We start from the raw sequence: 60,948 nt of genomic DNA on the forward strand, positions 1-60,948 counted from the left end.
ACACCATTCTAACCTAACAGCAGATAAAAGACCACATTGATTTTAGAACTGTTGCAATCTTTGGTGCACTCAAATAGGTACTTTTTTTCTGTTGATTCCATTCATCGCAAGTAGACTTCATGAGTTTTGGTGTGTTCTTAGATCACATAATAGGACAACATGCATTTTAGAGCTGAAAAACATTTTTGGAGCTAATTGAGATCCTTGGACTTCAGCTGATTTACCTTTCTTACAGAAACACTGAAGTCAAACTAAGATCACAATCAAATTGTATGGTATGCTGTAAAACTTCCCAAATTATTGTTACAGTGTGCTATCATACCAGGACGGAGGGGTTCAGCAGCACGGTAGTGCCTTCAGACTCTCTTATGAGCTCATCCCAAGCCAACATGTTCCTCGAATAACAAACAAGACAGGGAAGAATGCCTTAGAATGATACATCACTCTAGGGAATTTTACATATGTCCTCTATGTGTCTCCCAGGCACACTGTAATTGATGTTCAGTGTCTGGAAGACAACAGTCCTTCCTTTCTTCTCCCTGGATCCCTGGATAATCTCAAATGTCAACTCCAACGACTCCTTGATCCCCCCCCCCCCCTCCTGGTTTTGAGGTAATTTATTTTTCGCCACCCTCTCCTCTCTCCCTTCGCTGCAGCTGTGTCTTATCTATAAGGGCCGGGTCTCTGATCCAAAGGTTCTCCTCTGTTTCACTGAAGTTACAAATGACTGGGTGGAGTCAGATCCCCTGAGCCAAGCTAGAGGAATCTATAGTGCTTTTGTGAATTCAGAAATGTTAAAGGAAAAGACAGGACACCCTGGCATCGAAACTGGTGTTTTTCTGGGAGTTCTGTGCGAGGCAGGACCGCCTAGTGTGTCTTTGTTACCTCTTATAGGCCACCCCATATCTATTCTACATAGGGCCTCCCTGAGGCCTGAGCTGGTCTGATACTTGAAGCTGACAGTTGGTTCATGTGCCTCTGGCTCAGGCCCATTAGACCATAGGTGGTAACGGTGCCCCATTTCCAGCAGCAGTGAATCAGGATGTTTGTCAGCTGAAGGAGGATAACACTGCAGTGTCGATCTGCGGAGGCACTTCATTTGGCATTGAGCAGCAAAGACTTTCAGAGAAAAGGAGCGAAAACATTCCCTCGTTTGGATCAGGACCTCACGAGGGTGGGCGTCCAGCTTCCTGTCCTCTCTTCATCCTCTTTTTGCTCTGTGGGCATCTGACTGGGTTCAAATGAGACTTGGCAGCCTTTTGGGCCCCTCTTATGCTCTTTAGACTCGGGGTGCATCCCAAATGGCACCCTATTCCCTATAAAGTGCACTACTTTCGACCAGGCCCCATGGGGGATAGGGTGCCATTTGGGACACATGCTCCGCCATCTTTAAGTTAAAGGATCTGCTTCTCTTGCCAAAATGGTGTACATCGTATCGGACCTCCCCCTCTTTGTTTGTCCCCTCCCTAAACGCTTAATCATGACCATAGATGTGGGCTGGTTGCAGATACAACCAGTGTCCATTCTCACTTGTTTCAATGGCTGTGTTACTTTGCAACTCTCTCTCCCCCGGCCGGTCCCTGATTTGGAAAAGCAGACACGTCGCGCTCTCCCAGTGTGAATTAGGCCAGATGCATTAGCTTGCAGAATATAACCCAATGAACTAATGATTCTGTCAACTAAACAATAGCTGCTTTACAAGAAGGCACACACACAGCAGTCTGTTTTTCTATCTCATATTTTTTTAATGTTTTTCAGAAACAAATGGATTTATTTTTCTCCATCAAGGCTATAGTATGGGGAGCGTATGTGGTTCCGGTCCCCAGGGTTTCAGACAACTAACAAAACACATCTTACTTCTGCTCTGCTGCCCGGCTGTTATGCTTTTCACATACAGGAGAACGAGTGGGAGCGCCCACCAAATGAATAAAGTAGCATGGCTCTTTTCACAGTATGTAGCGCTCCTTTATAAAAAGATCTGAATCAAAATGACGTTTAACACACAGCAACCATTTATACTTTTCACATCATGAAAAAAATCAAAATAATTATGAGATTTGTTTTCAATAAAATGTACTTTTGAAAAACAACTGGTCGTTCTGGAGTATATTTTGTACAAAGGTCAAAATATACCACTGTTCTGTAATAGACTTATTCATAAATATTGTCTTTATATCGATTTATCCATAATATGTACAAATAAAGGTGGACCCTTGTGTGTTCCAAAGCAGTAGATATAAATATAGCACATGTAAAATATACCATAAAACTCAACAACAACAACCATGGAATTATTGACTATAACTCACAATCGTGTATAAAAATAGTCATGTTGACACCATTTTTATGTATTGGATTTAAATAGTATTTTGTATCGGAATTTTCTGGTAATTTTGTTTTTTTTATCTCAATTTGGCCCAAGTAAATTTCATGTTTATTTTTGTTATGAGGGTAGGCAGCAACACATCTGCCACGCTGACCGTCTACACACGGTACCTCAGGGGTGCGTGCTTAGTCCCCTCCTGTACTCTCTGTTCACCCACGACTGCGTGGCCGTGCACGACTTCAACACCATCAGTAGGTTTGCTGACTACACAGCGGTGGTAAGCCTGATAACCGAAGACGATGAGAGCCTATAGGGAGGAGGTCAGTGACCTGTCAGTGTGGTGCCACGACAACAACCTCTCCCTCAATGCAAGATGAAGGAGCTGATCGTGGACAACAGGAAGCAAAGGGTCGAACATGCCCCCATCCACATCGACATGGCTGTAGTGGAGCGGGTCGAGAGCTTCAAGTTCCTCGGTGTCCACATCAGTAAGGAATGAACATGATCCACACACATCAACACAGTCGTGAATAAAGCACGACAACGCCTCTTCCCTCTCAGGAGACTGAAAAGACTCCTCAAAAAGTTCTACACCTGCACCATTGAGAGCATCTTGACTGGCTGCATCACCGCTTGGTATGGCAACTGCTTGGCATCCCATCGCAAGTTCGCTACAGAGGGTAGGGCTTACGGTCCAGTACACCACAGGGGCTGAGCTCCCTGCCATCCAGGAACTCTATACCAGGAGGTGTCAGAGGAAGGCCCTGAAAAATTGTCAAAGATTCCAGCCACCCAAATCATAGACTGTTCCCTCTGCTACCGCACAACAAGCGGTACCGTCTGGAACCAACAGTACCCTAAACAGCTTCTACCCGCAAGCCATAGGACTGCTAAACAGTTGGTTAAATAGTTAACCAAAAAGCTACCCGGACTATCTGCATTGAACCTTTTTGCACTAACTCATTGTACTCATCATATATGCTGCTGCTGCTGCTGTTTATTATCTATCCTGTTGCCTAGTCACTTTATCCCTACCTATATGTACATATCTACCTCATTTACCTCGTACCCCTGCACATTGACTCGGTACTGGTATCCTGTGTATAGAGCCAAGTTATCGTTACTCATTGATTATTCATTCCTTGTGATATTTTTCAATTATTTTTCTCTCTGCATTGTTGGGAAGGGCCCCTAAGTAAGCATGGAACTGTTAGTCTACACCTGATGTTTTCAAAGCATGTGACAAAAACAATTTGATTTGATAACTAATTTGTTATATCAATCATATTGACATTGCTAAAATAACAAGTTCTCAATTTTAAATGGAACATTCATCCAAATTACTCCATCAATCTGTCATGGATATTTAGAAAATGACATAACTCTTTTCAGTTCCTCAAATGCTAATTTCAAGCTGGGCTAAGTAAACAAACCCAAGTCTGGGTGACTGACTTTCAGAGTCCATATTAGAATCCATTCAAAATTCAAATGATCTATCAACAACCAACAAGGGAGCTAACAAATACCTTACAAATGAATTGGTTCAAAGACGAGTAGGCTATTAGTTTTTATCTTACTTTTTGATCTGATCTTATGTGGATTTGACTATTAACTATTAGAGAACACAAGAATTTCAGTTTATGAAAAGACAACACAAATGTGATTCACACCAATTTCTCTCCTCCACAGAACTGCTAGCTTGACCCAATGTTGTACTTCCTTAACAGTATGCCCACACTCTCTCTCACTTGCTGTTTCCGACTGCATATGCACATCCTTGCTCCATCCAGCCTTCCCATCCATCTAGAAAAACACACTCACAAAAGAATGACACTCGTTTGTGTCCAAAAGTAAGAGGCCAAATGAAGCACTTCTTATTCAGCACAGGTCATTTGCATGGAGCTCCACTTCCCCATTTGTGGTCCTGCGTGGCTCAGTTGGTAGAGAGCGGCGCTTGCACCGCCAGGTTTGTGGGTTTGATTTCCAGGGCACCCATATGTTTGCACGCATGACTGTAAGTAGTTTTCGATAAAAGTGTCTGCTAAATGGCCTATAGTATTTAGTGACTCTAGGGGCCAATGCTGCCAACACAGAGAGTATGGCGAGGGTTCAGAGAGTTGAGGTAATCACTGTACAGGTACTCCATCAACATGTAAAGGCATCCATAACACTTGAAACGTAGTTATTGATATCAATAATCAGTGTTGGGTAATAATGAGTTACATGCAGTTCAACTAGTAATAACCTACATTTTGCAGTAGCTTTGTGGTAGTTCATCTAAATGTAGGTAGTGTTTTCAGCAGTTAATTACTTTATTTGCCACGCTACCTACTGGAACTCATACACACTACTTCTTTTTGCAAAACTTAAATCAAATATGTGTGAAGTAGGCAACAATTTTCTTTCTTTTTCGGCATCAGATCTGCCTAATTCTCCCGTGAAACATATATTTTGTGTTTAATAGTTTAAATTACACTGTTAACATCTGACGACAGAGAGATCTGTTCTTGCAATTTGTATTCTGTGACATTTCAAGATTTAGTTATGATAATTTCTCACGAAGTCGTTTGGATGTAGTGAACTACTGTTTCAAAGTAACTTTAGTTAAGTAAACTATATGTTTCTTTAGGGGTAGCTTAACTTCTTCCAGTGTGAAGTAATTGGTAGATTGGTAAACTATATTTCCAGAGTAGCTACCCTAACACTATCAATAATAGGCATTTCGCTACACCAGCAATAGCATCTGCTAAATATGTGTATGTGACCAATAACATTTAATAGTATCTCATATCAAATTATGATATATTGACTACAGCAGGCATACAGTCAAGAACATGTGCAACAAATGGTGACTGAGTTAGACCGATTATTCAATGATAGAGTGAGAAGATGTGGCTTCACAGGCTGCTCTGACAATCCAAGCCAGACAACCCCAATTACCCAGAAAAGGCAACATCAGAACTCCCTATGAAGCTTTAGAAAACCGAAAGACTCGCTCTCCCACTCGCCGCACGCATGTGACTGACTGACTCAGCGATGGGCTGCGAGAGATAATTTACTTTTGTTTTGTGCGTACCATAATCAAGACAGACGAACCACAGATTATTATGAACATGTGCTGTGTACAAAATAATGTCAAAGTCAGCAAGCTGGTTGATTTATTTATTTATGATATTTAATGATTTATGCTTCCTTCGCAACGCCAATAGCCATTTTCACGGTGGTTGGAACTTCTGAATAAGGGACATTTTTTATATCGACAATGGCGGCTTAAAATCTCTACATACAATGGCCAGACATATTAAGAATGTGTTCCATTGCAGGGAGTCAGAGCCCAAATAATAAGCCCTTTGGATATTTGGTGGAACAGTTGTCATGGGCAACTGAGATGAGCACTGACACGCAATATTATGTGAATCAACATGCACTTGGCCCAAACAATATATGGTCTTCTGCCATAAAAGTTATGATAACTCTCTGGATATCGTAGAGAACTTAAACATGGCAAAGTAAACAATTGACTCCAGTTATGTTAATCAGTAACTTCAGGATTAGTCTTTCTAATATGTGGGTGTAGCGATGAGAAACTATCTGAGAGATAAATCGGATCATTTTCACGCGTTTATCCCTTTGTTTGTGAGTTTATACTGTATCTTGAAAGAGTAACAGGCTGCAGTGCTTTTAATCAATATTAGAACACATACTCATTTGATAAATCTTCAGGTCTAGATGGCGTTAAATAGTTTGCTTTAGTCAGCAGACTATCCGGTTAATTAAACTACTATTGTATTTGAGTAGCACCTACATTGATACCATCATTGAAAACGATGAAAGCACTAGATTTGCATCGTTACTACAATAAAACAGCACCTTTCACCTAAATTGAACGTTTATTATTCACTGTGCACACAATGACAGATCTGTCTATCTCATGAAAAACCAAGAAAATTAAACAAGAAAGAAACTGGCCCGTCTGAGAAGTAGACCTTGCGTCGTCATGATCTCAAATCAGCAGAAAAAAAACAAATAGTCTCATATCAACATATGAAGCTTAAGCATGAAAAAAAATAGATGATGAGCATCATGATCGATTATGATAAAGTGCCTAAATGATGTGTTCTGATGTTTTACGTCACTGAAACTCTACGGAACCGGACACTTTTGTATAGCATAACCGCAACCAATGAATACAGATGAGAATGAGATCACAGCTTTGTATGCAGTGAATGAATGAAGCCATTGGCTGACGCCTTGTATTTCCTCTCGAGACCAGCAGACTTCACTCACTTTGATTCTCAGTCTTGTTTTTCTTTGCAATACATTTCAAAACTCAGTCAAATTGGAGTTAATATGATTTTCATTTGAGGCGTATCTCGACAGCACATGCGGCAACATGTCAATATCACGTTAAATGAATTGAGGAAGGATCTTTGCGGTTAAGAAAGGAGTGCTCTTGCTACTGTCTTTGCTTGAAAATGCAAAATAACCCAGACAGGATGTAGGCCTACCATCTGGTTCATAAATGACTGCAAACAAAAGCTATGCTACAGCAAAATAGAACCGATGTGACTGATTCTAATTGTAAAATACACTTTAATGTTGATTTTTTTGTTGTTGTAGTCAACACACCAATAGCAATGAAACCATTTTAGAAAAAAGGGGGATTGATAGTGGGATAGGTACCATTTTCTAAAAGACACGCATAATCTTCAGTCAGAGTTTTCTAAAAAGTATTTTTTACACTTAGTACAAAAAAGACATTTCTACCCGTTAGTGCTTTGTTTTAAGATACTATAACATAAATAAACCATTTATTTTCAGTGTTCAAACAGACAGTTCCAGTGTGACTGGAAAACGGACATACTGTTCCAGTTGGCAGCAGAGGGCTTACTATAGAGACTCAGCTTTCGGTGCGCCCCAAGGCACCACGCTAACACAGCGTTCTTCATGTCTACACAACTCCAAAAAGAAAACACCTCCTGTCAGGGGGCTAAAATATTCACCTCTGCTCTCTCCCGCTGTGGAAAAACAAAAGGAAACTCCAAAGAGTTCTTACTAGAAGACTTTTAGATTACTCTTTCCCAGAGTCTCATCCCTCAACAGTTACTGTAATTTTCTACCGCATCTCCAGTCTCTTTCTGTTCCATTTGGAAGCCATTCCGGGAAATAAAGAACTACAAATCCCAGAGTGCAATGCACAGTTCCCGTCCAGGCACTATTTGTTTCCTGTAGTCCCAACGTTTAGAGTCACTTTGAATACATCACTAAATGAGCACACTATTTTGTCTCAGTCAGTCAAAGATTTGGGGTAGTATTATTACCTATTGATATTTAGCCTTTACTTTCTTAAAAAGCAAATTTTGATTCTGCTGTGCAAAACAATGCCATGAAGAGCTGACATGAAAAATTCCATTCCTTTTTTATTGTAAAATCTTTCATTGTTCCTGTTCCAAGACATGTCCATTTATCTTTCCTCTGGGGGTCTTCCTCCTCATCCAACTAGTCCTGCTACGCCCCTCCCCGTCATAGTACCGTACTGTAGGTCCGTTATACCAAACCCCTTTATTTGCAGGTAAACACCTCCGTCCTCTCGCTGCACGTGTTGCACTTGACAAAGCAGCACCACTGGAACTTACAGTTGCACTGCCACACTTTGGTGTACTGGTGCGTGTTGTAGCCCCGGCCGCAGCACATGAGGTCGCAGCCGTCCGTGTGGGGCGAGGTGCGGTTACACAGCCTCCCCTGGGTACCCACGCTCCCCGTGGCCGCGTCCTCCTCGCAGTAGTTGGGCGACCTCTCGATGTAGACGAGGTCGGTCTCCATGGGCTTGCGGAAGCCCTGGGTCTTCTTCACCTTGAGGAAGGTTGGCTGGCGTAGTCGGCTGGCCCGGACCACCTCCACATGAACCGCCTCGTTGTACTTGTCCTTCAGGATATAGCCGATCTCTCGGAACTTGGGCAGGGTCGTCCAGCAGGTCTTGGTAGTGCAGGAGCCCGACACGCCGTGACACTTACACTCCAACTTCATCCGCTCTTCCAGGACCTGCATGGACACACAGGAAGAGAGTGTTGTAAGAGGTTACATGGCATTACATGACATTACATTGCATTCCTGTGGCAGGCCCAGCGTTAAAATACTGGAATGACCCGACTAGGGTGGAAACAGAAACCAAGGCCAGGGTGAAGAGGTTCCTCACTCTTCTGCTAAATGAATGATGGAAAAACAGTCAACAGAAGGTCAGTGAGAAAAGATGGACCATGGTATAATATCATATTAAGATCAGAGTCTGTAATAAAACACCAAGCTGTTCTCAAATGTTGTTGAACCACCGCACCTTTATCAAAACTCCTAATTAATTTCCTCTTGAGCCAACAAATGGATACTATTTTAGTGTGTTTGGCAATAACTACAGTGCCTTGCAAAAGTATTCACCCCTTGGGATTTTTCCTATTTTGTTGCATTACAACCTGTCATTTAAATGGATTTCTATTTGGATTTCATGTAATGGACATACACAAAATAGTCCAAATTGGTGAGAGAAAAAAAGAAACTTGTTTTAAAAAATTTGGAACATCCCACGTAGCACCATTAAATCCATTATTAATAATTTGAAAGAATATGTCACCACAACAAACCTGCCAAGAGAGGGCCGCCCACCAAAACTCATGGACCAGGAAAGGAGGGCATTAATCAGAGAGGCAACAAAGAGACCAACGATAACCCTGAAGGAGCTGCAAAGCTCCACAGCGGAGATTTTAATATCTGTCCATAGGACCACTTTAAGCCGTACACTCCACAGAGCTGGGCTTTATAGAGGAGTGTCCAGAAAAAAGCCATTGCTTAAAGAAAAAAAATAAGCAAACACGTTTAGTGTTCCAAAAGGCATGTGGGAGACTCCCCAAACATATGGAAGGTGGTACTCTGGTCAGATAAGACTAAAATTTAGCTTTTTGGCCATCAAGGAAAACGCTATGTCTGGCTTAAACCCAACACCTCTTATCACCCCGAGAATACCATCCCCACAGTGAAGCATGGTGGTGGCAGCATATTGCTGTGGGGAGGTTTTTCATCGGCAGGGACTGGGAAACTGGTCAGAATTGAAGAAATGATGGATGGCGCTAAATACAGGGAAATCCTTGAGGGAAACCTTTTTCAGTCTTCCAGAGATTTGAGACTGGGACGGAGGTTCACCTTCCAGCAGGACAATGACCCTAACCATACTGCTAAAGCAACATTTAAAAAAACATTTAAATGTCTTGGAATGGTCTATTCAAAGCCCAGACCTCAATCAAATTGAGAATCGGTGATATGACTTAAAGATTGCTGTACATCAGCGGAACTCATCCAACTTGAAGGAGCTGGTTTTGGAGCAGTTTTGGAGCAGTTTTGCCTTTAATGGGCAGAAATCCCAGTGGCTAGATATGCCATGCTTATAGAGACATACCCCAAGAAACTTGCAGCTGTAATTGCTGAGAAAGATGGCTCGACAAAGTATTGATTTTGGGGGGGGGGGGGGGGGGGGGGTGAATAGTTGAAGTTTTCTGTTTTTTTGTCTTATTTCTTGTTTGTTTAACAATAAAAAATATTTTGCAGCGTCAAAGTGGTAGGCATGTAATGTAAATCAAATGATACAAATCCTCAAAAAATATATTTTAATTCCAGGTTGTAAGGCAACAAAATAGGAAAAATGCCAAGGGGGGTGAATACTTTCGCAAGCCACTGTACTGACCTCCCAAACACAGTCATCTAATGCAAGGTGAAAATGTGACAGGATTCTGTCCAACAATCCTCCATTGGGCTTGGTAAAAGTATGAGAAAATGTAATGATACTTATGAATCAAAATGCTTTAAAGTCTTCGTTCACATTTTTAAAAGGACATACTCAGATAATAATCATACTTGAAAAACCATCAAGTTTAAACATCTCTCCTTATAAGAGTTTACTTGATATTCTTTAAATAAAAGTCTGGGAACATACCACACTGTTGCATGGGCGAAAAAGACAACTGTTGTCTATGTTGTATTTGCAGCACTGTTTGGACTGCATGTTTCTATGGATGCTGGTGTTTCTCTGATATAACGTCAGCTTCACAGTTCACACCAGTGCTTTCCTAGTTTGTTTTCTCTTCAGTGTTACATATACATCCTTTAGAGAAAGACCAAGAGACAATCTGAGTGAAGAGGACATATTTATTTGAGTTCAGTATTGGGTCTATTAATGAATAACCAACAGTTGGCAGAAGATGGTTGGTAAATGCACTCTTTGTTTGGAGGAGTCCCTGTAAGTGGAAACGGATGTCCACAATGACAGATCTGTGGAATTCCAAACACATTTGTTTTGAAGTATTTTACTTAATATTGTGTTATAGAATGGGGAGTTTTGTTTTATCTGAATTCACACTTGTTGTTTGTTGTGTGCGTTGTGCCACATCCACTTACGTCTAAGGGTCAAACATTCGCATCCTGGCTAAGCGTAGAGCAGGGGTGTCAAAACAATTTGGCCCCGGGGGGCCGTATTCGGTCTTCAACGAGGTCTGGAGGGCCGCACTGAAAATGTGTTATATTCCCTCGCCATCAAAATCTGAAAAAATTGTTCTATATCTATCGTTTTTTAAATGTTCTATGCTCCCTGACTGTCTAGCTTTCATTTCAGTGATTATTAGTGAACTGGACACAGTCAAGAAACTGTATGAATGTAGGTCCTTATCATTACTGCACAGTTTTGAGTTGGTTTTAGTTATTTTAAAATATATTGAGTTTGTTTTCCACCACCAATTTTTTTCTTCCAAACAATATAGATTTTTTTCAATATATTTTATTAACTCAAACCACCCCCTGGCTGGATAAGACCCTATCACGGGCTGTAGAGCGAGGAAAAATGCATTTACTGGTAATATTCTACCATGTAATTATCCCTACCTTCCTGAAGACCACATCAAAAGCAGAGGAAAATAAATCTAAATCTCATATAACCATACACCATTACACTTGAGTTAAATGTGGATCATTCGGCTATTTTATTTGTTGCAGATACGTTGGGCAGACATCCTCGACAGATGACCATTAACTGTTTGCATCTGGATCACGGTGTACAATGGGATCATGGTTTGAACAAGCTCGATGCATGAAGTACTGGATGTCGCAACAAAACAGATCCTCCAAGCCAACACTTCAAAGTCTCTTATCTTGAATCAAAACACTCAGATAGCAGACATATCTCTTAGAAACTGAATCGCTTTCCAAATGCGCTAACACTGGTTCATTTCCCCTAACCCCACGCCCTCACCAAACTCATCTTCAGCTCCAACATGTGGCACACAGTGTAGTAGAGAACTCCTACTAAATGCCTAATCCTAGGGCATCTGGGAAGTATTGTGTGGTGTCCACAGCAGTTTAGTGTCAGGAATGAGGCAATCCTTGTTCTACAACAGGCTTCTAGTAACCTACTGTAGTACTGCGTTCTACCACTACAGTACAAACTGTATTCTGTAGAGAATAGAGAGGATCAAGTAATTGAGAAATAAGAGACTGTGAGACTCTTCTATGAGACATGGAATACATTAACACTTCTGTAGTAGTCTTAACATGACTCTTTCAACCTAATTGGGCGCTTCTACTTGTAAGAACCAAGCATGTATTTGTTGTATAAGATGTTCCGTTTTGTTGGCAGGGCATTTTTCCAGAGCAGTTTTTTTCCTGGCACGACGCCTTGCCAGCAGTAGTCATCCTTTTCTATCAGACACTTACAGACACTTCTATCAGACACTTTGTACGCTGAGTTATCGATGAATACATGCCGGTAGACTCTTACATTGACACTGTATGTCATTTGAAATCCCTCATTAGCAGATATTCGATTGAAAGAGTGGGGAGAAGGTAAAAGAGTTGAGGGTCAACCAACAATCTCATCACACATGGTGATTCAGAATGAGGATTTCCAAAAACGTACGGCGGCACAAACCACAATGATTGTCTGTGTGAAACAGGCTGACTGAATGGTTGGAAACATTTACTTTACACTGTGTCCATCAAACCTCTTGTCTGCTACCAATTAGTCAGATATGACCAGATTTCCTCCAAAAAAAAATCTCTGGTCAAACTTACAGAGAGAGTAAATAATTCCATGGGTTTGTCTGTATTTATTTGGGATTTACAGAACTGGAGCCTACAGTGTTTGTGTCGGAATGTTCTAGATGCAGAGCGATCTTTGTAGTGGTAGAGTAGTAGACTCTCAAACTTGTTGGACACGAGAGTATTTCGTTAAATGGTCTAGGGCCAGCTTCAATCAAACCCCAAACACTGTAAAGAAAAGGACATTATTCCTGTGCTGTGAAAATGCAGGCATTCAAACTGGAAATATGTTGAGTTGAGTTTCCCTCTTGTCTCGTTAATCAACAGATTGCACTAGAAAAAGTCCTTTTCCCCCCACAACTCCAGTTTCCACAGCGTGTGTTTGATTGAATCCCATCATCCATACCAAACCTCTGCCAGCCCTAATTCAGACACAGACAGGTCACCTGACCGCGATCCCCTCAAATCAGTCTGCCTGCGTTAACTCCACCATTGTCGCTGTGCTTTCAGAAACAGAATGGGTGCAGTGAAATAGCAGTGCTGTGTTTTTGGTACGGCTGAGAGAACTGCAATAATATCCTGTTCCTGACTTTACACTTCATAATTCCATGAAAGGGCTGGATGGAGGGCCGTGGCAGAACTCCATCTGGCAGCTGGCGGCCGGCCGCGCTCCGCTTCCCCAGCGAGCAGCGAGCACACGATAAAACCCTGAACTTATTAATTAGATCCATTTGTCACCAGAATGCCAAAGAAGCACAGGCAGGCAGTCAGACTCTCTCGCTCTTTCTTTCTTTCTCTCTCTCTCTCTCTCTCTCTCTCTCTCTCTCCCTCTGTCATCTTTATGTCATTTTTGCGCTCTCTCCCTCCTTCTTTCTACATCTCTCTCTCTCTTCATTTTTCTCTGTTGTTCACTATGCCTCTCTGTCTCTCTCTCTCTACCCTCCCTCCCTCCCTCTCTCTGTTATGGTTCATGTTGTTCTGTGTTCTGGGATGACTAATAGCAAACAAACATGGCCCAAGTGTGCCAGATCACTCCTAGAGAAAAATACACCCCATTATGGTAGGGAAAAAAAACAGTAATTGAGCTAAAGCAAAACAAGCTGCTGAGAGGCTAACTGGGACTTGTCAATCAGCACATCACCCAATCAGGGGTTCCCGCCACCAGTCTGTAGGTTTCCACTCTTTCTCTGGCCTAGGGTGTTTACACATGGGTGCATGCGCACAGACACCAAACTAAAAAGACAAAGATGCATTTCTTCTATGTGGGTGTTTACCTTTCTCCCTGCCTCATTGTTGTGGAGGTTCATCAGCCGGCGCGTGGTCTTCTTGATCTCGCGGGCGTCTACGAACCTCCTGGAGAACTCCACGCCATACTTGATGTCCGCCGAGCAGCCTCCCCACTTCCAGCCCTCCTCCTGATTATAGTAACCCTGCTTCTCCCGGTCACAGCCACACTGGCTCAGGTTGCCCTGGCTACACGCCGCCGTGATGGCGTGGGCTACGCCAGCGGCCGTGATAGCGTACGTGAACGCAGCCTCCCGGCTACCTGAGAAGAGGAGACGGGAGAGAGAGTTAGGTCGTTAAATAGTTGTAGAACTACAACGATGACAACTGAACACTATAGAAGCTGGCGTGTACTGTGACCTCGTTCCTCCCGTTTTTATCCTATTCCCACTTGATCTAGACACGGAAATCCGGCATAACCCTCCAGGCAAGACCTCCCCTGCGTCCCTCCCTCCTTCCCCTCCTGCACCTTAGTAACGTGGTCACAGCGCAGACCACAAAGTCCTTAGGCACAGCCTCCAAGTATGCGGTGCTGTGATTCCAGGCAGAGTGGAGAGAGGAGAGTACTGTAGCTAGGTGCTGTCCAAAGTGCTGAATTCCTCTCCTCGAGCACCTTGTACTGCTGCCCACATTACTACAGCTGTGGTCTGCAGGTCTGCCTGGCTGCTTAGTGCACTTACTTTCCTTTTCTTGGCTATCTCTCTCTCTCTCTCTCTCTCTCTCTGTCTGTAGTAGCCTGGCAGCAAAGGTTTCCCTCTCCGGTGTTCTCTCTGTCTACAGTATGGTTTGCAGTGGTTAGGACTTCAGTATTGCTGGTAAAGGCTAAGGCCATGTACGCATAAGGTCAGAGGACAATCAACAGGCAAAAGTGATGCCGTGTGACATATGTAGTACTTCCTCCAGTGAGATTTATTGTTCAGGGCCGTCAACGCAGATGTTTTGTTCCACCATCCCTTTTCAAGGACGCACCCCCTAGTGCTGTCCCATGGTCAGTAGGCAGTGCTCAGCCTTTAAAAGACTGCTGTGCTCTAAAAGGGTCCGTGGGCGCTGTGCTGTCACTGTGAGTGACCCAGGTGTCCCCTGAGCCGTCCTTAATGTGAGTGAGAGTAGAGAGGCTCTGCGCTTCAAAGAGGAGAAGGCGGAGGGAGAACAAACGCTACTGGTGACTAACCAGTGGGTTTTAGTGGGCCTCTAAGCCTTTATGAGGGGGAGTGGAGGATCTTTTCTTTTTTTTACATGGCTGTTCCTGTTTCTTTTACGTAACACACTTTGCCTGTAACGTCACAGCAAGCACGCTGTAGAACTCATGCTTGTGTTTTCTTCTTACTCTAACGTTTGTTCCGTCTCACGTGAATAATATTAATCAAGTATTTCAGATATCAAGGAGATTTTATGATCGAACCGGTGTACTTTCTGCTGTCTGGTCCATATGGCCTACTGTACCAGGCTACCAGCATGAGGGAAGGGGAAAGTATTTTGTCGTTCAGCAACGTGTGGCCACTCCATATTGCAATATATTTAGCCAAATTACAGAAAAAACACGACATACCTCAAACGTGAAAAGTGATACGTTATTTGCCTTAGAAACTTACTAGACGTAAAATCACTGCTTAATTTTTCTTATTTTACAGCCCCAAACACTGTGGTCACAGCCAGTGGAGGCTGCTAGTCCGTGCTGGAGCTAGCCCCGGCCATGACTGCTGCTATTGCTAATGCCCTGGCCTGCCTGCCCACTGCCTGCCCACTGCCTGCCCAGTGCCTGCCGTATGTACTGTATGAGGAATGACTCACAACCACCAGCCTTCCTGGTTACCAACAGAGATGTGACCTGCCAGCTTGTGGTTACTTACAGCTCAGATTGACTTCGAAATTGGATGTCTGTGCATGTCCTGAGGACGTCGGGAATTGCTTTCAAAACCGGCCACTAGGGGCAACAGTGAGCACTATTACCATCAAGTAGGTTTGGGTTTAAAGGGATACTTCGGATTTTGGCAATGAGGACTTTTATCTATTTCCCCAGAGTCAGATGAACTCGTGGGGAAATTGATTCCACAAACTTGATTGTTTATTTTGTTGTGCTGTTACATATGTATTGATGTTTTGGTTTGTGTCCGATGCACTCAGGGTGTTGTTACATGTCCACCTGAAAATCACCACAATGTTCCCACCCCCAATTTGTGAATATGTGTGTTCAATCAGAGTGGTGGACACTCGTTTTGCATTTTGGGGTATTAACCATATTGCAAACGTTAACCCTTAACCATTTGGAATGAATGCCTAAACTTAATGTTTTAACCCTATCCAAAAACGTTAACCCTTAACTTAACCATTCGGAATGAATGCATAAACGTAATGTTTTAACCCTATCCAAAAAACTTTAACCCTTAACCTAACTATTTTGAATGATGTGGAGTAGGAGGAGCAATCTGGGGTGTAAAAAACACTTCGAAATTTGACGTTTGGTGAAACATGGTTAAACATCAGAATCTGAATTAAAACTGGTAAAACCATGAGATCTTGTTGCTGAGCTATCCCCACCTCACGCACACAGTCGCACACACTGAAACACACACAGAATCGCACACACGTCACATGTACACAGACACACACAAAGACATACATACTCAAAATACACACACACACCGAACACACACACGGTGGGGCAGTGTAATGGTAAAAACAGAATGGATACTGGAGTTTCCAGGGTAGGAAGGGTGGTTCCCTGTGCCATAGATGCAGGCCTGTTTCTGGGCCCATTCTGCCTGCACTAAAACTGCTCATGGGGAAAATGATGATGATTGGGTGGGCTGGTATTGGTTGACACCCCTATTGGCTCTGGAACCAGGGTTTTAGTTTTAGTGAGGTCCCAGGATTCTTTTTTTCATGTTGAAGCTCATTTACTGCATTTCTATACAATAAAACAACTTTAAAATGCTATTTGGAAAACAGGAAAAACAAGCAAAATTTACCCCAGCCATTATCACCTTGGCTGCTGTAGGTTCATTCACCTCAGTCGATCTACAAACACATTACCTATCACCTATACAATTGTAATGTTGTACCCCTGAAAGAGGGGAAATATGAGAAATGATTCACACTGGCACGTAGCATCAGTAACTGTTCAGTCGGTTGTAATGATGAATTGCATAAAATCATCAAATCTTTACATAGATATCTCTTTTCTCAAACTGCATGGCGTTCGCGTGTGTCTTCCTAGGCAACACTAATCAAGCTCCGCACAAACAGACATCAACGGAGCACACAGATGAGCGTTTTATCACTTTAACATGAATTAATACAATATTACTTCTGTATTCTGTATTAATATCAGTGATGTAGTGGTAACAAAAAAAAGTGGGTAATGGATAAACTATAAACTGCAGTGGGTGATCGGGATAAGACGAACAACCGCCGATATAAACGAAAAGGTAATGACAACTTTGAACTGTATCGTTTGCATTTTGATTGCATTTTAATGTAGGCCTAGGCCATGTTGAGATGTTCATACTGAAAGATATATATATATACTGCTCAAAAAAATAAAGGGAACACTAAAATAACACATCCTAGATCTGAATGAATGAAATAATCTTATTAAATACTTTTTTCTTTACATAGTTCAATGTGCTGACAACAAAATCACACAAAAATAATCAATGGAAATCCAATTTATCAACCCATGGAGGTCTGGATTTGGAGTCACACTCAAAACTAAAGTGGAAAACCACACTACAGGCTGATGCAACTTTGATGTAATGTCCTTAAAACAAGTCAAAATGAGGCTCAGTAGTGTGTGTGGCCTCCCTACAACGTATGACCTCCCTACAACGCCTGGGCATGCTCCTGATAAGGTGGCGGATGGTCTCCTGAGGGATCTCCTCCCAGACCTGGACTAAAGCATCCGCCAACTCCTGGACAGTCTGTGGTGCAACGTGGCATTGGTGGATGGAGCGAGACATGATGTCCCAGATGTGCTCAATTGGATTCAGGTCTGGGGAACGGGCGGGCCAGTCCATAGCATCAATGCCTTCCTCTTGCAGGAACTGCTGACACACTCCAGCCACATGAGGTCTAGCATTGTCTTGCATTAGGAGGAACCCAGGGCCAACCGCACCAGCATATGGTCTCACAAGGGGTCTGAGGATCTCATCTCGGTACCTAATGGCAGTCAGGCTACCTCTGGCGAGCACATGGAGGGCTGTGCGGCCCCCCAAAGAAATGCCACCCCACACCATGACTGACCCACCGCCAAACCGGTCATGCTGGAGGATGTTGCAGGCAGCAGAACGGTCTCCACGGCGTCTCCAGACTCTGTCACGTCTGTCACATGTGCTCAGTGTGAACCTGCTTTAATCTGTGAAGAGCACAGGGCGCCAGTGGCGAATTTGCCAATCTTGGTGTTCTCTGGCAAATGCCAAACGTCCTGCATGGTGTTGGGCTGTAAGCACAACCCCCACCTGTGGACGTCGGGCCCTCATACCACCCTCATGGAGTCTGTTTCTGACCGTTTGAGCAGACACATGCACATTTGTGGCCTGCTGGAGGTCATTTCGCCGGGCTCTGGCAGTGCTCCTCCTGCTCCTCCTTGCACAAAGGCGGAGGTAGCGGTCCTGCTGCTGGGTTGTTGCCCTCCTACGGCCTCCTCCACGTCTCCTGATGTTCTGGCCTGTCTCCTGGTAGCGCCTCCATGCTCTGGACACTACGCTGACAGACACAGAAAACCTTCTTGCCACAGCTCGCATTGATGTGCCATCCTGGATGAGCTGCACTACCTGAGCCACTTGTGTGGGTTGTAGACTCCGTCTCATGCTACCACTAGAGTGAAAGCACCGCCAGCATTCAAAAGTGACCAAAACATCAGCCAGGAAGCATAGGAACTGAGAAGTGGTCTGTGGTCACCACCTGCAGAACCACTCCTTTATTGGGGGTGTCTTGCTAATTGCCTATAATTTCCACCTGTTGTCTATCCCATTTGCACAACAGCATGTGAAATGTATTGTCAGTGTTGCTTCCTAAGTGGACAGTTTGATTTCACAGAAGTGTGATTGACTTGGAGTTACATTGTGTTGTTTAAGTGTTCCCTTTATTTTTTGGAGCAGTGTATATTTTTAAGTTACTAACCTGTTTGATAAGATTAGAACAGATTTTCTCAGGGGAACCAAAATGGGGACTGACCCCCAGTTTAGGAACCACTATACTAACCTCTCTCTCTCTCTGTTTCCTCTGCTTCCGCCTGCATGCATTGCAGTCTGCCTCAGCCTCACCAATGAGCGCCAGCCACATCACTGCCTGTCTCAGTAATCTACTCTCTGTAAAGCGAAGTTATTATGAGAACTTAGTAGCCATTTTTTGTTGTTGCTCCTGCTGAGGTAGGGTCTGGTTAATGTTAGCTTCTTAGTTCTTCCTTCTAGCTGGCTAAGTAATACTAGCCAGAGCCCTTAAATGTTACTACAATAGAAGTCTCTACGGCAGCTAGCCACCTGACTGACTGACATATAAGCGACTATTTACCAGTTGTGCACTCATTCTCCGGGAGTCAGTTTGTGTTTGTTTGGGGGATTGTCTGTACACATGACAGGAGTCGTGGGTCGGTTTTAAAATGGCCTTTTGTCCAGCATCTCGCAGACACACTGTCAGCAGTGTCTCTAGTTGCCAACTTGAGCCCGGAGACATTTGGGGTAGTTGGGGTAGTTTGTTTCGTGTCTCACTCATTCGCAAAGAGGCATGCGCAATGAGAAGTCAGTAGATCATGAGCATAAGTGTTCTGAGCTTTGATCGACGCTGGGAGCAATATTTAGATGTGTACAAAATATTGTTTTTTTCTATATATATTTTTTTTTTTACTGAGGTCCAGACCTCGGTGTCCTCATATGTAGTTATGGCCCTGCACGGAACTGCCAGCCAACGCTAAGAGGGCTTAGTCTAGTAACGAGAGAAAATGGTAGGAAAGCAGCACCCACTTTATTCTGCTGCAGTGATCCTATTCGGGAGTTCCGTTTGTGGGAATCAGCATTATCCATCACACAATGATGTCAACACCATGCTTGCGTGTCTTTATTCACATTTTAATTCACACAACTGGTATTCTTGAATCAGACTGTTTACAACTGTGCAAGGAATGTTTGCAGACCCAAGACCCTAGGGAGTTGCTTGATGCTTGGACTAGCTAGCAGAATAACATGTGTTGATACTGCTTCCATGGAGGAGATGTTTGATGTTTGATGCTGCAAGCTTGAGATGCTCCATTTCTGTGTTTGAGTCTCTGAGTATCAGTGAGTGTAAGGTTTGTTGGAGTAGTGTTGGTGATGACGTTTCATCATTGATCCGTGAGGTGATTTATTTTGTATTGATAAGCCAGATGTTAAACACTGTGTGGGTGTGCTGGGCGTGATGCTCAAATAGATGTACAGTATGAATGGGAGTTGTGTACACGGAGACCCTGCTTGATGAACAGGAATGTGGTTTATGAAAGAGAAAAAGGCTAAAGAGGCAGCAGGCCCCAGAGTCCTGACAGGATTCCAGGAAGAACCACCCTGGGATAGCCTTCTCTGCTGCCAGTGGAAAATTGGACTGACCAGAAAAACCTCAATGAACTTGGAACCGTCTGGGGAGAAGAATAGGGGAATATTAAACCAGATGTTTAATGGAGTTCAGTGGCAAGTGTCTGTGACAGTGTCCAAGATGGAAACTAAGGAAGGGAAGGAAGGCACAAGCTCTTCCCTGAGAGCAGGTACCTGTCAACATCCGGGGCCATACAGGATGGCTCGCTACACCTTGTATGGAGTGGGTGTGAGAGTGTGGCCTTCCCATAAGCTGACCACTGCCTGGCCTCTGCGTGTTTGTCATGTCTTGCCGTACCAAATGGACCCAAACATTTCTGGATGTGGTAGCCGGACGCTTTTACATCAATCTGTGTTTAAAACGGAGGCGAGTGCACCACAAAACAAATTTCACATGACACTGCAATGGAGTTACACAGCCTGAGAGAGTACAGACAGTACAGACAGTGCTAGGCTACACTAGCAAAGTTCTCCTGGTGACAAAGGAGATGATTGTGGACTACAGGAAAAAGAGGACTGAGCACGCCTCCATTCTCATCGACGGGGCTGCAGTGGAGCAGGTTGAGAGCTTCAAGTTCCTTGACAGTCGTGAAGAGGGCACGACAAAACCTACTCAGGAGACTGAAAAGATTTGCCATGGGTCCTCAGATCCTCAAAAAGTTCTACAGCTGCGCCATCGAGAGCATCCTGACTGGTTGCATCACTGCCTGGTATGGCAACTGCTCGGCCTCCGACCGCAAGGCACTACAGATGGTAGTGTAAACGGCCCAATACATCACTCGGGTCAAGCTTCCTGCCATCCAGGACCTCTATACCAGGCGGTGTCAGAGGAAGGCCCTGAAAATTGTCCAAGACTCCAGCCACCCTGGTCATAGACTGTTCTCTCTGCTACTGCACGGCAAGCGGTACCGGAGCACCAAGTCAAGGTCCAGGAGGCTTCTAAACAGCTTCTACCCCCAAGCCATAAGACTCCTGAACACCTAAATTGCATTGCCCCCCCTCACCCTTTTACACCGCTGCTACTCTCTGTTGTTATCATCTATGCATAGTCACTTTAATAACTCTACCTACATCTACATATTACCTCAACTGACCGGTGCCCCCGCACATTGACTCTGTACAAGTACCCCCTGTATATTGTCTCGCTTTTGTTAGGTAGGCTCCCTGTGGCTCAGTTGGTAGCGCGTGGTGTTTGCAACGCCAGCATGGTGTGTGCAACGCCAGGGTTGTGGGTTCGATTCCCATGGGGGGCCAGTACAAAAAAAAAATGCATGAAATGATTTAAAATGTTTGCATTCACTACTGTAAGTCGCTCTGGATAAGAGCATCTGCTAAATGACTAAAATGTAAATGGTATTTTACTGCTGCTCTTTAATTACTTGTTACTTGTATTTCTTATTCTTATCAGTATTTTTTAAAACTGCATTGTTGGTTAAGGGCCCGTAAGTAAGTATTTCACTGTAAGGTCTACACCTGTGTATTCGGCGCATGTGACTAATAACATTTGATTTGATTTGACCTCTGGCCTCAGCATCCCCGCCACGCCAGGCCTTTGTTGATGTTGTTGACAAGGGAGGAAAATAGGACACAAAGGGACACAGAAAGGACACATTGGGGACAGTCGCCATAGAAACCACGGTTGGTTCACAAGTCCTGAGGTTACTGCCAGCCCCTGGCCCTCTGGTGAGCTCCTGGCCTGGACACTGTGCTGCCTGGAAACACTACAACTAACCATCGCTGTGCTATGGACTGGCAATGTGCTTCCTCTTTAGAGCCTGTGTTTGTTTAGAGCTGTGTACATGATGGGGACAGAGGATCAGACCAAGGGGCCAGGGTTCCGGTCTAGAAGCATGGTTTCGACTGCTCCTTCAGTCTTGTACTGCAATTTAACTGAGTCCCGGGTTCAGAAAGAATTTCCATAGGTGGCCACATAGAGAAGTCAGACTGGAAAATTCCTAATAAGACACTTTAGTCATTACCTTTGTGCACAAAACATCCATTGAATTATTCAAATAATTGTCGATGAGGCTGATTTTTTTTATCCCATCATCAACATTTTATATTCATCTGATGTCTGCCATAGAATTGGATGACGTGATGACGTCGCCGCGCCCCTCCCTGGTTGCGGTCTAATCGTATTATTTTTACCCCCTCAGCCCTCGCGCTAGCCACTTTCCCTCAGGGGAATCCCGGTCGAAACTGGATGCAGTTTGATTGACATCTTATGTGGCGGTCCAATTCACAAAAGTTTCTTCCTCGGCCCTCAAATTAGCTCGAGGGCGAGAGTGAACAACTTTAATCACTTCTGGGGTTGATAAGACCAACAATTCAAAGCAAACTGTAGTCACATGTCAAACTCCAGCGGCCGCAAAGTGTCAAATTTAATCAACACGCTGCATTTTCGGCACGTGAGACAAAAATATATATGGCAAATGGGAATATGATGCTCAAAGTGACTTCATAAACATATTTTTGGAATTCTGAAATTTACTGGAATGAAAGACCATAAATCTAGCTAGCCAGCTACCTGACAGGAGTGCTAGCTAGCTATTTTAGCTTGCTCGGTACATCAATAGCTTCAGATTGGTTGTTTTTAGGCTCAACAAGATTTCCGCCGATCATCACTCTCCCTCGCTTGGGCAAGGGACATTTAAGGTACACTCGGTTGTGACGATGGCAAACGTCATTCAAGGGCTGAGGGTTGAGGTCCGAGGGCTGTCTAAATCACGTTTGGACCGCAGCCCCTGTATGCACATGTGAAGTTGGGCTGCGTAAACCAGATGCAACCTGGACATAGACGGTCCATGAATCGGCATATGTGAACGTGAGTAGATTACGTTGACAACAACATGTTGGACATGTTGGACGCGGTCTCCAGTTCTTTATACCTCAGTGGGTCAGACAGAGAGCTGTCCCAGTGAGTCACAGAGCACACCAATCACTTAATCACTGCTCTGGGGGCGGGGCATAGGGATAAAGAAAGAGGAGGAGGAACTGGGGAGAGGGGGAGTGGGCCCCGGACGGAATCAGGGTGGGAACCCAAGCAAAGCAGAGGCAGAGCACACACACACTCACGCACACACATACACACAGACAGATACAGATACATCAATATACCCATGCACACACGCACGCACACATACACACACACGTACACGCACACTGAGCTCAGCAGTGCAGACCAGTGGCCTCCACACACAAGCCCAGCGCCTGTAAAAGAGAGGGTGGGGAAGTCTTGGCTGCCGGAGAGGAAGGCCCCTCTCTGAATGCGCTCAGAGAGGAGGAGGAGGTGGAGGAGGAGGAGGAGAGAGGAAGAGTGTCTTGCTTACAGCATGGAAGCATTACAGTTGAGGAGGACAGTTCTATAGTTCTAGTTTGAAGTGATCTGTTCAAGCACAGACTGAGAGCCCATAATGTACAGCACACATGTAATCATTGACTTGGAACAAAGAAAAAAGGTGGCACCTGCTGGTAGCCACAAGGTGCTGCAGTTAGGCAGTGTGGTTTGTGTTTGCTTGTGTTTGCAATTCAACTGCAACCACACAGGCATGAAAAGGCATTGCGGTTTCAGAGAGTCAGAGTGCCACTAGGAAAAGGGTTGAGCATTATCCCGAAAAAAGGCAAGGCGACTAAATACTAATACTAAATCAGTGTTTCTAATGATGACCCAAGAAGTTTATGCCATACATGTATGTACTCCACACTGTACATCCCAAAACAACAACACACACAGTGAAGTCTGCACCCAGTGAGTTTGCAGTGCCCTAGTGCTGTTATTTACCCTCTCTCTCCAGGGCCCCAGTAGAGGAAAACCCTTGCTTTGTATACCAACCAATTTCTCTCTTTCTTTCCTTCTCTCTCTCACTTTGGCTCTCTCTCTCTCTATCTCTCTCTCCCCGAGCTGACTAATGCACTCTGTACTACTGTTTTTCGTTCCGCTTTATGTACCGTTGCTATGAACATATGCTCTGAGCAAATTATAGACAAAGTTGTGGTCCGTGAGGTTTGCAGCAAGAGGAATTAGTGCAGCCATGTTCCTGTACAATAAAATAATATTGTTTTACCAGAAGTACATACTGAATACACTCACATTGCAAAGCGCGTATATATACTGTAATGCTGTGGGAGTCACACACTCAGGCAGGCGGATTAAGTCTTAAGTTCTGGTCCATAGGACGATGACGAAGAGAGAACGAGTTAAGTGTTAGTTAGAACTGAAAAACAATATGAGGGCATTTGGGGCGTAACGGTTTTAAATACTGGGAAGCCAACCAATCTGCCTCTAAGACCTACAGTTGGAACACTGTTCGTGTGCCCGCACTTCTCCCATCTATCTTCCCCGAGGTGAAGATAAAGATTTTGACACAATGATGACTCTGCCAAAAAACTTGCCAAAATCCATCAAACGAACTTGAACGGAAAATCCTGTAATGAGTCGGGACAGTTCAAGACCTCATCTAATTGAGCAACTCAGAAAGTAGTTCATTTGATGTCATTGTTAGAGGTTCTAGTCAATTTGAATGATTGACGTCTTGTTTGTGTGTCAACTGTCAAGTAGTACGCTGCCTAGATATCCAATGTACTGGTTAAACTGTAACTCAACCACTCACTTGAGTCTCAGAGGATATCTGACCGTCCCGACATTAACAACATGCAAAGTCTCCCATTTTCATATTGTCACCTCGATAAGGGGTTAAAGCCTCTTGAATATTGTCCACCTCCAGAACCTCTCTGTATCTGTCTCTCAATCAACTCTCTTTAATGTTCAATAGTGCTGTGATTGTTGGCACATGTAAATGTTCTCTGCCGACCTGCGTGTAGTGGATACAGTTAGTGCTGGGATTGTGTGGAACAAAGCGCGCTTTGAGATTACAGTTGATCCTCTCACATCCTGTTCCCCCGCGTCTGGCGGCCAGGCGGACACAGACGGACACAGATCCCAGCGGACGATAACACCACGCGGGTTATCCACCCACCCCGGCCCATGGCATCAGGCCCCCGGGGGGCCGAGGGGTAAGGCAGGTCAGGACGCCCAGCTCCTGTCAGCAGACAGCATACTGTAGGGGAGAGGGGACCCCAATGCTGTCTGAGAGAGAGGGGGAGAGGGGTAGGTGGAGAGAGAGAGCAGCCGTGGGGACCAGACACAACTGGTTCCCCGACGTAGGAGGTGAGGCCTGCCTAGGCAACAAACTCATTATGGAAAACACTGCCCAGTGTCTAAGGCGGAAGAGATCCTGATGACCCTGATAAAGCCTACAGATGGTGATACACATATCAACCTTTGCCATGCCTTGGGGACTAACAACCCACTCTCTGTAGGTCAACCCACAGCCAGACTACTGTACCTGATAAAGGCTACAGATACAGCCCACACTATAGTGGAACACAGCCAGACTCACCACATAACAGCACAGTACCTGATCAACTCTAATGATCAACTCTAATGATCAAATGAATGATCAACTCCACTGATCAACTCTTAATGATCAACTCCAATGGTCGACTCTAATTATCAAATCCAATGATCAACTCCAATGATCAACTCTTACTGATCAACTCCAAGGATCGACTCTAAATATCAAATCCAATGATCAACTCCAATGATCAACTCTAATGTGATCAACTCCAATGATCAACTCCAACGACCCTGATAAAGCCTACAGATGGTGATACACATTCTACATGTTTCCATCAGAAGTTCCTCGTCCCATTCTGTTTCCCCTGGCCTCAGTGGCTTGACAGGGAGGAGGAGAAGGCCAGCGGATTAGGCCTACCCACATGATGATGGCTCCAAACATAGGTATTTTATTCACCACCAGTCTTGCATAGCACAATGCACGCATCATCTGCATAGGGTTATCCACATGAAATGAGTTACTTGGCTATGGTTGACTCCGTTTACTGAGCGCTGTACGGGCGTTATGTTGCACATTAAATCAAGTTCTACAGCGTTCTCATCTTTCCGTGATAACGCTGTAGAAAGTATGATAGCATATCAGCTTTGTTTCCAATCATTTGCTTGAGAGTAATATAGCCAACAGGAAGAGGAGAGTGGTCCAGTATTGCTCAGTTAGTGCAGCATAGTGCTTTCACTGCCAGGGTTGTGGGTTCGATTGCCGGGGCCACAAATAGTCAAATGCATGCACACATTACTGTAAGTTGCTTTGGATAAAAGTGTCTGCAAAATGGCATATATTATTATAAATAGTGAAGTTAAAAGGAATGGCCTCTGTAGTTGTATACCACTGAAGTGATGAATGATATTTTGGGAGAGTTCATCGGTGTCAAAGCATCCACTTACGTTGCTCTTACAGTCTTAAAAAATGTGTTTTTCCTCTCTACATTAAACAAGGATGGGTTGGTTAAACACTTGGCTGTAGAATGGAATGTGTTAGGTTACGAGCTGTGTGTCGGCAGAGACTTTTGCAATCAGATGGGGCATCAAATCATTATTCTAGCAAGAATTGAATTACTACATTTCCCTCCCCACCAGTCACGTTGGATGTAAAATATGGGGAGAGAAGACAAGCCAATAAACGTAAAAAATAGATGACCACTATCATATGATAATGTACATTCACTCCTTCCTGGGATTCAATGACTAATTTATAGTGTTTACTTTGCAAAGGCTTTTCTGACCGACTCTCTATGCTCTTTTACATTTAGAATGCCTTGGGGGGGGGGGGGGGGGGGGTGTTCCCAAATGTTTATATTTGAAGGGAATATGTTTCTTTTCAGATTTGTATTTGACTTTTCCATTTAAATGAAAAAAATAGTGGTTGTAGAAAACTTCAGCTGGTCATTATGAATATTCCAAAATGCCTTTCCTTTAATTTAGTCAAATTGGATGAAATCATGCAACACATGCATAAATTAAACCATATGTGTATGTTTTGATCATAGCAGTGCTTTTAAATACATTGTTAGGTTTGGGAGGATAGTCACACATAATTAGGATCAGATTCTATGCAGATACTGTCTGTGTTTGCATTCTTTTACGATACAGTTTCACCACAAATTACGAAGTGATTCTGAGAAAAGGAAGGAAATCTTACCAATTCATTTACAATTGGCATGGAGTATTTAGTTGCCCTGCAATTGTGACCTTCAGCTATATTACAGTACATGAGACAAAGCTATACTTTCTTTGTTGGCAGTAAAACCGCAAATGAACAAGAATAACAAATCTACACCTGAAATGTATTGCTACTTCAATGATAGCATCTTATCTCATTAAAAGGACCGCGGGAAATAAGGTGACATAATTGGGAGACATTACATGACAATGAATTCATTTGGACTGAATTGCCAATAAAGACATAGTTTACTTCAGCCTCTGTGAGCTTAGCTAGCCTATGACGGCTCAATCTCGTATAGTACATCACAGTATAACAGTGGAATCCTTTAAACTGATGACAGCTGATAGCACTCCTTCCACGAGAGGTCAATGTACAGATGCATGAACCACTTGTAGAAAATCATGATTTGCATGAAAACAACCTCCGTTGTGGAACGAGAGACAAACCCAACCAACTCATCACTGATTTTACCCATTTACGCTGCGGGCTGATATTAGCATAACATTTGCCAAAAATACTGCAGAAAACACATGTTCCGTGCACAGGCACAGTATTCCTTTAAATAAACGCGTAGAAAACTGAGAAGCATCTTCTGCATCTGACCAGTGGCAAAAATATACACCATTTTTGCTTGTGAGTCACCTGTTTAAGCCAAAACGTGAACATTATTCACATTTCCTCTGTTCAGCCCACTTCTAAACAGAGATTTAAAAAAAACACTCTAATCAGTCTGACTTATGGAGCGAGGTGATCTGTTGACCGTGACCCCTCCCCCTCCCTGTCTGATCCGGGGGAGCTGGTCTGTTTAAAGGAGAAGTAGTTTGCATCTTCAGCTCCTGATCAAGTATGTGCCTGTCCTAACCCTTTCCTCTCAAGTGGCTTCCAATGAACCTGCTGACTTCCACATCTTTTATCTGTATAGACGTCTGTTTGGCTCGGGCCTACCACAGCCGCCCGGGCCGCTGGGCAGCAGTAGCACTCCCCCTCTACAACCCTCACCCCACCCCACCCGGGGGATGTGTGGGAGTGAGAGAGCGCTTCATTGGGGAGACGATACTGTATTGTATGCGCCCGGGCGAGGGGAAATAGAGACGGAACCACCCCCATCCCCTCCCTGATACCCCCCCACCAGCTCCCACATTCCACCCCAGTTAAGTTTTTCCCTCTTTTAAAATCCCCCAGACCTCTCGTTCACTTGCTAACCAGCCGGTTGGAGCTGCTAGGCATTTTTCATGCCGTCCGTTTGCCTCCTAGCTGGTCGTGCCTCGAAGTGCCTCTCTCCAGAGTTGTACTCATGGAGTCAGGCTCAGCGCTATAACTCAACTCACTGCCTGCCTGTCTGTCTGTCGGCTGCCTTCAGGCTGCTGCTTCTAAGAAAAGGTGCAGCGAGAGCAGGAGGCAATGCAGTGTAGCCCGTAGAGCAGAACGGCCTGCTAGTCTGACAGATTCTCCTCTCTGATGATTGAATAGATGTTTTTGTGTTAAAAAGCAACCTGGTCCAAAGAAACGAAGGGACTTCTACTGCATTGCTTTGTCATTAAATGTAGGATGTAGATTGAGTTATCCAGTCTCTAATAGATTCTAACAAGTGGATTCCCCAGCCCAGCCCAGGCTTTTTAGTGTTGGTATGAAATAAAAGCAGCATTCCTATGTCGTGCACTGAGAGGTTCACCTGCCCCTGTCCTGCATCCATTCTCCATTCTTGTGCAATGAGCCAGGGGCCAGAGTGATTGAACTTTTGCAATATTTCACCGCTGAGCACAACAAGAACCTCTTTGAGATGAAAAGCATGAATCACTATGGTGACAAACTGGTTGGAAAGTTAAACAGAAAGTAACCAGAGCAGGGCAGTTATACGACGGGGCCTACGTCTGCCTTTGATGCTGAGTGTAGCCGTTGAAAGGTGTCCGTTTTCATACTATAATCGCTAACGTCAAGTGCTCTGCTCTTCTGTTCAGGCTGTGAAAGCTGTGAAAGCTGAAGGTGCTCAGGCTCGGGGGCTCAGGAGATCTCTAGTGTAGATGCTCTCCACAATCTACCATATATCACATGAGATAACATTTCCAATTGAAGACGGCATTTTTCATCCTAACTGACCAGTGAGCAACAGGCCAACGTAGACAGCAGTGTTAAAACTGATAAGGTGTTGACTTCCCACAGGTTATGAAAAACTAGGGTTATAATTATGGTTGTAATCAACCCCACCATACATCACTTTTATTCAGCACTGTATTAAAACCTTACAGCTGAGTATCACTCTCTTGCCATGTATCCTGGCCTTTTCCACGTCTCCAACCAGCCCTACTGCAACTATCTGCTTTGACTATCCATAGCCCCTCCTTGCCTTGATGATGGATCTGACTTCAGTTGTATTATTTACTGTTAATAGAGGGTAATATACCATTCAATAACACCCACTTCTGTTAGCACGGGATAATTTACTCCATATTTTATGGGCTCAAGGTACAGAGCAGTGCCAATATCATTCTGCTAAGGCACATTACAACGTGAGTGAGTGAGATTGCTATAGCTTCTGTGTCCAGAGGAGGAAACACAAACATATTTTAATACCCAGCATTCAGTGTTTATGGCCTTGTTCTCCAATGTGTCAGTTAGAACATAACAAGAGAGCCAACGATTCTTTTGCACAACAGAGGGACTGTTGAAGGACGTGACCGTAATGAGTATGGTTCCATCCATGTTTCCATCCATCCTTTAGAGTCCCATTGAACTAACGGAGCTGCCAGTGTCAAGGAAGGCTGTGTTAGCATCAGCAGATAAAGGATATATATACAGTATATATCTATATTTACAGTATAATAACACAGAAATAAATATCAAATGAATGGCCTTTTTTTAAACAGATTCTTTCCTTGAATCAAGATATTTGGGGTTCTGTCCTACTCAATAACCCAGCTATTAATGTCCTTTCTTGGAAACCGAATGTAATACCAAGGAACCCGGCCAAACTGACCGACTCCATCTAAGTGCAAGCAGCGCAGAGAGAAAGCATTAGGCTTGCGGTTCCCTGATCTTTAACTCTTCAGAAAACAACGGCATCTCCCCCGATCCAAAACTAAGACTGGATCATTGAGAATAGGAAAGGTTTAGTGTTCATCATTTTGGGGGATTTAAGTGAAAAACTTCAGTGGGAGTGGAATATGCATTTCTTTTCCCCTTGCAGTTGATTATGATTATGTGGGAATTTGCAGATTCGGGAGGAGACGGACTGTAACATTTGTCTATTGAGGAGGTCTATTCCATTACTTCATATGCCACCCTGAACAACACTACTGTCATACATACAACATAATTAAAGAACACGGCTACTCTCGTCATTCACTAATTGCACAAATCAAATTAGTATCAAAAACAATCTACATAGAAAAACCCATGGAGTATTGACAATAAAACCCTGAGCTAAATACTCAATAAATGGTCACATCCATCCACTGACCTTTCTTCCTACAGTACTGGAGCTGTTGATCTCACGGGTAATTGGCCATGGCAGCAGCCAATCACTAACCAGTATGAGTCAATCTCTACAGTACCAGTACCCACTGTCTGGCTCTAGCTCTGAGAGAGCGTAGTGAAACATCCCTGGTTTCGCTGTCAGTGAGTATCATGGAGGAAAGTATGGTAGCACGGTACGAGAGAGAAAAAACAAATCTGTCTCATCTCTGCCTCCTCTGAAGAAGAGGTTCTCTCTCTCTCTCTCTCTCTCTCTCTCTCTCTCTCTCTCTCCGGGGGTGTAGGATGGAGGAAAACATCCGCCTAAAGTTCAATCGCACGGCTAACTAAAGGCTTTGACCAGAGATGTGTCTGGTTCATGAGTCAAGTAGTTCGAATAATTCATACAAATGTTCTAAAAACATAAGCAGCGTAGTTCACATGCAGTATCAGTAACCGGATCGATTTCTCAGTGATAAAGCAAGGCGTGACATGTGGTACTGTTCAGTTCAAGTCTCCCTGAAACTTGGCAAAAAAGAAAATATGAAAAAAAGGAGCGCAAAAGAGATGCTGAACGCAGAAGAAAATGAGACGAGATCCATTACAAAAGCGCCAGATTTACAACAAAGAGAAACGCTTTTAGAGGGGTTGGAGCTAAGTCAGCCGCTCCTAAATAGCAGTGATTGTTAACAGAACTATTGGATTAAATGCATAGTCGAACCGCACTTTAACAGCGACAAACATTTCTAAATGAAACAAATGTATAAAAGTCCCTGTGAAAAAAGCCATACAAAAGAGGTCTGCGGAATTCCGTTTCAAACAAAAGCACCGTAAATGTAAATGTCTGTCTGCTTGTAGCTCGTTCTGACTGTCTGTACATGCACACACACACACACACACACACACACACACACACACACACACACACACACACACACACACACACGAACCAAGCAATGGACACAACCAATTTCCTAAGATTAACAACAGATGTGTCCATCTATTTCTGTTCAACAACGTTCTCTACAATAATACCATTAGTTGTCTCCTCATTTGCTATATCATTTTTCAACCATACTTTTTCCCCATTAGACTTTGGTGCTTCTGGTAACCTTTCCATAACTTTGCTGCAGCCAGCAATGTATGGCATGCTTTTAACCAGAAGTTCAACGCAAATCATTAAGTCAAAAGAAATCAAGCCACGCTGCAGAAATGTAACGGTGTGAACTGAAATGAGGACACATCGGACTGGAATCTGTTGTAACGGTAACATATGAAGTCATCTTGAGTTTGAGTTTGCCAACGGGTATTGTTATACAATAGAGAGTCAAAGATGTTGTGTGCAGTTGGTTGAAGTTTGACTCTGTGATGTGCTTGGGTTTGGCTTGTGAAGAAGCTTGGGTGGTCGGGGCTTGGTAGTGAATTGATTTCTACTCTCAGGCTACCATTTGGAGGAGATGGTGACATCCTCAATACAAAATGTAACCTGTTTTACATCACAGCTTCAATACTTTGCCCGAAAGCAATGACCAATGACTTCCATTGCAATCCAGTCCTCCCTGCAAATAAGATCTGAAGTAGCTCTTCTAACGTCAGCCGTATGCCTCCCCACAAAATGTAGAAAACGTATTGCGCCACACATTTACAGTAGGTCTATGTCTGCAAACATGTCTTTCAGAGTTGTGGACATTACAGCGTCAGTCCACGGTACAGAAGACAACGGACTCTCCCAAGGTGCCCAGACTAACCTACTCGCAGCTCCTGTCCGAAGACAGTCCTCTCCCCCAGGGCGGAGCAATTCCACCGGCCGTAGCGAAACTGGTACTGACACTCATTGATGCCCAGCTGGGCGCCCTCCCCCACCACGATGATGGCGTCCGGGCGGCTCTGGCAGATGGCCCGTTGGCGAGGCGCCAGCCCAGGGATCTTGTTGCAGATGATGTTGGCACCCAACGCCACCACGGAAGACAGGGCCCTATGGATGGAGAGGTAAACACACACACACACACACACACACACACACACACACACACACACACAAACATAGTCAGTTAGCGGTACTGGAGGACCGATAGACTGAGTCACATTACATAGACTTTAGGCCTCTCCAGACCAGGATTAAATTCAACCAAAGCCATGATGAGCATTCCGTAGGCACTCAGTGCTGTCTTGCTAAAAAATATTACAATTTCATGGATCAGAGGTGAATGAAAGAGAGCATCTGAAACCATTATCTGATGCGAAGCTGAATAACAACACTACACAGCATGGTAAAACAGATCCAAAGCAGAAAATGACATTGGGTTTATTTGCTTGCTGACCATGCCTCTCCCCGCATTGGTTTGGCTCGTGACCGTAGAGAAATGAGTTGGGGTTTTGCGTTAATTGTTAGGTAACGTGGTTAGAATTGTTTCCAGGCGTGGGCAAGCCGTGCCTTCCATTTGTAACTGGGCTTCTCAAATTTAGGCATGGTTCACTTCTCAACCAAGAAGTCACACAACTATGTTATCCTTATTGCATTTGATATGTATGAGTTTAAAGCGCACATGCGGCATAACACACTGCCTACAAATAGATTTCCTGTGCGAGACGTCTTTCATTTATCCACATTTGTAGAGCAACGCCACGGTATGCCTGGCTAGCACGCAAGGTTTCCGACACCAGCCCTCCTGCGCGCCCTATGAAGTGTTGCTCCTCCAAGCGTAAAGATGAAGCAGTCATTTAACCCATGACAAGACACCTAGGAGCTTCTACTACTGATCGTCGCTTTGGGAGTTAATATAATCCCGGTTCCGGACACATGTTGGATGGGTTTGGAACAGTCACGTACCAGAAAACAGACGGCTTAACAAATGGGGTTATTTCTCCATCAGTGTGTTTATAGCCATCCAAACCCTGCAGATACATGCCTTTCAAACATGTCAGTAGACAAGGAGCAGTAAAAGAGCATAAAGGCGAATGCCAGCTTTGATGTATGACGTAGGGCCTCCGAGGGCTTTACCGCAAGCAGGGCAGGCTGATGCAGGCAAGTTGTGTGTCAGCAAAAAAAAATGACAGAGGAGGAGAGAGAGGGGCGGAGAAAGGGGGGGGGGGGTCAGAGAGAGGGGGAGAGAAGAGAGGGAGAGGAGAGGGAAGAGAGGGAGAGGGAGAGAGGAGAGAGAGGGGGAGAGAGACAGAAGAGAGGGAGAGAAGAGAGGGAGAGAAAGAGGTCGACTGCATTTGTGGATTACCCTTCAAAAGGATTATGGAACAAAACCATACTGCCCTTATGACTCAAAGAACAAAAAGAGTGAACGTTGACCCAACATGTTCCTCTTCTGTTGATTAGCTGTCTTTCTACCGTCTTTCGTTCTTTCAATGGTTTATTCTCCGTTAGTCAACACCTCTGTAAAACATTTTGGCTTGTGCGTCAGCTCACATTTACATTTGAGTCCTTTAGCAGACACTCTTATCCAGAGCGACTTACAGTAGTGAGTGCAGACATTTTCTATGTGTTTTTCTTCTTCGTGCTGGTTAAAGCTTATGCCTTTTACTAGATTAGCTGTCTCCAGACCAAAAAATAAACCTTGAATGCAAAACCACATGACATGTTCAAATGAAACTATAACTGCAACATGTACATGTATCTTTGGGCAAAACAGAGCTTTTTCTTATTCACACTGTTTGGTACTTCATCTGCACTAGAGGAGAATGTACTATGGATGTAATGTGAGCGAGTGTCAGTTCTTTCCATCCTTGCAAACGTTGTTAAAATGCTTAAAAATGCAAACATTTGAGTCCAGTGAATTCAAAAAGGAACTGCAAAGGATTTCAGTGGTTCAAGGGAGACGATTCAGACATCCCACCATGAGCAGCGTAGACCTCTCCCCTTTCCATATCCAAAATGATATGATAAATTAGGCTCACCAATGCTTTGACCTTTGCAAACATGACATAATCACCATCACCAGGCATTGAGAATTAGGTGTATAATCAATCCAAGTCTGGCAAATGCCGTTAGAACGCTCTCAAATGTAATTGAAAATACGGTATATTTTTCATTTATATCAGTTCAAAACTGAAATTGAGATATAAAGCAAAGAATTAGTGAAGCACAAAGCTCTAAAGTAACTCTTTAATACCTCTCAAACCCTCTGGTTCCTTGACGTCTACTGAACAAAACAATCAAAATGCTCCAACAACCTTCTCTATCGTAAAAACAACCCCCATGGAGTATGTGGTTTAAATGTGTGGTTCATATACTGTATGATGCTACTATTCATGAGGTCAGGTGCACTGTAACTGATGCTCTAGGAATGTACACAGATGCTCTAGGACTACATCACATGCATAGATCCTAAATATCCTATAACAACAGCAATAACCGTAACACCTCTCGGTATCTTCTCGGTCAGCAACAAGTCACCGTGCAGCTCACTGTCTGTTAAAACGGTAACTAGGACATGATGATGTTGCTACTACTCTCCTGGATCACAATATCCTGGCCATGTTCACCTGCCAATTCCCAGCATCACTGTCTAACATGGGCTTGCGAAAGCATCAGACAATGCAAAAAAACAGAGCATTCCTCAGTTAAGCTGTTAAATCCCTGCAGCATCAAAGTGCACAAATGCGATTATGTTTGCTTAGTGGCGACTCTGTGTGCACAGTGTCAGTTCGGGAACAACTAGCACTCCAATAGACAGATACAAAGGGAGAAAACACAGATCACAAGCAAAATATGTAAATTGGTAACCATGCTGTATATTAATACAAGTATAATGCACATTATATACACACACATTCATATATATATATATATATATATATATATATATATATATATATATATATATATATATAATACAGCTATATCATCTACGATAGCTACAAACAATTATTCTCCATATGCTATAGGCTACAGTATGTAGCGATGTTAACAATAGTAAATCCAGGGATTCCCACAGTATATTATAGTGCACGCGGGCCACCAAAGCAAAATAACCTTCCCCCAAACCTTACATTATAAGGTGGTGGGTTCGATGACAGGGTGTTGTAAAGGGGAGGGATGCGTGGTTCTACACACACACACACACACACACACACACACACACACACACACACACACACACACACACACACACACACACACACACACACACACACACACATACACCTATTCCATCAGTCGAATGCCTTTGATGTGACACAGCATTAAGCTCACAGGTATGTTTCACTGAGAAATATCTCAGTCACAATTGTCTCATGAGGCAGGGAATTCGAGTGGATTTATTTGGTGAGATTTGTCAGAATTGCTTCTTGGCCAAATTTGATGAAATAGCAACTGTGAAAACAAAACAAATCTACAAGATTTGTCTAAGCTAAAGATATGATATCAATTCATAATATTTACTTTAAGTCAAAACAAATCTTTCTGTAGTCAAAAGCTTTTAAATCTTGACTGTCCAGTCTAACACCCTTGTATGTATTTGTGTTATATATGTAGGTTATAGCAAATCTGTGGGCAAGTTAAACAAATTAACAGTGCAGCTTGTTTTCATTCGAAATGTCTTATTCCACTTTGATGTTATTAAGGTTTAAATGGAAATCGAAAACCTATTTCTAAAGTTCCTCATTTTAAAAACCTTATACTGATCATATTTGGTGAGGTGGTGCAATAATCACAACTTTAAAGGTGTGATTCAGCTAACATTTGCATATTTCTTCATGGAATGACGGCGTGTTCTGACTAATACCTCTGTCTGAGGATGAGTCATTTGCCACCCATGTAGTTCACCGAATTTCACTGTTAGATTAACACGCATTTAGCTGCACATGTAATGAGAGAGGAAGGAACACTTTGGAGGATGGGGATCACATTCCTCCGTGTTTCTTATTCCACTTTAAAATCATCCTCATCCCTAAAAAAGTATTTCATTTGCGGCACTGTACTGTAATAAAGCATGTTTAAATTATGAAAACAAAATGATATATGTAGTTTATAATGTGCAAACGAATAGGCTACTAAAGATAGATCACAGCCACTTTTAACTGCAACCATAAACCACATCTATTTTAACATTAAGTTTGGGGTCTCCAGCACGGGGATGGATACAACGTATGGTTCGGTAATTATTTTTGAAGGAAAAAAATAAACGTTCTCCTGCGTGAGCAACTCGTTCTTTTAATTCAATGATACAATTATGACCCGTGTCAATCATGTGCGTGTCATAGACCGATGTTTTACAGCTACTTTTCCAGATGTGGCTTTAAATTGTAACTTGGTAAATCTGCATGAGACTATGGTGATGTAATGCATAAAGCATAATCCCTATCCACAAATTGTGACAGGTAATCATCCACCGCATGCGTAAAAGCTATTCATAAAGGGGAAATAATGAAATAATGTTCACTCTTCATTCAATTGTCTTGAACATCTCTGCCACTCTGTGGCCAAATGAAACCGTGTCCAACCGTCATTACAATGTCCTAAAAGAGGATTTGGGTCCTAACTTTTTTTTTTTATATAATGTAGTATGTCACCTCATCGAACGACCTGCCCATAAAATAAGACGTCAGGTAATTAACATCGACTTCATCCGTTGTTTCCCACGTGGACCGGAGGGATGCCCTACCTACCTGAAGCATACGCATTGATAATGAATGTATTTCGAGTATCCTTTAGTCATTTTAAACGGTAACGTCTAGAACATCATCGAATGTGGGGAAATACAAAGTAATACATCAAAGTCGGTGCGTAAAATACACACCCAAGTGCACAAAAATAACATATCGAAATCGCTTTCTATCTCCATTTTGCTATAGCCTAGTTGTCTTAAATTACTAGTTCTAGTCAAGCATGTTGTAGGCTATATTTTATATTAAAACCGTTTGGATTAGACTAGCATGTGCACTGTGAAGCAAACATCCATCATCAACATGGGCTACCGTAACCAACAACCTGCGGTAATATTTCGGAGAAAGATTTAACAATAACAACTATAAAGCAGAGTACATATAATCGAAAATGAAATTCATTCTTAGTATGTCTCCCAAACACACAAAATCACACCAGTAAGGCAACTAAGGGGTCGGGTGATTGAGTCAACTTACAGGTAGCTCCCACTCGTAAGTATGAGGAAGATCTGTGGATAGTAGACTGACAGTAGTACACTGCGCGACGAGAAGATGATCATGATGACATTGAACAAATGGCCGCTTTCTGGTGGAGTGAGAAAAAAATAGTGGGATAGAGTCCTCTTTAAATCCTTGATGTCGCGCGTTTTAGTTCCCCTTTGCTCAAAAATCAAAGAGCTGACACCCGGGTTGGTGCGATGCGTCTGTGGTGCTCGCTTGAGTGGCGGTGCTATGCAGCTCCTAGCTCCCAGTCCCAGGGCCGTGAGTGTGCAGCGGGCGCGGAGATTGGCTCTGTCATCTCTCAGCGGTAGAGGCTGTTACAGAGTGTGGTTCCCGAGACGGAATGATGATGGTTTTAGGGATTTTGGATGGCAGAAAAGTGCTTTTCTCCACACTCATGAGTGTCGTGGCTGCCATTGGGCAGAGAGAGACACTGCTATCCGCCCACTTCTGCGCCACGGCAGGACAATAGGGTGCCAGTGATCCGCTGCTCCCCTGGACAGGGCTGCCTTTCATTCATCAAATCAGGCCCAAAAGTAAACAAACACTGGCGCACTCACTGACTGTTTCATCTTCAGGCCTACTGCTTCACACTAACACATCATCAGGCAAAAAAAAAAAACTATGTGCGTAATGTGCATAAAGCAATTGGTCTTGCACACATTTTATCCAATCCTTTAAAAAAGTTAAAACGTTGTGAATAGCCTAATACGTAACAACATATAAATGATAATGACTTTATCCTATCAATCAAAGAGGAGGCTACTGCTGGTTTTGAAGCAGGTTAGCGTTTTTCATCTTGTTCTGGAGGCAGCACTGCAGGGAGGTAGGTCACTAGCTGGCATAGCCACAAAGTCATACAATCAGTTTTTAAACCTAACCCTAACCTTAACCACACTGCTAAACCTAATGTCTAAACCTATCCTTAAATTAAGACCAAAAAGTTCATTTAAGTTTTCATTCATTTTTACAATATCGACCATTTTGACTTTCCAGCTGGCCTATATAAGGTGAAATCGCTCAGTTTCGCTTCTGTGACAAGAGTCATGACAATAAACATCAACCTGCGGTTTTAACACAGGATCTACAGGGCGATCTTGGCGTTGAACCCGGTGAGTGAAAGGCTCTGTCTGCACCATCGCTTCAGCACAAAGTGATGTCACTCGTCACCTGTAGACTCCAGTCATTGTGTGTGAAGAGGGTATCACGAAAGATTTTCCCAGGCTAAAGAAGGGGGGGGGGGGGGGGTAAGCGCGGGAATGAGCTAACTGGTTTGGCTTGATAAAAACCTGAGATATCTCGTCACGCTTCACTTGGTGTGATTTCCCCCCCTATTTGAACTGTTAAGATATGAATACCTGTGGAGGTTACCCGTTAGGCCTATTTCTCTTAAGGCTGGTGTAGGAGAAGGAAAGGTGAGCTCCCACCAATGGAACGCGCTGGGAGATGACACCTGTTGTTTTTGTTTAGATAACCCTGACTGGCTCTGGATGATGAGGAACACTAGCCTGGAAAAAAATGTAGGAGTAAAGAAAACAGGACATAGAGTTGTCCAAGGTATGACTCTTGTTGAAATATCCTAACGTTATATAAAAACGTTTTTTTTTTACTGGGTGTATTATATTTTTTACTCATATCAATTCAGTCCAAACCATCGGGGTAGGCTACCCTGCAGACAATACAGACCTACAACAGAGACAGGTAATCAAAAGTATCTAACCGTTTGTGTAATATCGTTTGTATTTATGCAAATAGACATGAACAATACCCTGGGTAGGAATAGAATAAAGTCCAAAAAGGTGTATTACTCATGTTATCCGTTTTTCTTTTTGCACACACACAGCATATATAATTCCTCCGTTTTTTTTATACATCAAGATGAGCTATTGCAAAACAAGTAAAAACTCCATCTGGGCTGTGGAATGTGGAAATACAACTCAGCCAGGCTGCCTCTATTAATGAAGGTATGCAGCAGTGAGCCAGAGCCCGGCTGAGGGGTCAAACGATCTATAGAGCGACAAACCAACAAGACTCTGAGCAGATTAACCACAACCGAGACTGAATATGAATTCATCTACTATTTGGCCAACCGCAACAACAACAACAACAACATGTACACAGCTTTTACGCACATCCAACCGTTGTCCTTGATGGCTATGGGTGTCAGGTTCATTTCAACACTGACATGGGTGGATTAGGCTATCATCACACTGAGATTTTGAAATTGTTTTGTAAAAGTTAGTGAGGTCAAAAGGGCAGTTGCGTCTGCCGCCCGCAGAAGAACACTGCATTTATATGGGCATTCAGAAAATACATGTGGCTGAGCATTCAGATTACCCACGAGGCTCAGTATGTTGCAGGTTATATTTAAAACAACAATAATAATACAGACAAGAAAGTAACATAAACATATAAGCAGTTGATATAAGTATTACATTTACACTTACCCAAGCCTTAAGTAGATGATGCCAAAGCACAAGAAGACGTACAAATTCCACCTTCGGAGGGGTCTGTGCATGATCATAACCGCTTCTGGGACGGGCCATTCACTAGAATGAAGTGGTCATTCTTGCGTTCACATTGGCAACACTTCAGTATCTAACCTTTCCAGATGCAGATATAACTTCTCTTTTCCAAAATGTCAAATCTAAACTCCTTTGAAATCTTTCTCCGTTTAAAATCCATAGTCAACGGGTAACAGGTGAGACAGAGAGTGATGGTGATCCAAAACGTGGTCGTTAAAAGAGTTCGACAACAAAACACTTATGAGAGAGCGATGGGTCGAGGAGTAAGATGAGTTCTCCAGTGAACCATTCTTATATTTCGTCCTTTGTATCAAAGTAGGACAAGTTATGTATTCTCACTTGTTCTTGCGTGCGCCAGGTACATTTACACCCGGTGCAATGTCCTCCTTGTCCTCCTCTCGTCTGTATTGAGGCCGTAACACATCGGTTGCAGTTCCTCTCCTTTGACGACATCTTAAATTCTTTCCATGTAGCTGCAGGTATTCTAATGCAGGTAACAAAAGCCCTATCCACGCCTCCTCCTTTGAGCTGGTATGGATATGCAAGGATTGGGACGGGCTTCTGGGTTGAGCTGAACACGTGTAGTTGTTGTACAGCTACAGTAACATACAGCGAAACTCACCGAAACTTCCTTATATAGGCTATTTGAGGTTGCAACCATGGGTATTGCACAACAGGAGATACTAGACTACTCTCATCAAGTAGACAAATAATGCTAGCGATTAGTCCATGCACCAGCTTACAATATGAACCTTGAGTAAAATTCTAGAGACATTTCATATGTATAGCATAACCGATCACAAATTCTACTTGTTTGCCACCTGTTATGAATTAATCTATAGACAATATTTAAAGCTCATTAAGGAAATGCATTTCTTATCATTTATTACATCAAATCATAGGGTTCGTTTTCAACAAATAGGCGACAGAATTTCCTACTATGACAAATGCGTTTTAAAACAACATGTAAAAATAGGCAGTTGACTTTGCACAGGGGGACCATCATTTCATGATGCGCACAATCTTGATGCTTCTTGAGTGTCTGTCCCCTGTGGTGCTCTTTTGGTGTATAATACTCCCCCTGGTGGCTACAGGAGACAACTGTTGTCGTACTGGTAGAGGGAGGTGTCTTCCGTGTTACTATAGAGGCCTGTATGACGTGAGTGAGTGTGCTTTTGTATGCCGACAGTTTGGCTAAGTTCCTGCACTTATATTTGAACATGATGTGCACTTGTGTAATCTTTAGAAAGTGTAAATCACCATAAATATGCAATATGCAAATGAATTTAAATATGGTCCTGTTAATTTATGTTTTTTTATATTGCTGCATTTGAATGGTCTTGCAAAGAAATGTAATTCGTTATTCAAGATTCTATACGATTTTTGATTATATAATACACTTTGTTAAAACAACACATAAACCGTAAGTGATATACCATATTAGAACAAAACTATACGCATGAAATCGTCTAAACTGGAATAATAATTACAGCATAAACTAAAATTACAGACATCAGACCCATGTATTTGGTTCTGAGAGTTGTTGTTGACCACAAGAAACAGACAAACCACAGAAACCTTTGTTTCAAGACATCCCTGCTTTGTGGTTTCCGGGCCTTTTTCTTCAAAACATGCCCATCCAAATTCCAGATGGATTTCTGAAATAATGAATGTCAACATAAAGACCCAGGGTGACATAAAAAGACACGTATTTGATGTATTCCTGTAAAAGATGGACTTATTTCTCTCTCTTCAAATGTAACTCTTGGTAAAGGCTGGGTGGGGATGGTCCTGTTTAGTTCAATTAAAATGTTCAAAGGAGCGATTTTTTTTTATTAAGCCCGATCATCAAAGACCAGCAGGGACACAATTTGTCACCCGCCACAGTCATTGCAGACATGTCACACGCACGCACGCACGCACGCACGCACGCACACACACACACACACACACACACACACACACACACACACACACACACACACACACACACACACACACAAAGAGTATATGGGACCGGGAGTACTCATCAATCTAGCCACGTCATATGCGCCACATAACACAATGCACCGAGTGGTTTAAAAGGGAAAACTGTGGTGACATTCATGTGATTGTAGTTCATGTGATAATTCATTAAGACAGTCAAAGACAGTTGCAGACAGTCAAGAACATTTAGATATTGATGATGTTCAAATGAGTTACATATTTACAGTGCATATCATATGTAGGGTCAGGAGTTTTTCCTGACCACAAAACCTTGGGTCTCAACTACGTAATCAGGAAAACTCCTGGACCTATTTGGTTTTGTTTTGTCTTTTTGACCACTTCCTCTTACCTGTAGATAGAGTCACTATTTGACCCAATCACCAACATTGTGTTGCACATGTAATACACTAAATTGTATGGACCGTTTTGGCCCAATTATATTGTGTTTCTAAATTCCAAAGGCTGTCCCGTGAAAGGTTCTGATATCTCTACAGTTTGCTCCTCTAGCCAGCGTTGCTTTCCAATGTGAAGCAAAACAAGTTTGACGATTGCACAATTGTATCTGCTTCTTTAAATTTACGATCTTTTAAAACTGCAGGAGGGTAGAAGGAAAGTGAAAAAAAAATCTCGGTCTGTATTTTGGCAGACGTCAGATGATATGTCGTACTGTCTTCTTGAATATTATTAAGTACTCTTGACCGACAACTAAATAAGAAAACCCACCGGGCATCCATATGTTTGTGTGGGAGCCCTGTCAGCTGGAAAGCGGCTGCAGCAATGCACTGAAATGGATGAATGCAGCAGCATGCCAAACCATGGAGCGGCGTCTGGGGCTGGGTCCGCCACATCTACACAAGGCCCCAGGCAGACACAGGCAGGAGGGGGAACCAACCGGGCTATTATGCTGCTCCCTGATGGCCCGGGCTCCATCCGCTCCACACTCTGTCTGCCTCCAGATTTTAACACTTCCCTCAATTAGCCCAGGGAAGATTTCGTTTGGCACGGAGAAGGTCTGGATGAAAGGGGGCTTCCTATCCCTGAAAGGGGGCCCCAGCCCATGGTCTGCCTGAGAGAGAAGAGACTGAGACCAGGATATGGGTCACATCGGAGAGAGGAGAGAGAGGGAAAGAGAGAGAAAGAGAGGGCGACAGGGTTAGAAAGGGACAGAGACAGAATGGGCGAGAGAGGGAAAGAGAGAGAAAGAGAGGGAGACAGAGCTAGAAAGGGACAGAGACAGAATGGGCGAGAGAGTGCCTGACCTGGATGACCTTGGCAGACAACATCACCTCGTACATCACACAGTGAGGTATTTTCACAATTCAATGGTCAAATGTCAACAACTGCCCCAACAGGTCCTCCACTCCTCCTGACCAGATAGATGTGATTGAACTCCTCCTTTTCTGGTCGGGCACAGCTGTGGATGCCCGTATGAGGGTGTGGAGTGGAGTGCGGCCTGATTAATTCCCCAACATGCCCACTTATATTTTGGGTCCTGAGAGGAAGGGGCCTGACTGGGTGTGTGTAGATATGCCAGACTGTGTCCACATGCGGCCCGGCTAGCTCCACTGGCTGATTAGTGCAAGCTGAAATGCTCCATCATGCCCTCTCGATGGAAAGCAGGTTTTCTGAGGTTCACCGTTGCGTGCCAGAGCCGAATGCCACATCGAGTGCTTGGATAAAGATTAATAAAAAAATCTAAAGTCAGCGGTGTTTTTGCTCATGTTAAACCTTCAAACGCTAATCTGCGATGTTGCTATTTTAAATATGGCTCACTTCTCACAGAGGCCCCTTGCCAACCTTTCAAGTGTGTTTTTCTGATCAGCCGATCTCAGAGACAGTGCAGAGAGACCCGGATCGATTTACCCAGATCTGACAGTCTGGGACTCAAAGCCAAAGCCCTTTTTTCAAGAGCACATACACAAAAATGGTCTGGTGGCTTAGAGGGAAAAAAGTGTTTGGTTTCAAACTGGAGAGGAGCTCTCTCTGTCTGAGATGATATTAGGATGGGCTGCTACTACTCTGTCCTGATCATGGTGCGCTGTGTGTTGAATAGGTTCAGAAGTTTTTCGAGAAACAATGACCTGATTAGGAGAAAACACTTGTTCTTCCTGGTCAGGTCACATCAAGAGTTTCTCTTCTGAGGTGAGTGACCAGAGATTTCTCAACTCAGTACAACAGAATGCTCCCATGATTTATGTAAAGGCCTCATATGTAGAGTGATGACTCTGTATAGGATGTCCACCAGTGGAGGCTGCTGAGGGGAGGACGGTTCATAGTAATGGCTGGAATGGAGTCAAAGGAATGATTTCAAAAACATCAAATACGTGGTTTCCATGTGGTTGATACCATTCCATTGACTCCATTCCAGCCATTATTATGAGCCGTCCTCCCCTCAGCAGCCTCCACTGCTTTGGTTATGACATTTCACTTCATTCAGTGGGGTCTATCGCTAACATATCATTAACCAGGGGCGCAACTTTCACTGGGGACGGGGGGGGGGACATTGCATTTTTGTCCCCCCCAGTTTTATCATTGAAATGTGATACAAAACGAGGCAACTGTGTGCTTTAGGACCATGCGGATGCCTCCGAGCGGTCGGGTAGGCTGTTTGGAGTGTTTATCCGACTGGATAAAAAAATATATATATTATGTCCCCACCGCTTTGAAAACCAAAGTTGCGCCCCTGTCATTAACATAACCTAATACATCCGATAATAAGCACCAAGCTCTGTTGACATAGCGGTGCAGGTGTCTCATAATATACAGTTCCTTCTTAATGCGTTTGAACCAATCAGTTGACAAGGAAGGGGTGGTATACAGAAGATAGCCCTATTTGGTAAAGACCAAGTCCATTTTATGGCAAAAAAAAGCTCAAATAAGCAAAGGGAAACGACAGTCCATCATTACTTTAAGACATGAAGGTCAGTCAATGCGGAACATTTCAAGAACTTTGATAGTTTGTGTAGTCGCGTAAGCCATCAAGTGCTACGATGGAACTGGTTCTCATGAGGACTGCCACAGTAAAGGAAGACCCAGAGTTACCTCTGCTGCAGAGGATAAGTTCAATAAAGTTAGCAGCCTCAGAAAGTGGCAATTAACTGCACCTCAGATTGCACCTAACAGAGTTCAAGTAACAGACACATCTCAACATCAACTGTTCTGAGGAGACTGCGTGAATCAGGCCTTCATGGTCGAACTTCTGCAAAGAAACCACTACTAAAGGACACCAATAAGAAGAAGAGACTTGCTTGGGCCAAGAAACACGAGCAATGGACATCAGACCAGTGGAAATCTGTCCTTTGGTCTGATGAGTCCAAATTTGAGATTTTTGGTTCCATCCGCCATGTCTTTCTGAGATGCAGAGTAGCTGAACGGATGATAGCTCCATGTGTGGTTCCTACTGTGAAACATGGAGGAGGAGGTGTGATGGTGTGGGGGTCGTTTGCTGGTGACACTGTGATTTCTTTAGAATTCAATGCACACTTAACCAGCATGACTATCACAGCATTCTGCAGCGATATGCCATCCCATCTGCTTTGAGCTTAGTAGGACAATCATTTGATTTTCAACAGGACAATGACCCAACACACCTCCAGGCTGTCTAAAGGTTATTTGACCAAGAAGGAGAGGGATGGAGACCTGGCCTTGACAATCACCCGACCTCAACCCAATTGAGATGGTTTGGGATGAGTTGGACCGCAGAGTGAATGAAAAGCAGCCAACAAGTGCTCAGCATATGTGGGAACTCCTTCAAGTTTGTTGGAAAATCATTCCAGTTGAAGCTGGTTGAGAGAATACCAAGAGTGTGCAAGGCTGTCACCAAGGCAATGGATGGCCACTTTGAAGAATCTCAAATATAAAATAGATGTTGATTTGTTTAACAGTTTTTTGGTTCCTAAATTATTCCATATGAGTTATTTCAGAGTTTTGATGTCTTCACTATTATTCTACAATGTAGAAAATAGTAAAAATAAAGAAAAACCATTGAATGAGTAGGTGTCCAAACTTTTGACTGGTACTGTATATATTTTTTTAAACATTTTGTAGTCTGTGGGTCGCAGAAAGCTAAATTAGCATGACAGGAGCTGAATTAAATGTAAAAGACTGTGAAAATAAAAGCTTGGAATGCAATCAGTGCTCCGTACATTTTTTACAGAGATACGCCTCTTTTTGTTCTAAATCTTTGAAAAAGAACAGGAATTTAGAATTTAAAAGCATATAGTAAATTATGTCATGTCTCAAAATCCATCTTACCTCTCTATTGTTTTATGTCCTGCGGATTCGATAAGAAAGATTGCGAGTTCAACGTTAACGTGAGCCTGTAGCCTGTAGCCAGTAGGGATAGCCCCCTTTTTAAAAAATGTCGCCTAAAATGACATACCCAAATCTAACTGCCTGTAGCTCAGGCCCTGAAGCAGGGATATATGCATATTCTTGGTACCATTTGAACAGAAACACTTTGAAGTTTGTGGAAATGTGAATGTAGGAGAATATAACACAATAGATCTGGTAGAAGAAAATACAAAGAAAAAAACTGCATTTTCTTTTCTACCACCATATTTGAAATGCAACAGAAAGGTCCCATATCTAGCCATCACTCTGGTTGTAATTCCGATGGTGTCCACAAGATGTCAGCAGTGTATGTGCAAAGTTTCAGACAGATAACTGGAAGTATCAGCAAACTACATGACATTTAGTGTGAAGTCACTCAGGTACATTTGGGCAAATTGTGAAGGAGACATACATTTTTTCTGCAACAATATCATCAGATCTGTATACTTGGACTTTGATTTACCAAATTTGGTGTCCTATAGGGTATACTACACTCCTAATGATATAGTGAAGTCTGGTTACGTTCTAGGATCTCTGAGGAATAAATACGAACGGGATTTGACAGGTTGAAACAACGTTTAGGGTTAGATTTTCACAGATTCCTTTCTTTGCAAATTGAACTAGTGGAAATACAAAATCGATCGTGCATGCTATATGGACCTTTTTAGGATATGAAAAAGGACTTTATCTAACAAAACGACACTTCATGTTATCTCTGGGACCCTTTGGATGATAAATCAGAGCAATATTTCATAATGTAAGTACACATTTCACCTTCAGAGGTGAATTTATCAAGCCTATCGCGGTGAAAAAAAGTGTTTTGTTTTAGGAGCTCTCCTCAAACAATAGCATGGCATTTTTTCGCAGTAATAGCTACTGTAAATTGGAGAGTGCAGTTATATTAACAAGAATTTAACCTGTTGGGGCTACAGGTTAGCAATGAACCCCGAGTCGGGATTGCTAACAAGGCTGGAAATTCAAAACATCAAAAATCGAATAATTTCAATTTCTCAAACAATCAACTATTTTACACAATTTAAAAGATAAACATCTCCTTAATCTAACCACATTGTTCGATTTTCAAAGAGGCTTTACGGCAAAAGCATAAAGTTAGATTATGTTAGGACAGTACATAGCCACAAAAGTACAAACATCCATTTTCAATTCAAGGTCAGGCGTCACCAAAAGCAGAAACCAGCTAGAATTATGCACTAACCTTTGTCAATCTCCATCAGATGACACTCCTAGGACATTATGTTATACAATACATGCATTTTTTGTTCCATCAAGTTCATATTTATATCCAAAAACAGCATTTTACAGTAGCGTGAAATTCAGATTTTTTTCTTCTCTGAAATGCTTCCGGTGAACATAACAAAATTACTATTCGAAAACATTGGTAAATTATAATATTGTCATTCAAAGAATAATATATTATCATCTCGTAATTGCTACCGAATGGCCAGATCTCAAAATAACTTTACTGGGAAATCACATTTTGCAATAAACGGGGTGCTATGCTAAGAACAATAAGCTATGCTATACAGTTAGCATCATCTAATATCGATAATAACATTGTAAATATCCCCTTACCTTTGATTATCTCCATCAGAAGGCACTGCCAGGAATCCCAGGTCCGGAACAAATGTGGTTTCTTTTGACAAAGTTCATAATTTATGTCCAAATAACACCAAGTAGTTAGCGTTCATTATGCTCCCACAAAACGTGGTGGGGGGGGTGTAAAATCACGCCGAAAAGCTAAAGAAAACTAGTAAATAATCTATTTACGTTCGTTCAAACATGTCAAACGTTGCTTAGCATTAATCTTTTGGTCCATTTTTAACGTTAAACATCAGTAATATTTTCACACAACCTATCCTATGTCTAGATAAACAATGATGACAAACTCACGCTTCTCAGATTTATGCGCAGGCGCAAAAAAATGAAGTGATGACATGTCAACTTCCTTGCATTCTAATTTGCTCTCTGTTTATCATAGACGCTTCAAACAACTTTATAAAGATCGTTGACATCTAGTGGAAGCCGTAGGTGTTGCGAAATGAATCCTTTCTCACTATGGTATCTATAAAACAATGACACTAAATAGTACAGTCACAAAATTCACATTTTTTTTATCTATTTTTCACAGGTTTTTGCCTGCAATATGAATTTTGTTATACTTACAGACACCATTCAAACTGTTTTGAAAATTCAGAGTGTTTTCTATCCGAATGTGTTAATAATATGCATATCCTAGCTTCTGAGTTGGTGTAGGAGGCAGTTAAAAATGGGCACATATTTTTTTCAAAATTTCTCAATACTGCCCCCGAGCCCCAACAGGTTTTAAGCTTTCAGCCGATATAAGACACTTATAAGGCGACATTTGATGTTTCTCTAAAATCTCCGATCGTGACACACGGCACTACGTGATTTACAACTGTCCCGTTGACGGGACGCCTATCCCTAAGAAGTTTCAGCCCAGCTGACGCTATGCAATTTTCTTAATTTTAGACAACTTTTTTTCTCTGGTCTCAATTGATTTAGTCACTTTATTTCTGGCAGTCCTACAAGGGTAAAACTCCAATACATTTTGAACAAATTATGATAGTGTCACGTTTGTCGTATGAAGGAGCGGACCAAGGCGCAGCGTGTGTATCGTTCCACATTTGATTATAACTGTGAACCTATGCAAGACATACAAATAAACTACTAAACAAAATAACAAACCGTGACAAAGAGGTGAAACATACACTACCTCAAAACAATCTCCCTCAAAACCTAGTGGGAAAAACACCAACTTAAATATGATCCCCAATTAGAGACAACGATGACAGCTGCCTCTATTTGGAGATCATCCCAAAAAACAACATAGAAATACAGAAACTAGAACCACCCAACATAGAACATTTAAACTAGACAAAACCCCCTGTCACGCCCTGACCTACTCTACCATAGAAAATAAAAGCTTTCTATGGTCAGGACGTGACAGATAGAGACAAAAGGTTCAGACCATTGGTTTTCTTAGAGGATTATCTACACAATTAACATATTCTTTTATACATTGGTCAATTTTATTTTAAAATGTTTTAATAGGTAAGTCAGTTAAGAACAAATTCTTATTTTCGACGATGGCATAGGAACAATGGGATAACTGTCTTGTTCAGGGGCAGAACGACAGATTTTTTACCTCGTCAGCTTGGGGATTCAATCTTGCAACCAGGTAGCCTAACGCTCTAACCACTAGGCTACCTGCCGCCCCGAAATTTGGTAAAAGATGCTTTTTGATTGGACACCCTACTCTCTAGTGATGGACTGGTCACATCCCACATTACCCCATTACCTCATTAGTCATAGTGATTACAGGGGAAAACAGTCAGTTGATGACTTATGATCCCGTCTGGGAGTCCATTGTGTGACGTGTCCTCACCAAAGCTCTGAGATAATAGACTCAACAAACACTTTGGCCATACGTAGTACTGCATGAGTCCCACTCCCTGCAGCATGCCAGACCTCCACTTAATCATCGTCTCCCGGCCATGTCGAATATGTGAGTGCCCGCCGCATCCGGACACAATGTGCTTCTCTTAAGCCCCTTAGATCCCGTCATTATGTATCAATACTCCAATTCATTCGAGGGAGAGAAGTCTCCTATCTCTGCTCGCAGGGCCTCTGCAATAGTTAGAGAAACAATTTGTATGCAGATGTTTCAATTGAGATCAGATGGACAAGAGGCCATCGCCACATTTGTGGACGGGGATTGTCTGATGGAATGAGGACGTCCATAAATGAGCATGTGTGTTGTGTTTTGGGATGTGCGGTAGACAAATGACTGCATTCAGCTTTAGTTACTCCTGTTTTCATATGCTGCCTATGGACAGGGTCCAGTTCGTCTAATAGCGGGCACGGGCAGAAATCACTAACTGTAGTCATATGTGAGTTCATCATTCAAAAAACAAAACAAAAAATGATTGCACTTACCCAAAAAACTGAAACCGCATTCATTTGCTGGTCTGCAAATGGAACTGAAGAATTTACATTCACAATAAAATCTGACAGACATATGGCTTATATCTTTAAGGGCCAGGGTATTATGTGCAGTTGAGAAAATACGACCAATGCAACTCTGTTCTATGTTAATAACTCACTGTATATGAGGGAAAGTTTTAGAACAGACAAATAAATGTAATTTAGTGAAGTAAAATGTAATGTAATGACATTTTACGAGCATTATACATTTTTATTTATGTCCAGAGGCAAGGGCGTAGGAGCCCTAGGGAGACAGGGGGGAGACACATGTCCCCCCAATGCTAGAAGCAGGTAAAATGAATAATTATACAAAAATAATAATAACAATAATAATAATAGGCAAGAGTTTAATTTAGAAAAATGAGTCGCCAAATTTGTCGAGGGACTTTTATTTTGAAAAGCCTCTGTTGCTGGAACTTGTGTCACTTCCGCCGCCCCCACTGACTGCTTTGTTCTCACTCTACAAGCAGTGTGGCAGTGTGTGAATGAGAGAAAAAGCACTGTGCAGCACCACCTTCATTACTCACCGTACCGGGTAAAGTAGTTGTTGTTGCAACGACAAAGTCAGTTTAAGTAAAAAGTTTATCGATGTGAATAAACTTTGAAATAGAACGAACATGAGCAACCATAAGCTTTCTCCTGGCTAGTAGCTTGTTAGCTTTACATTTACATTTGAGCCATTTTTAGCTGTGTCAGGATATATCTAACTAGCTAACGCTGGCTAGTTCTGGCATAGCGTGAATACATCTCAGTTCTCAAAGCTGATAGAGTCCATAGATAGATGATCTGTCATAGCGTGAATACATATGAGTTATCATACTGTATATGATCTCTGATGAAATGATAGCATCTTAAGTCGAGAAGGTATGTATCGCATGTGTCAACTTCATGCAGGAGAGAGGCAGCCATGATGATGTTACATTTTTGATAATTCTGTAGAGCAGAGATTGATTCATTTCAGTTTGAGCTTTAATACCTACTTAACATTTTTTTTTTTAAAGTTAACTGTGTATGTTGCGGGTTATTATTACAGTATAATAACTGTATTCTAACTGTATTCTAAACCAAAAAGTATGTAGAGCAGCAGTAGAAAAATACTAGGAAATGAATCATACAGTAGCAGAGAAAGAGTTCAAAATGGTAGTTTAATTGAACATATCCACATTAAGTCACACTGGTATTCGGTACAGTATGAATGGCCCTCAGACTGATTGGACTACCAGAGTAAGGGCCCCTTTGCAAGGCCCCCCCCTTATCGTTGTAGATTTGCCCATTTGTAAGTTAAGATTTGTCTCTATCCTTTTCTCGAAAGTCACTACAAATTAGCATTTAAAACCTGCTTAAACCCCCCAATCCTACCCTCCCCCAGCCTTATACAATTCATTTTAGTCTTATTTTCAAATACCTGTAGACGGAATGACAGAGATAGACAATAATTACCTACATTTAATAGATTGTGCTGATTTCCATAGTTGTGTCACTGTTGCAAGTCTTAAGACTATCCAGTAAAGTAATGTCAATGAAACAAACCTACTGTCATCCAAGTAATATTAATGTGTTGCTTTGTTAGTATTGATTTATTTCAGCGGTAGGTCACAGTACTAACTTTGAACTCTTTGTCATTCCTTGGGCAATAGTTACGCATACATCAAATGAATGGGAGTCTGCATGAGTTTACATACCTGAAAAAGACTAACAGACTTCATTGACTGCAATCGTACCTGACCGCAGTTACGGATGGACCTCTCGACACACACACGCACACACGCGAGCTAGAGCACGCACACACACCCGCACACACACACACCCCACTCTACTCCCTCTGAGCAGCTGGGGGTGTTTGCTGTCTGAGTGGGTCACCTATTCTCCTCTCCACTCTCTCTCACACCATAGCCCCGTATACTGTCTGTGTTTGCTCCGAGTCCAGTTCAAACAGACAATGTTTCCATCCCCAGCTCATTCAACCATACTCAAAGCTTGGCTTTTGTTGCGAACACACACTGCAGCGAGAGAGAGAAAGCCTAAGAGCAGAGTTACTTGAAAAACAAGAGCTGGTTCATTGAGAAATCAATCGGAATCCTAGTAATGTACCGAATATGTTCTCTCAACGTTCTGTGTCATCTATTGACAATGTGTTGGTATTCCAAGCACTTTCTCACACCATATGAGCATTCTGAGTATGTCTTGGGTGCTCTGCAGACGAGAGATATGTACAGTGCTAGGTCAAATCAATTATATTACTTTTCAGCTTGTTTCAGCATACGGTTTGCTCTCTTTCCCCTCCGTCTCACTCTCTTACTATAACATCTACCATGTCCTTAATTGATTCTCACTGTTTATCTTTAACATTGTACTTGGGTGTTTTTAAGGATCTTATTCCAATATGGTATGGGCTGATATGTTTAGCTATAAGATTGTGGTTTTCTTTCTTGGCATTGCGACAAGGTACTTTCATTTATATAATCATAACATCAAACACGGCGTATTGATATCATGGCCGGCAGGTCCTCTGTTATTTCCTCACGTCCATTGATGGCTTGGCAACGCAGCAAGAGAGGGAGCCTTCTATTGGACTAACGTATTACTGCAGGGTTGAGAAAGTACAGCCAGTTTTTCCTGACTTCTAAGCCCATGCCATTCTCAAAGCTCAAGGGCACGGTAGGTCATGCGCAGTACACTACATACATAGTCGACAATTTGTTTAACATGTTTACTTCAAAACCATTTGTCATGATTAAGCCAGCTTTTATGCTACAGTATACAATTGCTACAGGGCAAAGGTTATAGCCTACACAGAGCCAACAAAAGTTTTCATGGTCAGGTCACATGGGCAGACAAAACTGCTATTCCTATGCTTAAACACATAGTTTGAATATACTGTACTGTGCTGTATTTCACAGCAGTCTACACAACACACTGTAACACATTGCTGTTCATTTACAGCAACACATTTACAGTTATCTACTGTAATTCAATATCACAGTACAGTAATGTAAAGAGCAATGCATTATGGGGGCTCAATGGCATTCCACTACACCGTTGTGGGCGGGGGGAAAACTCTGGCTCATTAAAATATTTGGAGACGTGCCTCGTAAAACGCTATATATGTTGCACCCAGTACTGTATTTTTTATATTTGAAAATATTTTCTTGTAACTATACAATAATTTACTGGCTACTGTCTTGCCAGTAATTGACTGTAATTCACTACCACCTCACAGAATACAATGCCGTACCATATTTTGGCAGCACCAAAAACCTTTTGAATGCTTGTGGGTGCATGTTTTTCTTATTTCCATCTCATGAACATATTTTGAGGCGTGCCTCGCAAGAGGTTATATTTGTTGTACCTGTTAGTGAGAGCGCTGTACCAAGTTAACTGAAATGTGGTGGTAATTCCCTAGCAATTTATTGTGGACTGATCAGTGATAGCAAGTCTTAAACTTTAGTCCTATATCGACATAACCTGAAAGGCCGCTCAACAAGAAAGAAGCCACTGCTCCAAAACCGCCATAAAAAAAGCCAGACTACAATTTGCAACTGCACATGGGGACAAAGACCGTACTTTTTGGAGAAATGTCCTCTGGTCTGATGAAACAAAAATAGAACTGTTTGGCCATAATGACCATCGTTATGTTTGGAGGGAAAAGGGGAGGCTTGCAAGCCAAAGAACACCATCCCAACCGTGAAGCACGGGGGTGGCAGCATCATGTTGTGGGGGTGCTTTGCTGTAGGAGGGACTGGTGCACTTCACAAAATAGATGGCATCATGAGGCCGGAAAATTATGTGGATATATTGAAGCAACATCTCAAGACATCAGTCAGGAAGTTAAAGCTTGGTCACAATGAGTCTTCCAAATGGACAATGACCCCAAGCATACTTCCAAAGTTGTGGCAAAATGGCTTAAGGACAACAAAGTCAAGGTATTGGAGTGGCCATCACAAAGCCCTGACCTCAACCCTGTAGAAAATTTGTGGGCAGAACTGAAAAAGTGTGTGCGAGCAAGGAGGCCCACAAACCTGACTCAGTTACACCAGCTCTGTCAGGAGGAATTGGCCAAAATTCACCCAACTTATTGTGGGAAGCTTGTGGAAGGCTACCCGAAACGTTTGACCCAAGTTAAACAATTTAAAGGCACTGCTAACAAATACTAATTGAGTGTATGTAAACTTCTGACCCACTGGGAATGTGATGAAAGAAATACAAGCTGAAATAAATAATTCTCTCTACTATTATTCTGACATTTCACATTCTTAAAATAAAGTGGTGATCCTAACTGACCTAAGACAGGGAATTGTGAAAAACTGAGTTTAAATGTATTTGGCTAAGGTGTATGTAAACTTCCGACTTCAACTGTATGTGGCAGTAGTGCCCTAACAATTCAATGTGTATAGGGATCAGATTAGTGGCAGCAAGTCTTAAACTGTTACTGGTTGTGTGTTTTAATTAGGGCCAGTTTGAAAGCCTTTGTTCAGGCCTCTAGAAGTGCAAGTGGTTAAAACAAAAGTAATCATACATATGCTCTAATATACAAATAACCAACAGCCAACCTGCATGCACCAATCCCATGTAATTACAGTAAAATAAAAATATGATTACAGTAGCATTTCCTAGTGAAACGAAGCGTCCTCAAGCATTGACGCTTTACAGCCAATTGTGTCAAAAATAGGTTCTTACGCAAGGCTTTGAACAACACAGTGTACACTAGTGGCACCTGCTGGTCAAAATAATTTAGAGCAGCCAAATTATTATAGATGACATCCCACACTCCCTAGCACGTGCGCAGCGTAACCTTCAGACGTCATTCATCACGTGCTTTTGATAGAGTGATACAGGCACACTGCTTCGAAGTAAACTGCTTAGTGATTTTGACACATGCCTCAAACGTAACATCAAGAACATTTACTTTCTAACAGTATAGTTTGATAATTTTACAGTATTGTACTGTATCGTTGTTCTGATATTACAGTGAATTACAGGAAGCTGGTGACAAGTTACTGTGAATATTACAATAATTTACTTGTCACTTGCCAGAAATGGGCATCTTCTTCGGGGATTTTTAACTGCGGTTGGCCTCCAATATGTTGCATTATCGATCCCAACTGAACTATAGTATTGATCTATTACACTTTGGGATACAAAAATATAATTAAGTTAAAATATACATACATTTTAATTACCCTACCAATACTCATTAAAACCCATCGCCAATGGCCTGAGAGGACAGGACACTACCACTCAACACACTCTGTAACTCTTCTTATGTCAAATCTCGTACCCCCAAATACTTCTCTGCAGCTTTTCTGTCATTTACGTTCCTTTTCTGCAGTACTGTTGATAGCCATTCCTATGAACGCTAAGAAGCCAATGTTACTGAAGCATATACCACTCATTGGCCTGTCCCTCTGTACTGGCACGTATCTACTATTCAGAATCCTTCACCCTTGACTCGTCCTCTACTTTCTTCACTGCCTCAGCATACGACACCTTCTGCACTACTCTGACTCTGGCCACCTCAACCTGCCTCTCTCGCACTGGACACTTCCCAGCCCCAGCAAAATGTTGACACACATGTTGACATACTGTTGACACACACAACTTTATTCACCGGAACTACAAAATCCTCTATCCCATGCCCTCCTGCGCACTTCCCACATCTTGAAATTTCCCTTCTACACACTTCTACGACCATAAAAGTTGCACCTGATTCGCCACGAACGCTCTAACAGGATAACTGATATATCCTAACATGACCTTGTAGGGTAAAGACTGACTCAAATACAAAACACTTTGAAGAATGGTTACACGAACGTTTTACTTGCTATGACTGTGATATGTGTTATTTTAATCAACCTTAGCTTAAGTCGCTCTGGACAAGAGCGTCTGCTAAATGACCAAAATGTAAAATGAACACTTACAAATCACACTGCTGGGTATAATTCTAATGAGCTCCGCCCTCAAACTATTTGTATTTTGATCAAATTTGGCTTCTTTGGGGGTTGGTCATTAGAATAATACCCAGCAGTGTGCTTTGCAAGTGTTCATGTTTACATTTACGTTCTGGTCATTTAGCAGCCACTCATATCCAGAGCGACTTACCCTCAGTGAATTCCACTATGGTAGATAAACAAGAACATATCACAGTCATAGCAAGTAAAAATATGATGTTTCCGTTACCGAGAATGTTGTTGTAGTTAATCGGGCTACTTGTAAATTTACTGCTATATTATAAAATACATGTATTTGAATTACTGTATTCAAATTAAACTGTTATAACATACTTGAGTTGCAGTTAAGACCAATGAAATAGAAATGGCAAAATAAGTATATAATCTATTGAAACACCTTTTTCAAATACATGTCACAGAAATACTGCCCATCATTGGCACTAGCTGCCTCCAATCTACTGCGTTTCCTGTAGGCCACTGTAAATTCACGAAATACAACATGTTGCTGTTGTCAGGTGCTCCAGTAATAGGCTGTAAATTTCTGTTTCAATAAAGCCTTCTGTGCTGCCAATGATTGACTGTAAAAATTATGATAGTCAATATTTTACACTGCAGTATCGTGCTATTCTTGCTATTCTGCTTCTGACCTACAGTGTTGTAAGTGAGGTGGATGTCCTAGCCTTCTTTAGTTCTAGTGTGACCTAGTGTGCGTCCTAAACCTAGTGTGTGTGTTCTCTCTGGCCTCAGGTTTGGTATGGTGCTGTATGTCAAACACAGGTGCCTTTGTTGTGTCTGTCTGCAGTCCAGGAGAGTGCTTCTGCCTCCACAGGGCTTCACACACAAAGGAATGTTTAGAGGGATATATTACACACTGACTGCTTGTTTGTCTGGGACCTCGCAACAGCAACCTGACGATATCCCAGTCAAGTCAGGGAAGGATTTCAACCTCTACAGTAGAATGATTGTTTAACTTTTTTCACAGGATTTGATGTTAAGTTTGAGGACATGACTTTAAAAAAGACACAAAAAGTTCTCAATGTCTTCTAGCTACCATTTGTACTCAACACACACCCTATTTCATCCCCCGTCTTGTAGATGACCCGTGGTGAACCCCAAGTTCCTCCCAGTGTTTGTGAGTTGATGAAAAGGCTGCTTTGTTGTGTTTCAGTAATGGAGCGTCACAATGAGCTTGACGTCCTCACAGAAATGACTGTTATTTCAATTCAAGACAGTTTAGTGCTTGTGGTTTGTCTGTCTGTCCTCCTGTCTATCTGTCTATTTGCCCCCTGGCTTTTCCTCAGCCATGTGAGACTGAGGATGGAAAGTAGACAGTTTCCGCAGCGACAGAAGAGTGACAGTCACTATGGGCGACCCAGATTCCCCACCGAGAGGCTGAAGTCTAGTGGAACTGCAAGCAGAAAGCATTCTGGGGGTTTTGGTGACGGAAGGTCAAAGGACACATTTGGGTTCTGTTGTTGGAGTTTGTCTGTGGTTGCGGTGCCGATTATTTTCTCCTCTCCCATCCTCCTTGGCTATTTTTTTCCTTATTTTCATCTGTGTCGCTCAGTCTGCTGTCTCCATCTTGTTTCTCTCCAGTGTGTGGCCGAGGTGACAACAGATGGAGACGGACTCAGAGAGGGAGCCATCTTCAAGTCTACGCCGAAGCCATTACCTCAGCTGCCACAGAGATGACAATGACATTTTCAGTCACCGCGTAACTCAGCTATAAACTGGAGCTGTTTGACATGAAAGGCATCCATTTCGTTTTATTTTGCTGTGGTGCATGAGTTCACTACATGTGTTTTCTTTGAGAATTAAGAAGACAGTTTGGTCTATAGCTAAACAATTACTCAGAGGCCACACTCAAGTGTAAAACATGCCACTGTCAGGCCCTGCATGCATGAGGCCCATCTAGAGAGACTCACTGGGTAGCCATGTTGTTATACAGTATGATATGTTTATGTGGAATAAGTTGCAGTGACTTTATTCCAGAGGCCCTCTTGAGGCCCTTTGCTCCACTAGAAGTTAAATGTAATAAGTCAAGTCTTTATTCCGAGTCTAGGGGCCTTCTTTTTACACTGTAAAACAAGCTGGGATCAATAATTAGTATAGTAAGCATAACTAGGCAACAAATCCAATCAAATTTGATTTGTCACATACGCCGAATACAACAGGTTACAGTGAAATGCTTACTTACAAGCCCTTTAGCCCAATAGTTAGTATAGTTAGTATACTGAGGCCCACAGTAACCTATTAAAACCAGATGGCGATATACAAGGCACAGCTTACCTTGTGACACACTGTCTAAGAAACGGTTAGTTTAGATAATACCTCATTTAGCCTATGTTGCTGTGAATAAATAAATACAGACGCACATATAAATGCTGAAGTGACTGTTGTGAAGAGTGGCTAGAAATAGCATGCAGTGGCTCCAAACACTGTTCCCCTGGGAATGTATTTCTTCTTCACTGAATTTATTTGCTTTATGGTCAAATCGGCCACCTCCGTATCTGGCGAAGTCAATGTTACACCAGGGAGTGGTTGGCTATGAGTGGATTAAGACTTTTCCATTGACCAGCGGTTTACAGAGGTTATAATCTTGGGTCCCATTGAGTGATTTCCCGTTAAGCCCAGGAAAGCTGTCAAATGTTACTTACTGGAATCCAGTGGAATTTGTAGCTAGCGCTGAGTCGTTGGCAGTGATGAACATGGACACAAAGCTCACAGGAAGTGGCAAATAGGACTGTCTGTGGACAGTGAGGTTCTCTTTTATATAGTAGAGAACAGAACAGAACAATAAACTGGTATTTACTGAAACATGGCTGTAATGGCTCCCGAACGTACACAAATCTGGCGCCGAGTGTTGTTGGACAGATGAATCATTTCAGAACCAAGTGATTTAATCATTTGAGGGATATATTGAAGCTAGCGGGTGGTTGGTCTAACCCTGGCAGTCTTACATGATATTCAGACCTGCCCTTCATGCACATTGTCATTCTATGCATGTTAAAATAAGATATCTCATCATGTCTGTGTGGTTCTATACACTGAAGTCTTAATAAAGCAATATGTTCTACACTAAATGTTTCGATATTTAACCTCTGTATTTTGTTGACTTTTCTGTTAAAATGATTGAGTAGCTGGCCATTACTGTATGTTGGTGAATGCATGCTTCTGTAATGTCATAGTAACACACACATCTACTGCCATAGTCAAATATTTAGCAATCAAGCTGTCCTCCACTGTTGCATTGAGAGATCAGTCAGTCTGCTTGTTGAGTGATGGCTTGAAAGAGAAAATCGCTGTATGCCTAACAAGTAATATCACCACAGATGAAGAAACGTGATTTGTATTATGTGCTATAGATTGGATGATATTGCATGTGTTCTAGTTTGAGAAGCCAAGTGGCTGAACTGTTGCAGAAAATTCAAATGGCAGATCATACAGGAATCACACACACACACACACACACACACAAGCACGCCCGTGAGCGCGCACACACACACACACACACACACACACACACACACACACACACACACACACACACACACACACACACACACACACACACACACACACACACACACACACACACACACACACACACACACACAATGGAAGACAAGGTCCATTAGATTTTACAATGCTATTTATTTTCAGCACAAGATTTGTATTAACGCCTTGAATTCATATGAAGTTTTATTAAAAATGCCCACCAGAGGGTGCTATACCCTAAGTATTCACCGTAAGTTAAGCAGGAGGTCCTGATTCAAACACCCGCAACCGTGGAGTGGATCTGAGCTGGAGTTAAAACCGTCCTCCAGTCATTCCGCCATCTTAATTGCAGCGGTGTTAGTAGGAATGTCTCGCGCCATTATCGAGGCGTTTTCACGCCACATCGACGGCTACTCACCATAATAACGGGGACTTAACTTCTATGAAGTGTGAATGGGTGGGTGGTGGTTCCGTTGACTTTCTACATCGTCTGTGTTCATTATTATCCTCGCATATGCTTACTGTACACCAAAGACACTCTGGTTAAGAGCACATATGTTCCATATTCTTATTATTATTTGCTACAGTCAGGCAACATGTGGAGGCTAGGTTGAACTCACTGTCTGTATATAATCATTTATCACGAATGTATAATAAGCACTACCTTCCCTTGTCCTCAGGCTCACAGAGTATCTGGATAAAAACTCCCTATTTAAAATTGTATATCAACCCCAGTATTTTCTCAGT

At 42.6% G+C, this 60,948-nt stretch overlaps 1 protein-coding gene across 2 annotated transcripts; it reads right to left on the reverse strand.

Moving 5' to 3' along the window:
• Window positions 1–5,475: 5,475 nt before the first annotated feature.
• On the reverse strand, window positions 5,476–41,011 carry LOC106560992 (protein Wnt-7b). Of its 2 annotated transcripts, none has more exons than XM_014124504.3 (4): window positions 40,334–41,011; window positions 32,519–32,745; window positions 13,672–13,943; window positions 5,476–8,368 (listed from the first exon to the last, which is right to left on the reverse strand). In XM_014124504.3, the coding sequence occupies exons 1-4, from the start codon at window positions 40,408–40,410 to the stop codon at window positions 7,889–7,891; spliced, it is 1,056 nt and encodes a 351-aa protein (XP_013979979.1). In that variant the 5' UTR covers window positions 40,411–41,011; the 3' UTR covers window positions 5,476–7,888. The 2 variants fall into 2 exon arrangements, with proteins under 2 accessions (XP_013979979.1, XP_013979978.1); XM_014124503.3 differs by lacking the exon at window positions 40,334–41,011 and adding an exon at window positions 37,863–38,476.
• Between the last annotated feature and the right edge of the window lie 19,937 nt (window positions 41,012–60,948).

This window comes from Salmo salar, chromosome 10, assembly GCF_965601325.2.
Source record: "Salmo salar chromosome 10, fSalSal1, whole genome shotgun sequence".
In the NCBI taxonomy this organism is placed as follows: domain Eukaryota; kingdom Metazoa; phylum Chordata; class Actinopteri; order Salmoniformes; family Salmonidae; genus Salmo; species Salmo salar.

Bases quoted from the DNA above. Each gene is read 5' to 3' on its own strand.
- LOC106560992 (XM_014124503.3), bottom strand. From the start codon at position 37,945: ATGATCATCTTCTCGTCGCGCAGTGTACTACTGTCAGTCTACTATCCA. The intron at 13,944-32,518 runs GTTAGTCTGGGC...TCCTCTTCTCAG, and splicing joins CGGACAGGAGCTGCGAGTAG to GTAGCCGGGAGGCTGCGTTC. The intron at 8,369-13,671 runs GTAAACACCCAC...GTGTCCATGCAG, and splicing joins ACAATGAGGCAGGGAGAAAG to GTCCTGGAAGAGCGGATGAA.